This window comes from Haliotis rubra, unplaced genomic scaffold (assembly GCF_003918875.1).
Source record: "Haliotis rubra isolate DU_JTF1 unplaced genomic scaffold, ASM391887v1 Scf343, whole genome shotgun sequence".
In the NCBI taxonomy this organism is placed as follows: domain Eukaryota; kingdom Metazoa; phylum Mollusca; class Gastropoda; order Lepetellida; family Haliotidae; genus Haliotis; species Haliotis rubra.
This window is the reverse complement of record NW_025767017.1, coordinates 917,501-985,467: the sequence shown is the minus strand read 5'-3', so window position 1 is coordinate 985,467 and position 67,967 is coordinate 917,501. Positions and strand designations below refer to the sequence as shown.

The following is a 67,967-nucleotide window of genomic DNA, read 5'->3' as shown; positions in this document are numbered from 1 at the left end:
AAATGGAAGTGTTCTGTCTCATCTGCTGCTTTAAGGAATCTGTTAGGTAACGCAGTGTAAATCATGTTGCTATCATCTCGGACTGTTGTGACTCTGGAGCGACCTGGTCGACATGCATATTCCAAGGACCCACTGGCTTGAAATCTCTGCCAGTCTACCAATAGCACTCTGATTACCATTAAAGCGGACAGCAACCTGCCGCTGAGTTTGACCAGATTCCATTAGGCCTATAGCCTGACTCCTTTCGTCAAGTGTCAAAAAACGTCTAATTTTAAGCTGCGATTTCAAACAGATACCTGAACAGTGAACGACAGTGAAGAGGCATCAGTGCATGTGTATTGTCCTCAACTTTCCATGGATAGAGCGACTTGCACGTGCAAAACATTGACATTAAGTGGCAGGTGGATTTCCATATTGACAATTTGAATAAAAGATGTGCCATTTGTAACAGAATTTATCGGACGTTGAAGAACGTAATAATGACAACGGCCTGATGTGTTTTTCCATACTGTTAAGAAAGTTAGTACAACATTCAGTTGTATATATTTCAAACAAAAACGAAGATTTTACAACTCTTAAGAAATAGTGTTACCAAATAGGTTGACCCTTCATTAATGACGCCGAGTATATATACTCTAAAATGTTGCTAATACACGGCTATAACTTCACAAAATAAAGAAATATAAGAGATATTACTCTCTACAAATAGTTGTATGATAATAATGAACCAATGAGGGACACATTACAACCGGTGGTGAAGTATGACAGTAGATGTCATGACCGCCAACGATCTTCAAGGACGAGAGAGGTCGAAATGGAAAGTTGGCGTTTTATATCAGTAGTTCGTAAAACCGCCACGATTTGTCAAAGATTCATTCATTAGAGGCACCTCATTAGAGGTATGAGTTTCAAATGACGATTTGAGTGAGTCTGTCCCACTCCTCTTACAGCGCCTTGCCAAGTTAAGCATAGAACTCGGAAAAGTTGGACCGGCGCAAAGAACGCGTTTACGAGAAGTAGGTTTGTGAAAGGTAGAGCAGATGTACGCTAGTGCACGTGCATTGCATGACGATGAAATTGATTCCGTGCGTACTGGCAGTAGCTGCACACGCCTTGCTCATAAGACTCTCACGTCGGTGTAGCAAGTCACACTACAATTGATCGCGGACAACCTGGGGCCCATTCGCTAACAATGGCAAGCGCCAGTGGGCGGTACTCATACATGCTAATACGGGTCAATTGTCAGGTCGGTGCTCAACTTATCCTTGTTTGCCAGTGTCTGTGACGCACGTGCATCCCTATTTTGTCCCAGGTGTATCTAGTTGGGGAAAGGAGCAGTGGTGCTCATAGCTTTCTATGTATGTTGTGCTGCAAAGAGGTGTGTGTGTGTACGTGTGCGTGCGCGTGTGCGTGCGTGCGTGTATGTGTGTGTGTGCGTGCGAGGGAGAGTGGGTTAAGTTTTACGCCGCACTCAGCAATATTCAGCTATATGGCGGCGCGGCGGTCTGTAAATACGCTTTGGGAAACGGGGCCCTGGAAGTCACTACATCAAGCAAACCACACGCAAATTGAGTCAGTATTTTGTCCTGATAGTCTCTTTGGTAGGAGTTCCGCCTGTAATCCCCGCCTGAATAAATAAATGGATTCTATTCATTAGGATTATTTCGAGGGTCTAGGGTTAGTGTTAGGTTTAGTCTTAGGGCAACGGCTAAGGCGAGGATTAGTTGATTTTTTTTAAAACAACAACAACATCTATTCTTAGGTATAACTTCATACACAAAAACGGGGGTTACGGGCGGAAGTCTTACCTCCCCTTTCCCTCAACCCCCCGTTTAGTTTTAGGGCTAGGGCTAGGATTAGGGGTTGTTTGTTTTTAAAAACAACAACTACATCTATTCTTAGGCATAAATTGATACACTAAAACGGAGTTACGGGAGGAACTCTTACCATCTCTCCGTACCTTTCACCCTTAGAGAGGGTTTGTTCAGTCACAGTGATTCCACCCACACCGTAACCGACTCACCGCCAAATCTCAGGTGACGTTGCCTTGACGTTCATTTCGACATCGCGACATCAAGAGTGTCAAGGAAGAGCAAAGAAAATCGCGAATCATGACACGGAACCAACGAATATTACCCCAGTTTCGACGTTGTGGACACCAATATAACAATGTTGGCAACATAACAATTTGCCAAGGGCGGCACACCATGAGACCGTCGTGCATGGAGATGTTTTTCACCCTCTGATTAAACCCTTACTCGAGTCGCCTAACGAAAGTGTTCAAGTCAAAACATTGATTACACAACAGTCTCGTTTCCTGTTGACTGGGTTCCGTCCTATTGCGCAACTTAGTACAATAACCTGTCCAGAATATTTGAGACCAATTCATTTAGCTGGATGCATAAATATTAATCAGTATTATTTGATACATCTAAGCACTTGTATATTGCAACACTACGCTTCTTCTAATCCTTGCAAACACGTCGTGCAGCGTGCTCTGTCGTACAGCGAGCTCTGTCAAACGGAAGCCTGGAAATCGTGGAAATTTCTAAACGAGGCACTGCCGCTAGAAAAGTTTGGCGGTCTGATACGGAATTGATATTATACCAATCACATTGTACGTTACAAGACTACACTGAATAAGCGCAAAAAACACATAACGGATGTAACCAGTGAGCCAGATGCATTGTGGATAATTTTACGACCTCATCAAACAGGGGCAGTCTGTGACGTCTTAGTTAAGGTCATGCTGCCTACACCTCGCAATAAAATATAGAAATACGATGTTATTAAAGTTTAAAATTAAAATTCATTTGTAAATACCATTTTCTCATGAAACAAGAAATTGGAATTCAGTGTAACCATAGTTGTTTGTGATGTCTATTTTCATTTTCCCTCGCGAAAATTCGGATCGGCTGAAAAGTTGGTCATTGTCTGAATAGGTTAATGAGACTCATATTTCGGTTTGTGAATGTTTACGAGTGATCCAAAGAAAATGTATCCACACATACCAAAGCGAGATCACATAACAATGTAAAACACCTATAATTATGACAGTCTATATACATGTTCAAAGATGAAAAACAAATATCAGTGAAAATGGTTAAAAAGTCTTACTTTGTGGTAAAGTCTTCAAGTTCCAACTAGATCCTCAGAGTAATAACACACAGATGCATCACACGAAACGACAAAGCACAATAGGCTTAATTCACTCAATACGGACATGGTATATTCAGTTCCAACTTGCCAGCATGGCTTGTCCTTTCCTTACTCCTGACTGGGTACTGAGCTCTTTGTGTTTAACCTAAATTGAAAAAGACATAAGACAAAATCCCAAGCTACGATTAAATAACCCCCTTTGTTGTTTGATTACCCCAGCTGGATTCATGAACAATGAAAAGTGGTTAGTGGTAAGCAGTGTGTCAGAATTTGGGGGAAAAGGTATGTTGTAGGGTTGGATATTGCCAAACCTTTCGTATTGAGATATATATTGTGATATGTGTTGGCGTATTGCAATATGTTATTATTATTATTATTATTATTATTATTGTTATAGCATATTTATATAGCGCACATATCCACGCAACTGGTGCATGCCCAAGGCGCTGGTATTTTTTCCCTCGATCATTGGCTGTCAATCTCAACGGCACATCGTATTATCAACCTCAACTCCCTGGGTGGGGATTATACAACTCTTGCTGCCATTCATCCTCGATAATCTCCAGGGTATACGTTACGATCACTCTCCACTATAGTACTTTTTATCCAATCAGGTCGGATGTAACGGCGGCTTAGCTGATTGGCTACTGTGATAATGCGGAGCCAGCAAAGGGAGGTAATATAATCATCGGGCCAAGCCCTATTATTGCCCACGTCGCCCTAACACTATAAAACCAACCAACCAACCAAGCCCTGGATGCACCCAGGGTTTGGTGGAGAGTGATCGTAACGTCCCACTAGACCCACCGAGTTATTGTGGCTTTCTCATCCTAACGAGGTACCCATTCACAGCTTGGTGGACTGGGACACATAGTTACACTTACTTTGTCCAAGCTCACTGCACGTTGCTGTACCCGCTGTGACAACACGGAAAGAGTCTGCACAGGGGGCTCGATCCTGGCATCTGACCCTCGCTTATCGCGCCTTACACACACGCACGCACGCGCACGCACACACACACACACACACACACACACACACACAGAGAGAGAGAGAGAGAGAGAGAGAGAGAGAGAGAGAGAGAGAGAGAGAGAGAGGTAGAGAGAGAGAATCAGATTCACAGAGAGACAGACAGACAGACAGACAGACAGACAGACAGACAGACAGACAGTGTTCATCAATATGAGCACATCTGTCCCCGTCAGTGCCCAATTTCGATCCGTCATTGGCCACGTGCCCGGTCGCACCCTCAATCATACGAGCCTCGTACGGTCAATCCAATGTAACCCGATCTACACCGATCACCACAAAAATACAGCAATTTGTATTCTTATTCGTAGAGCCTGTATTTCGAATAAATTAATAATGTAATAAATAATGTATGGCGTGTATCATCATCAACCTTGTATTTCTGTTCGTACATTCCATAATCTGTTGATGGAAATATTGACCACTCAAAGTTGACATCTCTTTCCAGCATACAACACCACGTAGAGATTCCGCGTGTTGGTTGGTCGGTTTGTTGTTGAACGCCGCACTCAGCAATATTCCAGTGGTATGGAAATAATCAAGTCTGGACCAGACAATCCAGTGATCAAAGTCATGAGCTTCGATCTACTTAGTTGGAACACGATGATATGTGTCAACAAAATCAGCGAGCCTGACCACCCGATCCCGTTAGCCTTTTACGACAAGCATGGGTTACTGAAGACCACTAACCCGGATGTTGAAACCAAAGGACCAACTACAATCTTATCAACCAATCAAAGTTACGTAAATATATAAACACTATGTGGTTTATAAAGAATTTAACAGCTTCGATAAATTTGATTAAATTAAATAAAGAGTGGAATACGATAGTCCCTTTTATTTTTGTAAACCAGAATACATGTTCAAAGAAGTCATTACAAGACAAAAGTATACAGCTCGATTTGATCAGAAACGTCACGCCAAAAAATAATCAGTTTGGATTATCTGTCGAGTCCATTCGACATAAAAGTCAAGCCCGATTTATGTAACACAGTGCTCTTATACACAGTGCTCGTGTACGTTGTGGAAATGATAATTATGTCAAATTATCTCGATACTACCACTAATTCTGATTGCTTTGGGCGTTTTCAACTCACGATGGCCGCCAAGAAGTGGTGGGCCCATTCGTAACAACTCGCATCTTTCCGTAACCTACAAGAACGTCTCTTCGGCTTGTCCGGTATATGGGACAAATATAATAAACATTCATATACATGCATAACTCATTAAACGTTCAGATGATGTCAATTACAAATTAAGGGAAAGATTTCGTCACGAATGTGGGCGATCTTACTTGAAAGTTACGGTAAATGTAATGATATTTATATGACAGCATCCGGTGAACTTCTTGTGTTCAGCCGTCCATACATATTTTCTACAAGTCGCTGTCCGAATCGTTGCGGACCGTCCACAACCAAAGCACGACGGATATCTAAAACTCTAAAAGTGTTTCTTCTGAAACCTTTCATCTGTGTTAGTACTACTGTCGTCACCGAAAGGCAACAAGAACGCCCACCCATGTGACTCGGTGTCTTGATTGGACTGTCCACACTGATTAGGTCTCAGTGAAACCTTTCAGTGCACAAGTACTATTGTAGTAGAGTGGTATCAGACACTATAATCTCATTAAATCTGTACTTTGGCAGAAATCATCAATCTTGACTCGCTCACTCACCTTGGCAACATTTCTCTTATTTTATAACAGATTGAAACGAAAAGTAAACGAACATTCACTTAATTTTGTGTTTATTTAGTCTGTGTTTGTATCGGTTGGTTTAGTGGGAAAATGAATACTGGTATTCTGAAAAAAACAGGATTTGGCAACAGAATTAAGAAAACTTTATCTTAACCACACTGTTGTGAGTGAGTTATGTTTTACGCCGCTTATTCCAGCAATATCACGGCGGGGGACACCAGAAATGGGCTTCACACATTGTACCCATGTGGTGATTCGAACCCGGGTTTTCGGCGTGACGAGCGAACACTTTAACCAATAGGCTACCCCGCCGCCCCTAACCACACTCTAAACTTGTATAAAATATATAACAAAGATATCTATATTCAAGCACCCCTATCGAATAGTTAAAGTAGTTTGTTTACGGTTAATTTCTGTTGTCCTGCAGTTGACATTGATGCGTTTGATGTTTCAGTAGTTTTGAGTTTAAAGACAATGTACGTCAAACACAGAAATCGGGAAGATATGATATAACTTGGTATATCTGAGTAATTTTTAATCATATACTATCCCAAAAAAGAAACGCATAGGCGATTTGTAATTTTACAAATCTATTATTTACCTATTGAGTTCAAACAATCGACAACATATGTAACAAAAGTGTTGATAACATGATTTTACACAATTGCACAAGCAAAATATTCGATTTTACCTGAAAATGTTGATTTTGATGAAATTTCTTACAAGGATTAAAAAAGGCATCGCCACAACGCAACAGAAATCACCTTCCAGTTGAAATTGTGCAGCAAAGAGCATGCACTGTCTGGCAATAAAAATCCAGATTACTTTCGGAAATTGGCATTCGTTTTGAAGGAGTTTCAAGGTCAAATTCACTACGCCACGTCTTGACTCTGCGACACGGAACATCGCCATTGAAAGAATGCACGCTGGAGATTACCAATCTTCTGTTGCCAGGCGTCTGAATGTTAGTCTGAGCACGATATCACGGCTTGCAGCTCGTTACAACCAAACAGGTATAACAAATGACCGTCCCCGTACAGGCAGACCTCGAGTCACCACTGCAGCCCAAGATCGGTACATCCGGGTACTACATTTGCGTGATCGTACTGCCACGGGTGAGAGCACAGCAGCCAGGGTGCCTGGACTTCGGAGGATATCCGGTCAAACTGTACGGAACAGGTTGAAAGAGATTGGTCTGAGAGCCAGGAGACCCGACGTCGGGACCGTGCTACGTCGTCACCATCGCGCTAAACATCTCCGTTATCTAAAAGTATCCACTTGGTTGTATAGACATTACCTTCTTCTAAACTGGTGTAAAAATTCATGCACTAAAGTCTATTTGTGGACGAGTTATACATGTTTGAAAATACAACATTTTCGCAACAGATTTCTGGCCTATGCGTTTCTTTTTTGGGATAGTATATTTCATACGTATTTGCGGGTATGGTATTTCGTATACATTGTCTTTCAAAAAGACCTGACATTAATTTGTTACCCGTTTTACAACAACCTGCCCGTATTTTAACATGTGACGATTTTACCTTTTGTTTAGCCAAAACCTGTAGTAACATTTTAGACCACGGCGTTATTGCCTGTACAAATAACCTTTTACATCATTTTCTATTTTACGGGTTTTTTTTTAATTAATTGCTCAGCGATTGGTCGTTTGTATTCATTTTGTGTACTATATTTGTATATTTTGTGTAGTATACATACCGTTTTTATACGAGTGAGGTGTAAATAAAATATTCTGTCTGTCTGTCTATACAATCCATCGTATAGCTGTGACTATTTATTTATCACTATTTATCAGTTGCTTCAACAACCTGTACCAAATAAACTTTTTTAAAACTCAGTCATCTCTTATCAAGTAGCGTATAAAGAAGTAATTTAGAGAATCTGTTAATCCACCCAATAAAATTACATAGTACATACAGCTTTGTTATTCTGTTAAATTGCTTCAACACATGGATATGACAAAAAGCTGTTTGTCTGTACGTAAACTAGTTTGAATCTGAAAGAACATCTCCGTTACGAAACAGACCGACATGTCCCTTCCTTGTTAATTGAAAGTGATAGAGTTAGGATTAACGCCTCTCCATATATGTTATTTTGAGTGTAAGCCAGGTATTTATATATTGGTAATGAACATATCTTTCTAGCCTGCCTTATGTGGGCTTATCAGTGGGAATCCACCTTTATCCCACACTAAACCGTACAAATAGGATATCCAGTGATATAAGAGTGTTTTTGATTTAAGGAAATGATATAACAGCTTTTAAAATCTGTTTGACGATTTAAATCAAACATTCCAGATTGTATTTGTAGTTGGATTATTTTGTTTGTTAAAAATGTAAAAATGATGTAATCTGCCCGATAATGCCAAAATATATTCAGTTTTTGTAATAACTATTTATGACTACACCATAAATTGCCCAGAGGAGAGTATCATTAATTACTTGACTTACCACTGTTTTCATGTGTGCAGTTGTATGAAAGTGTGTGAATGTGGGTGTGTCTGTGTGTTTAGTTATGCACTAAAAAAGAACCCGAAACCTGTCCTCATATTTAAACATAAGTGACATGGGCCCCTTCACTTCCCTGAGTGAGGGTCCATTCTTTGTGACAGGGTTTCAGAAATACAATATCAGTTTAAAAAAAATAAATAAAAAAAATAAATATATATATATATAAACAAGTGATTTCTGCAGGTGTATAAGCAATTAATATATAAAATATGAGTCCAGATATTTCTTCTTGTCAAATCTCCTTTATATCTGCACAAGATCTTTCGCCGTTCAACGGCTCTTCGGGTGTACAATGAGATCCAGCTATTGAACGGCGAAAGATCTTGTGCAGATATAAAGGAGATTTGACAAGAAGAAATATCTGGAGCTCATTGTACTTGAACGGCGAAAGATCTTGTGCAGATATAAAGGTGATTTGACAAGAAAAATTATTTGAACTCATATTTTATATATATATATATATATATATATATATATATATATATATATAAATATATGATGAACAGTATATCACTATGTCAGTGATGACACCAGGTGTTTGCGAAAAGGTAAAATATGCCCTGCTGTACCGGTACAGGTAACAGTCTCCACTCACATATCCTTTGTAAATAAATAAGTTTTTGTCTCTAACGCCGCTCCCAACAAAATAGTTGCGATAGGATGACGGAACGCATAACATGGAGTCTGGACGGGACGATCCGCTGTCAATATCCTGAGCATGGATATTCGTCGTTGTGGTACTACACCACGCCGCCATCCAATACACCAATCATGGCCATCCGATCAAATAAAATACGTGCCAGAGAAAAAGGACACGTCAGTCTATCTCTCAGTCCCAGAACAATATAATTTCCCTTCAGCCAAGCCCTATCTTTATCTCAAAAGCCCTAAGTGAAGCAAGGCGAGATGTTTCTTCAAGTCAGTCTCACTGGGGCTCCTTTATTGTAGTCAGTTAACTCCCTTGCCAGAGGAAGATGCCCTTTTCTACCAAACGGAGTCAGCATTTTCCCTTTTCAATCACCAAAGGGTTTCATGAAAATAGTGACACGTCACTTGAGAAGTCGAAGAGGTATACCAAATCTGACGACCATCTAGTGGTGTTCCGATGATCGAAAATAATCGAAAATCTATCGAAAGAAGGATTAGAAATGATGATCGATTGTAAAAGACATATTTTCAATTAATCGGAATTTGGTTGTTTTAGTATAACACACCTGAATGAAGTAAGCTAACCATTAAATTTGACGAATATTCACGAACAAACATGCGCTCAAAAACGCAACGCTATGCGCATTGTAAAATTTTAACCACTTTTATTGTTTAATTACAATTCCAGTGTCTTTCTTACATGTGTGCATTTCATTGCATGACAGTATTAGTTATTAAAAGATTAATTAGAAAAAACCTGGGGAAATATCCTTATAATTGGTGATTTAATTAAAAATGTATATATTTCGATGATAATCGATAATCGTTCACCTCAAGTCCTCCGATAATCGATAGTGATTTTGGTTTCCGATTCCCAACACTTCGACCATCAAATGACGGTGATGGGGCAGAACCAATCGTCCAGTTGGTAACTTAACTTCCTGTGGTCTGGAGCAAGTAAACAACGATCTGATTGGCTGTTTGGGTTAAAATATGGTCTCTGAGAAATCATGAACGACCACGACCAATAAGTTCAACATGCTATATAGTTTGATTTCATTTTGCGTGACGTAGATGAGTAAAAAAGGGAAGCTCTTTTTATCCTGAAAACAGTATTTTTCCGTTCTCATGGCTGCGCTTTCAAGTGAATTTATGAGGCAGTTTTAGGATTTGTATCAATATGCTACCTTTGTGCGGTGTATATATTCTAAGATATTTAACAAAACCAAAATGAGTAGGTAATTTGTCCAGATTGTTGATTTTCTGTATAAACTGTCTGTCATGAAAGAAATTCGTGTATATCGTATTTCTGCCGTTCAACAAACCAAAACGAGGCGGAGTTGAGGATATTAATCTTCCTATGAAGGATGGAAGCCATTGTTATCACTGATTACAGTGAATTCTTTTTACATGTAGTGAAAGGCCATGCTTGCATTTATACGTCTTCAGTCACGATCCTCGCAATGAATTATGTTTCCTTGTGACGTGGGTACTCGAAGCTAAGGGACGGATGTTAAATGACCCACATGACAAATCAATTGTTCTATGTTCATGGTTATGAAAAGACAACCATAATCCTTAATACAATCAAGGAAAGACTCTTTATGTTCACAAAATCCTTTACGACGAGTGGAATTATATAATCTGTATAATTAATAATTAATGATAAAGTATTTGCGCTATTTTATACATTCTGATAAAAGAATAGAATATCAAATGGGGAAACGTTTGCTCATTCGAATTGCACCACTTTGACGACCAGTCTGCGGCAAGTCATGGATGCTGCCCGGATGTTTATGACGTCATCAAAGAGGAGATAGTGTGTTTCGATTAAATGTCAGCAAATGTCGTATTGCGATATCACTGTTTGCGGCAAACCCATGGCGCGTATACATTGAATTTATTTACTATATTCACGCGTCAACAAAGTGTTTTGTTGAGCACCCGATATCTAACCAATCATTGTGTACTGTTCGTGCTGTTCACATTAAAAACAATAGTTGTGTAGGTATCACGCTCCCCAAACACAAACAATTTGTGAAACTTTAAAAAAATCGACCAGATGTCTACATGAATATGTATTGACAGATGCTGTAGAATATTTCAGAATATATGTATCTATTTTACACTATGTATGTAGCACAATAAACTTTTAATGCAGTAGAGTAGCGTCTCTATTTATTAGATTTGGTCTTCAACAACCCATGCTTGTCGTAACGGGATCGGGTGGTCATGATGTCAGTGACAGGATTGTCTGGTCCAAACTAGGATATTTACACAAGACAAAAATGGTGATTTACAAAAATTTACAATTTGTAAAGTTCATGTTTACAACAACAACAAAAACCAACAAATTTTGTAAAGATGATATTTACAACGCCTGTAATTTTTGTAAATTTAGGAAGAACTTGTACCAACTACTTCTTTCGAATTCAGTTTCTTCTTTTCCCAAGGATCCCCTGTTTCAATGCCTCTCCAATGTTAGCGTCAGGAGTGTATAGATTTAACTATTTCACGCATCTTTTGTTCTATTTGAGTTCATATTGTTGATATACATAATGCTCCTTACATGTGTCATATTTATACATGAGAACTGCAGGAACAAGCCGTACTTTAATGTTATCCATGTATGCTGTATATTAATGCAACTGCATCTGACGCGTGAAGAGATAGCACACATACTGTCTTTCAATATATGTTTGAAAGTTGGAATAATGACCCTATTCATTACGGTTCAGCCTCATGAGCAACAAGAAATGAGTCTCAAGCATTACCCCAAACTGTATGTCTCTAGTGTCTGATGTTTGCGAATTACATAAACTTGCATACATTTTTATAAGTTGTGATAATATTTAAAGTACGATGTAAATGTTTTTCTATTGGCCGTCCTCTGTGATTAACTAGGGACCAATTCGATACATTGGTATAACTACTAATTAGGAAATATCTCGACACATAGGCAAATCTGGTCATAGCATTTGTTTCCTACAATGTTTGCAGATAATTCAATGGTGTACAATCCAGCTTTTGGTCCTTTAATGATATACCAGACCTTACCATCCACATTGCTTATCTTGTGGAACATCGTCATGTCACCCTCCATTAGACCAGGGATTAATAGTAGTGTTGGGAATTGATTTAAATCTCATAATTGATGATTGATTCATTACAACCGATCAATCATCGAAAATAATTGGTTAGCGTCATTTACCAAATCTTCCTAACTGTGTGTTAATGCACAAAAAATCTAGGAAAAAAACATGGGTTTTGGGGGGTTTATTTTGCAACTTGCACAAAATGCATTTGCAAAATTCACATCTTTAAAGAATGATTAGTATGTTAGGAACATAAACATCCTGGAGTCTTTAAGATAAATTCAATCATGACTTGGAAGGAGCTCGTAGTGCTTATGAAATGTAACAGACGAAACCAACCTTGTGAAAAGTATTGTTAATGCAAACAAGTGTAACAGAATTGTTTGTGTTCGATTACGAGAAAACATGATCGATTGCTTGGTCGTTTAGTCATTGCGACCAATCTTCGATTTTTTCAATTAATCGGACCACCAATAATTAATAGTCATGCAGTTTGTCAGCACCGCAGCTCAGTGAGTTATGTTTGCTTAGACAAAGTGCGGATCTGAGTTGAGAGGGAATGGTTGTTACATGAAGCCATTGCCACACTTTCCTGTTTCCTCTGACGACTGAACCACATTTATTGTTATATCAGCTACATATCTAAAAGAATGTTCATCCAAAAGAAATATATAACTGCTCTCTTGACCTAATATAGTAATATTTCAGTTACACTATGTATATCAAAAGTTTATAACTTTCTAATGACCATGTTCAAGTTCGTGCTTTGAACCCTGCCCTTTTGTTTGCCTATGTACAGTCAATTTACAATTTGCACCATTATCATGCAATTAATACTGTTATTCTTAATCTTCGATACTTCTAACCTATGTCCTCATATCTTAGACGTGGACCGTGTGAGTCACGTAGTAGGGAAAACCTTATTCTTAGCAACCGGAACATTCTGTGGCGAGTTCCAAAGTGACGAGAGTTTCTGGAGGGTGGGAGGTGTCAAACTGATTTTTGTCTGACACGGTTCCTGCAGCTGAAAGATGCTACAAGATAGGCACTGTTCTTGTTTTGGGACAAGGACGAAGTTTGTTGTGTCCCACTGGTGGGGCTGGGTGACCTCGACTTTGTTAACAGCTGAACATTAGAGATAAATAGAATTCACTTCCAACCGGGACTATTGCGGCGATCCTATTCATTTCGGTTCAGCCTCATGAGGAAGAAAAGCGACACAACCATTACCCAAACTGTATGTTTCTAGTGTCTGATGATGTTTACGAATTACATAAACTTGCATACATTTATATAAGTTGGGATAATGTTTAAAGTAAGTGTTTTTCCAAAAGCCGTCTGTGATTAACTAGGAACCAGTTCTATATATTAGACTAGGTATAACTTCACACAATTTGCATCCTTCATGTTCCATGTGTCAAATTGACATTGATTATATGATAAGAACGGTGTTATATTTACCACAAGTATGGCTAGCATTTTCCAATATACCCTTTTATGTTGTGTTAATGTTTTAGCTGTTATCCACGAAAGCGCAAATACTTTTCCCACTGTCACTGTTCGTTTAAAAACAAATTACATACACGTACGTTACATGGATGAATGAAAAGTTTATCAGACCCACTGACTGACTGAACATGATTTGCACTCGTTGACGGTGTTATGCAGTTGGTATCTCATGAACTTTTGAAATATAAATGGTTATGTTGTCCAAACATATTTGCCGATTTAGGTAAATAAATAAATGAATTCCCTTTCAAATAAAATACAGTGTTACTAAAATTATTTGATCATTTACAAGAAGTAAGTGACATAATGTTCTAATACATCATTTATTTTAGATCACGTCAAGTCATTTCATGAGAAATCATCGCACAAGCTCACATCACAGTAGATGATTACAGATAAAAATGCATTTTAGTTTAGGTTAAGGGGTTAAGTTCCTAAGAAGCAAACCAATGTGATCTCTAATGTCCAGGAGTTATTACCACTTTGACAATAGCTTGAGTGTAGTGAGTATGGTTTAACGCCGTCTTTACTAACATTCCAGCAATATCACGGCGGGGGACACCAGAAATGGGCTTCACACATTGTACCCATGTGAGGAATCGAACCAGGGTCTCCGGCGTGACGAGCGAACGCTTTAACCACTAGGCTACCAGACGGCCCCCAATAGTTTGAGAAGAGTGTTCAAATCTTGAGTCGCCTGCTATTTAATGCGGGCATTAACAGGCTTGAAACGACGTCTGCACATTCATCTTTTATGTATCAATATAAAATACGTCTGTCACTGTAGTCACACCCAAGATAAAGGAAATCAAATATACTGAGAGAAACAAATAAAGGAACACAGGAAAATACAAGTGTTCCTTTAATATTTTCCATTTTCATCACCAGCTTTGAATAGCACTGTAGGAGGAAATCTGATAAGAAATAAAGGAACACTGCCACAGTTTTGTAAAATTAGGCTCATGCAGAATTTTATAAAGTACCTTACATCCAGATTCATTGTGTATTTTTGAGATGTTGTATGGCAATATTGGTCCTTGAGAAATTTTCACTAAATGATTCCTATTAATGTTTTGTAAATAACTCAGCATAGCTTGTTTAATTTCTCGATAGGTCATTAAATTGGTTCTAATTCTATATGTTTTAACAAATTCATCAAATTCATATATTTTACCATGTTCATTAATAAAATCATTCAGAAATGTTATACCCTTTTTATGCCACTGTGCAATATATACCCATGCCAATAATGGTTGTCACCCCCCTCCCCACCCCAACCCCCACACAACTCACACCCACACCACACACACCCTCTCCAATTAAACAAATTGAAGGGGATGACAACCATTATTAGCATGAGTATATATGGGTGTGACATCAATGTTTATGGAATTGTTATACCAAACTGATTTGCTCATTATGCCTTTATAGTTGTTTCTTAAGTGTCAAAACAGTTCAAATATATGCTCCATAATAGCAATATCTCTTTCCAAAAAGTTATGAATTTTGGAGCAATATTTTCATAAATATATGAACTATCAGCCAAAGTCATGACATTTATATTCACTACAGTTTCAAAAAATATGTTTGACCACTTGGATTTACTAGTAAATAATCTTTTAACCCATCCTAATTTCTGAGCTGCAATTACTTGTTCCACAACAGGTACACTGAATGCCACCATATTCTGGCTGTAGTGACATTACCTCCCTCTTTATCTTGTCTGGTTTAAACTTCAAGAAAAATTGGAAACATTTTTTCTGAAAATGTTCTACTATATTAACAATACCAACAATAGGTGATTAAACAATACCAACAATACCAACAATAGGCAATTAACAATACCAACAATAGGTGATTAAACAATACCAACAATAGGTAATTAACAATACCAACAATAGGTAATTAACAATACCAACAATAGGTGATTAAACAATACCAACAATAGGTAATTAACAATACCAACAATAGGTAATTAACAATACCAACAATAAGCAATTAACAATACCAACAATAGGTGATTAATCAATACCAACAATACCAACAATAGGTAATTAGCAATACCAACAATAGGTAATTAACAATACCAACAATAGGCAATTAACAATACGAACAATAGGTAATTAAACCAACAATAGGTAATTAACAATACCAACAATAGGTAATTAACAATACCAACAATAGGTAATTAACAATAAGAACAATAGGTAGTTAACAATGCCAACAATAGGTAATTAACAATACCAACAATAGGTAATTAACAATACCAACAATAGGTAAATAATATAACGAACAATAGGTAATTAACAATACCAACAATAGGTAATTAACAATACCAACAATAGGCAATTAACAATACCAACAATACCAACAATAGGTAATTAACAATACCAACAATACCAACAATAAGTAATTAACAATACCAACAATAGGCAATTAACAATACCAACAATAGGCAATTAACAATACCAACAATAGGTAATTAACAATACCAACAATAGGTAATTGAGAGCAAGTTGCACACTGTTGATGAGGCCAGACGGAGACTAAGATCAACAAATAGCACAGATCCTGAAACCTATATACTGAAAGTATTAGATTGTAAACAGTCTGAATTGAACAGCTCATTGATAGATTCTATCTGTAAATCAACTTCAGTAAGTCGGAATCCACTTCATCGTCCAAGTGATGAACTCAATCAACTATTCAATTATCATCCAATCATAATCAGCTTATTTATTCTTCATGATGGTATAACGATAATTACATCGCGAGATGTCGAACCAGCCGACAGCTCAGCAGAAACAATTTCAACCCATCTGCTAGTCTGTCGTACAGACCCTGAAGCAAATATACCCAAGAAAGCCCACGCAAGTCTAGAAAATGTGGCAAGTCTAGATTTCCTCAGCTTCTGAAAATGAAGAAGTCTGAGGGCTCCTTTTCATTATGTTATTATTTTTTTACTATGAACTTTTTTCAGTAAAATATGTTCATTTCAGAGACTAGTTGTTAGTCTACCCATCTGCTTATCCACTATTCAAGGAGCTCAGTACTAATTATAGCTCGGGCAAATGTAAGTAATCCAATCTCAAAACATTTTAAACCGAAAAATGGTTCCTAAATCATGTCCATAAAAATTATTAAAAACAGCACAGAGACTTTCTTCATTTCTGGAAATCTAGACTTGTCACATCCGGTGTATTAGGTATATTTGTTTCATGATCTGTGTACTAAAGCAGTAAGTACAAACTGCACTTACCCCATGCAGAAATATTATTTGCTATCACACACTATTTATCTCCCATTGCTAATATTTACAAAATTGTAAATTTTTTGTAAGTCTCATGTTAACAAAATTGTCCACTCATTTTTACAGGGTCGGTGGGGTAGCCTAGTGGTTAAAGCGTTGGTTCGTCATGCCGAAGACCAGGGTTCGATTCCCCACATGGGTACGATGTGTGAGTCCCATTTCTGGTGTCCCACACCGTGATATTGCTGGAATACTGCTAAAAGCGGCGTAAAACTAAACTCAGTCAGTCAGTCAGTCATCTTGAAAAATTATATATGTCTTCCAAATCTCATCTTTACAAGACATTTACAAACATGTAAATGTAGACATTTTTATACAAATTTGCAAATGTCCTGTAAACCTCATCTGTATAAAATTGTAAATGTCTTGTAAATCTCATCTTTACAAGACATTTACAAGCTTGTGTTTTTGCAGTGTTACAGACCGCTGCCATAAAGCTGGAATAGTACGGTGGTAAAGAACATTCACGCGTCAGAAGTTCAGGTCAGTTTGTCGGAACGACACATGTCTGAATTTTGGTGATTACGGAAAGGAATTGTCTTTTGAGAAAGCACGCTCAACAACGTCGTATGTACTGTGTATCTGAAGAACCGGATCACGGAGATTACGGTCAAACATTATTTATGGCCATTCAAGCCCAGCAAGTGTCCGTGGGTTCCTTGAGGTGGACTGTAGGTAGTCAGTGATGTGGGCGTAATGTCGTCACTATATTGAATAGTTACCTACACCAAGACCACTGATAACTCCATGTAGATAACTCTTGACTCATGATCATAATCAATGATCACAATTATACAGAGTCACAGGATTATTTCTACCCATAGGTAGGGTGAGGCACATTTAAGGAGGGAGGTTCAAGTTTCACGCCATCCACCCACAGACGCCCCTAACGACATCCTCCCATTTACCTACTCCACCGACGCCCTCCCACTCACCTACCTCACTGACGCCCCCTACCCCCACATCCTCCCACTCACCTACCTTACTGACGCCCCTACCTGACATCCACCCACTCACCTACCTCACTGACGCCCCTACCCGACATCCTCCCACTCACCTACCTCACTGACGCCCCTACCCGACATCCTCCCATTCACCTACCTCACTGACGCCCCTACCCGACATCCACCCACTCACCTACCTCACTGACGCCCCTACCCGACATCCTCCCATTCACCTACCTCACTGACGCCCCTACCTGACATCCACCCACTCACCTACCTTACTGAACGCCCCTACCCGACATCCTCCCACTCACCTACCTTACTGACGCCCCTACCCGACATCCACCCACTCACCTACCTCCCACTGACGCCCCCCACCCGACATCCCTCCCACCCACACGTACCTTACTCACCTACCTCACTGACGCCCCCACTCACCTACCCCCACTGACGCCCCACCTCACCTACCCCCACTGAAGCCCCTACCTGACATCCCTCCCACCTCACCTTACCTCACTGACGCCCCCACCCGATAACCTCCCATTCAACTACCTCTACCTCGACGCCCCTACCCGACGTCCCCTCCCACTCCACCTACCTCACTGGACGCCCCTACCCGACTTCCTCCCACTCACCTACCTCACTGGACGCCCCCTGCAATTCGACATCCCTCCCATTCACATACCACTGACGCCTCTACCCGACATCCTCCGGCTCCACCTACCTCACTGACGCCCCTAAATTCGACATCCTCCCATATTCAACTACTCCCCACTGGACGCCCCTACCCGACGTCCCTCCTCCCACCACCTGATACCGTTCATTAATCCTTCGACGATATTTATTTGATGTCCGACGACGACGACGATTTTATTGATTGCATTTGATCTAATCGACGACGACGGGATTTGATCTTCCGGATTTAATTTATGACGACGTTCGGACTTCCTTTAATTTATTTATTTTATTTCATCGATCTTAATTTACGATTTCCGACGACGCCTTTAATTTGATCGACGATTTATTGATTGTCTTAATTTGATATCCTTCCGACACCGGATTTTACTTTGACGTTTCCTGACGACGACGTAATTTTACTGACGTTTATCTATCTCCCGACTTAATTTTAATTTTATTGATTGCCCCTGATTTGATTTCTTTCCGACGACGACTTTACTTTACTTGATGTTCGGATTTGATCTTCAATTTGATTTTATTTTATTGATAAGCATTTGATCGACGATTTAATTTATTTTATCGTTTGATATCTGACGACGATTTTATTGATTGCCTTTAATTTGATCTGACCGACTTAATTTATTTATGGAGTAGTCTCAAGTTTCACGTCATCCACCCACAGACGCCCTCCTAACGACATCCTCCCATTCACCCACCTCACTGACGCCCCTACCCCACACATCCTCCCACTCACTCCACCTCACCTCGACGCCCCAATTCGACATCCTCCAACTCACCCACCTCACTGGACGCCCCTACCCCGCCATCCCTCCCACTCCTCACCTACCCTCACTGACGCCCTACCCGACATCCACCCACTCACCCACCCCACCGACGCCCCTACCCCACACATCCTCCCACTCACCTGCCTCCCACTGACGTCCCCACCCGACTCCTCCCATTCACACCTACCCTCACCGGACGCCCCACCTGACAACCCCACACTCACTCCACCTCACTGACGCCCTACCCGGACACATCCACCCACCTTACCCAATTCTCTACTTCGACGCCCCATCTTGACATCCAATTCCACTTCCACTGGCCTTTTATTGACGCCGCCCTTTACCTGACATCCTCCCATTCCAATTTTATTGACGCCTTTACCCGACATCCACCCACTCCACCTACTCCACTCGACGCCCTACCTGACATCCACTCCACTTCACTTTACCTTTACTGACGCGTACCTGATATCCCCAGATTCCACGCACCACCATTGACGCCCCACCATCCTTCCATCTCCACTGATCGCCCTATCCATCCCTACTCCACCGCCCACTGACGTCCTCTAATTCGACTTCATCAATCTCACGACGCATCTGACATCCTTCCCCATTCACCTACTCACGACGCCCTACCTGATCCAGAACGAATTTCCACCTTAATTTATTGACGCCCCTTTACTTCCAATGATCCTCCTCATTCACTACCTTTTATTGACGCCCCTACCGACATCAATCGACTTCATTAATTTGCATTTTACTAGCCCTACCTGATATCCTCCAATCCTTACCTCGATTCTGACGAAGTCGGTGATATCCACTTCCACCGCAATTTATTGACGCTCCCTACCCTTATCCACTCCACTTCCATCACCTACCTTTACTTTGCTAATCGCCCTACATCCTTCCATTTATACTTCCACGACGCCCCACATCCACCTTAATTCAATTTCTTTACTTCGACCGCCCCTTTAATTTGATCCTCGATTCCACTTCCATCTTTACTGACGTCTCGGCCTTGATATCCAATTCCACTTTACCGCATTGAAGATCTACCTGATATCCTGCCACTTTACCTACCTTTACTGACGCCCTGTACTCCGATATCCTCCCATTCCATCAATTCCACGGAGCCGCCCCAATTCCGGATATATCACCTACCTACCGCATTTTATTGACGCATTCCACATCCCACTTCATTTTATTGATCGCCCCATTTGACATCTGCACCTTTACCTGGCCTTACCAGCTCCTGCATTCGGTTATCCTTCCAACTCACCACTTCTACTGACGCCCTTTACCTGATATCCACTCCACTTCCACCTACTTTATTGACGCCCTTTACCTTTGACATCCTTCCAATCAATTCCACGGATTGACGCCCCTTTAATTTTGATCCACCTAATTCCATACCTTAATAGCTCCCCACCTGACATCCTCCATTCAATTTTATTGACGCTCCCCATCTGATATCCTCCCGACATTCCACTTTAATTTTACTTCGACGCCCACCCGACATCCACCAACTTCACATTTCTATTTTGATTGCCCTTTACTTTGATCCTCCCCATTCACCCTGCAATTTTACCGGATACCCCTACCTGACATCCACCCACCTTACCTACCTTTACTGAAGCCCTATCTCCACCGCCCACCGACGCCCCCACTCACCTAACCTACTTCTCAATTGATGCCCTACCCGACATCCACCCACTGGCCTCACCCTACCGATGCCCGCACTTCCGCTTCAATGATGTTCCCCACCGGCATCCACTCATTCCCATCCTCCCATTCGGTACGTACCCACCTCCCCAATCTTCACCGCATCCACTTCCATCACTCACCTCCCTACTCCACCGATATCCACCACCAATCGATACGTTCTAATATCTATTGATCTAATTTGATTTATCGATTTTTACTTTGAAACCCGGATTTGATATCCTTCGACCACCACGGATGACGTTTCGACGACGATGATGACGTGATGAGCCGGACGGATCTTTCCGACGACGATTTTGATTGATTGCTTTATTGATATCTTTAATTTATTTTATTGTCTCGACGATGATTTTGACGATTGCCTATTGATGACATTTTATTGATTGCTGGGATGATTGATGACGAGAAAGTTTCGGATTTGATCTTCGATGACGGGATTATTGATTACCGTTTCGGTTTGAGATCTTTGACGACAATTTTATTGATGTTTTCGAAGATCTTCCGACGATGATGGATGATGTTTCGACGATTTACCGATGATTTATTTTATTTGATTGCAGTCGATCGACGACGATTGATTTCGATTTGATATGTTTTGATTTGATCGACGACGACGATGTATTTTGATTGATGATCGTGACCGATGACGACTTCGACGATTGCCTTTGATCGACCGATTTATTGTCGACGATTCGACGACGATGACGATAAGCCTGATTTGATTCGCGACGATTTATTTTATTGCATGATCTTCCGGATGATTGCATTTTTATTGATGTTTTACGATTTTTCTGACGGTTTTATTGATTGCCTGGTTTGATTCTTCGACGATTTATTTTATGATTGCCTGGATGACCCAGGACGCCGGATATCGATGATTTGTTTCCTGGATGAAACGACGATTTATACGATTTTATTGATGTTTGCATTTGACGAGATCGACGACATTTTGCTCGGTTTGTTCGACGCATTGGTTTTATTTATTGTTTTATTTATCGACGATGACGCCGATGATGATGTTTTATTTGATATTCTTTCGATGATGATTTATTGATGTTTTTATCTTTACTGGACATTGATTGTTCGACGATGATGATTGATGTTTCGATGATTGATGCCGATGATGATGATGAGTTTTGATTTGATCTCGATGACATTTTATTGATTGCTCTATTTATCTTTCGACGATTTATTTTACTTGATAGCCTTTATCTTCGACGATTTATTGATGTTCTGCATTTGATCGACGATGACATTTTATTTACGACGGATCGACGACGATTTACTTTATTTGATGTTTCGGATTTGATCGACGGGATGATGATGATTTCGATTTTGATCGACGATTTATTTATTTCGGGATTGTTCCCCGACATCCACCCACCACCCTACCCACCCCCACCGACATCCACCCACTCACCTACCCTGCCACTGACGCCCCAACTGACATCCACCCACTAACCTACCTACCCCTCACCGACATCCATCCACTAACCTACTCTACCCCCACCGACATCCACCCACCAACTTACCTACCCCCACCGACATCCACCCACTTATGCACCTCACAATTGATGCCCCCCACCGACATCCACCCACTAACCTACCTACCCTCCGGACATCCATCCACTCACCTACCCCCCATATCCTCCCACCTTCACGCCCCAACCTACATCATCCACCCACTCAACCTACCTCCGACTCACCCCTCACCTACATCCATCCACCTCTTCTTCCAACCTACCTACCCCCACCGACATCCACCCACCAACTTCCTCACCTACCCCCCACCGACATCCACCTACACCTCTGCACCTACCTCACTGGATGCCCCCTCACCGTGCCTCATCCACCCACTCTAACCTACCTACCCCATCCACAGACATCCACCTCACTCCTATGTAACCTACCTCCCCACACCTCCGACGCCCCTCACCGACATCCACCCACCACCTGCCTCACCTACATCCTCCCACTCACCCACATCCCCCACATCCCCCACTCACCTGCCTCACCCACATCATCCCACCTCACCTGCTCCCCATCAGTGCTGTGTAAGATGCCCACCATCAAGAAGAGTTACGGTAACACCTGGTTCACTTCTCCGTGATACAGCAACACACGACACACTTCCCCTGCCTGATGAATAATAGTCATGAAGCCGTATCAGGAAAGTTCCAATGAATTCCTTACTGTCATCTGTATCCAACACAGAGGTTCAATGGAATACTGTCAACATACTGAGAACTCCATGAACCTAACACACAAACCTAATACTAAAGTGACTTACATATCCTTAAAAATATGTGACATAAATATAAGTGAAGGTTACAGATGTACAAAACCTTCAATGTTGAAAATGATGGAGGAGAAAAGGAAGGAAGTGGGTGAGTTTAGTTTTAAGCCGGTTTTAGCAACATTTCAGCTTTATCACGGTGGGAGACACCATATATTGGCTTCACACACTGTCCCCATGTGGGGAATCAAAAACTGGTCCTCGGCGTGACGAGCGAACGCTTTAACCAACAGGCTACCCCACCGCCCAAAGAAAGAGAAGGAAGGACAAGCTGGAGCATGACAACCAACAGACCTTGCTGGCGGGGCTGTAAGTGGGCGCACACAACCACAGGAAGACAACCGGGTTGTCAAATAATAAACATTAGAGATGACTTAATGTTTAATGGTCATGCTACAACGATTATCTCTTGTAGCACCTCTGCCCACTTCGGCTCAATGGAGAGGGTTGCCTCAGACGTCTCCCCTGATCATGTCCCAGTCGTGGTCTGGAAGGGAAGGTCACGATTCAATGCTGCATTGCATTCTGGGGATGTGTTGATGCTGGATCCAGTCAGTTACAATATACATGCAGAGCAAGACATGTGTACCGTCTTGAAAACAAAAAATGATGAACCAGCACGGCGCGGGTTCTAAGTATTGACTCCTGTTGGCCTGCCCTTTGTTTGCCTATGTACAGTCAATTTACAATTTGCACCATTATCATGCACCATTGTATCATTCTAATCTTCGATACTTCTAACCTATGTCCTCATATCTTAGACGTGGACCGTGTGAGTCACGTAGTAGGGTGGACTGTGTGAGTCACGTAGTGTATATCCTTATTCTTAGCCACCACCAGAACACTCTGTGGCGAGCGTCCAAAGTGACGAGAGAGTTTCTGGAGGTGGGAGGTGACAAACCGATTTTGTCTCGACACGACCCAGCTGAAAGATGCTGTAAGATAGGCACTGTTCTTGTTTTGGGACAAGACGAAGTTTGTTGTGTCCCACTGGTGGGCTGGGTGACTCGACTTCATTAACAGCTGAACAGAGATAAATAGAATTCACTTCCAACCGGGACTATTGGTGGCGGACCCATTTCGGTTCAGTCATGAGTAAAGAAAAAGGGACACAACCATTACCCAAACTGTATGTTTCTAGTGTCTGATGATGTTTACGAATTACATAACCTTGCATACATTTTATAAGTTGGGATAATGTTTAAAGCCTAAAAAGCCGTCTGTGATTAACCAGGTCCAGTTCTATATATTAGACTAGGTATAACTTCGCCAGCAATTTGTAGAGATCCTTCTTGTTCCATGTGTCGTAAATTGACATTGATTGTATGATAAGAATGGTGTTATATTTACCACAAGTATGGGCTAGCATTTTCCAATATATCTTTATATTGTGTTAATGTTTTAGTTGCAGCACCACGAAAGCGCAAATACTTTTCCTCTAATTCTTCACTGTTCGTTTAAAACAAATTACATACACGTACGTTACACATGGATGAATTAAAAGTTTATCAGACTCCACTGACTGACTGAAACATGATTTGTACTCGTTGACGGTGTTATGCAGTTGGTATCTCATGAACTTTGAAATATAAATGGTTATGTTGTCCAAACATAATTCAGCCGATTTAGGTAAATAAATAAATGAATTCCCTTCAAATAAAATACAGTGTTACTAAAATTGTTTGATCATTTATAAGAAGCGGGTGACATAATGTTCTAATATCATTTAGAGATTTTAGATCACGTCAGGTTATTTACGAGAAATCATCGCACAAGCTCACATCACAGTAGATGATTACAGATAAAAATGCATTTTAGTTTAGGTTAGTTAAGAGGTTGGTTCCTAAGAAGCAAAACCAATGTGATCTCTAATGTCCAGGAGTTACTACCACTTTGACAATAGCTTGAGTAGTGAGTATGGTTTAACGCCGTCTACTAATATTCCTAGCAATATCACGGCTGGGACACTCCATATATAATGGGCTTCACACATTGTACCCATGTGAGAATCGAACCAGGTCTCCGGCGTGACGAGCGAACGCTTTTAACTTAATTAGGCCACCAGACGGCCCCCACAGTTTGAGAAGAGTGTTCAACTTGAGTCGCCCATTTAATGCGGGCATTAACAGGCTTGAAACGACGTCTGCACATTCATCTTTATGTATCAATATAAAATACGCCTGTCACTGTAGTCACACCCAAGATAAAGGAAATAAAATATACTGAGAGAAACAAAATAAAGGAACACAGGAAAATACAAGTGTTCCTTTTAATATTTTCCATTTTCATCACCAGCTTGGAATAGCACTGCAGGAGGAAATCTGATAAGAAATAAAGGAACACTGCCACAGTTTTGTAAAATTAGCTCATGCAGAATTTTATAAAGTACCTACATCCAGATTCATTGTGTATTTTTGAGACAGTACAGTGCAATATTGGTCCTTGAGATCACCAAACAAATGATCTATTAATGTTTGTAAATAACCTTGAGGAAGGCTTGTTTAATTTCTGAGCAGTCATTAAATTGTTCTAATTCTATATGTTTTAAATAAATTCATATCAAATTCATATATTTTACCATGTTCACACATACATCATTCAGAAATGTTATACCCTTTATGCCACTGTGCAAATATATACCCATGCTAATGGGCTGCCGTGTCACCCCTCCCCACCCTAACCCCCACAGCACAACTCACACCCACACAACTCACACCCACACACACACACACCCTCTCCAATTAAACAAATTGAAGGGGGTGACAAACTATTATCAGCATGAGTATATATATATGGGTGTGACATCAATTTTATGGAATTGTTATACCAAACTGATTTGCCTATTACGCCTTTATAGTTGTTTCTTAAGTGTCAAAACAGTTCAAATATATGCTCCATAATAGCAATATCTCTTTCCAAAAGTTATGAATTTTGGAGCAATATTTTCATAAATATATGAACTATCAGCCAAAGTCATGACATTTATATCTCGCTACAGTTTCAAAAATATGTTTGACCACTTGGATTTACTAGTAAATAATCTTTTAACCCATCCTAATTTCTGAGCTGCACCACTTGTTCCACAACAGGTACACTGATGCCACCATATTCTGGCTGTAGTGACATTACCTCCCTCTTTATCTTGTCTAGTTTAAACTCCAAGAAAATTGGAAACATTTTTTTCTGAAAATGTTCTATTATATTAACAATACCAACAATAGGTGATTAAAACAATACCAATACCAACAATAGGTAATTAGCAATACCAACAATAGGTAATTAACAATACCAACAATAGGTGATTAAGCAATACCAACAATAGGTAATTAACAATACCAACAATAGGTAATTAACAATACCAACAATAGGCAATTAACAATACCAACAATAGGTGATTAAACAATACCAACAATAGGTAATTAGCAATACCAACAATAGGTAATTAACAATACCAACAATAGGCAATTAACAATACCAACAATAGGTGATTAAACAATACCAACAATAGGTAATTAGCAATACCAACAATAGGTAATTAACAATACCAACAATAGGTAATTAACAATACCAACAATAAGCAATTAACAATACCAACAATAGGTGATTAATCAATACCAACAATACCAACAATAGGTAATTAGCAATACCAACAATAGGTAATTAACAATACCAACAATAGGCAATTAACAATACGAACAATAGGTAATTAAACAATACCAACAATAGGTAATTAACAATAAGAACAATAGGTAGTTAACAATGCCAACAATAGGTAATTAACAATACGAACAATAGGTAATTAACAATACCAACAATAGGTAATTAACAATACCAACAATAGGCAATTAACAATACCAACAATACCAACAATAGGTAATTAACAATACCAACAATAGGTAATTAACAATACCAACAATAGGTAATTAACAATACCAACAATAGGTAATTAACAATACCAACAATAGGCAATTAACAATACCAACAATAGGTAATTAACAATACCAACAATAGGTAATTAACAATACCAACAATAGGTAATTAACAATACCAACAATAGGCAATTAACAATACCAACAATAGGTAATTAACAATACCAACAATAGGTAATTAGCAATACCAACAATAGGCAATTAACAATACCAACAATAGGTAATTGAGAGCAAGTTGCACACTATTTGATGAGGCCAGACGGAGACTAAGATCAACAAATAGCACAAATCCTGAAACCTATATACGAAAAGTATTAGATTGTAAACAGTCTGAATTGAACAGCTCATTGATAGATTCTATCTGTAAATCAACTTCAGTAAGTCGGAATCCACTTCATCGTCCAAGTGAAGAACTCAGTCAACTATTCAATTATCATCCAATGATAATCTGCTTATTTATTCTTCATGATGGTATAACGATAATTACATCGCGAGATGTCGAACCAGCCGACAGCTCAGCAGAAACAATTTCAACCCATCTGCTAGTCTGTCGTACAGACCCTTTAAGCAAATATACCCAAGAAAGCCCACGCAAGTCTAGAAAATGTGGTAAGTCTAGATTTCAGCTTCTGAAAATGAAGAAGTCTGAGGGCTCCTTTCATTATGTTATTATTTTTTACTGTGAACTTTTTCAGTAAAATATGTCTATTTCAGAGACTAATTGTTAGTCTACCCATCTATCCACTATTCAAGGAGCTCAGTACTAATTATACTCGGGCAAATGTAAAGTAATCCAATCTCAAAACATTTTAAACCGAAAAATGGTTCCTAAATTATGTCCATAAAAATTATTAAAACAGCACAGAGACTTTCTTCATTTCTGGAAATCTAGACTTGTCACATTCGGTGTATTAGGTATATTTGTTTCATGATCTGTGTACTAAAGCAGTAAGTACAAACTGCACTTACCCCATGCAGAAATATTATTTGCTATCACACACTATTTATCTCCCATTGCTAATATTTACAAAATTGTAATTCTTTTTTGTAAGTCATGCATGTTAACAAAATTGTCCACCTCATCTTTACAGGGTCGGTGGGGTATTCTAGTGGTTAAAGCGTTGGTTCGTCATGCCGAAGACCGGGTTCGAATCCCCTGCATGGGTACAATGTGTGAAGCCCATTTCTGGTGTCCCCCGCCGTGATATTGCTGGAATACTGCTAAAAGCGGCGTAAAACTAAACTCAGTCAGTCAGTCAGTCATCTTTACAAAATTATATATGTCTTCCAAATCCATCATCTTTACAAGACATTTACAAACATAAATGTAGACATTTTTATACAAATTTGCAAATGTCCCTGTAAACCCCATCTGTATAAAATTGTAAAATGTCTTGTAAATATCATCTTTACAAGACATTTACAAGCTTGTGTTTTGCAGTGTTACAGACCGCTGCCATAAAGCTGAATAGTACGGTGGTAAACAACTTTCACGCGTCAGAAGTTCAGGTCAGTTTGTCGGAAAGACACATGTCTGAATTTTGATGATTACGGAAAGGGAATTGTCTTTGAGAAAGCAAGCTCAACAACGTCGTATGTACTGTGTATCTGAAGAACCGGATCACGGAGATTACGGTCAAACATTATTTATGGCCATTCAAGCCCAGCAAGTGTCCGTGGGTTCCTTGAGGTGGACTGTAGGTAGTCAGTGATGTGGGCGTAATGTCGTCACTATATTGAATAGTTACCTACACCAAGACCACTGATAACTCCATGTAGATAACTCTTGACTCATGATCATAATCAATGATCACAATTATACACAGGATTATTTCTACCCATAGGTAGGGTGAGGCACATTTAAGGAGGGAGGTTCAAGTTTCACGCCATCCACCCACAGACGCCCCTAACGACATCCTCCCATTTACCTACTCCACCGACGCCCCTACCGACATCATCCCTTTTACCTACTCCACCGACATCCTCCCACTCACCTACCTTACTGAAGCCCCTACCTGACATCCACCCACTCACCTACCTCACTGACGCCCCTACCCGACATCCTCCCACTCACCTACCTCACTGACGCCCCTACCCGACATCCTCCCATTCACCTACCTCACTGAAGCCCCTACCCGACATCCTCCCACTCACCTACCTCACTGACGCCCCTACCCGACACATCCTCCCATCTTATACCTACCTCACTGACGCCCTACCCGACGTCCTCCCACTCACCATCACCTCACTGACGCCCCTACCCGACTTCCTCCCACCCACCTACTCCTCACTGACGCCCTACCCGACATCCTCCGACTCCCACTCCACCCACCTCACTGACGCCTCTACTGATCCTTTACTTCCATCTTTACTCGATCGTCACCGACCCTTTTACTTCATTGACGCCGACGACTTCCACTTTACTTCGAGCCCCGGACCTTAATTCTCCGACGACTTTTACTTTCGATGTTCCCTGCATTTGATATCTTCCGACGACGTTTTTAATTTGATTGCCCTTTAATTTGATCGTCCTTCCTTATCTTGTCCTGTACTTTACTTTGATTCACTTTAATTTGACTTCTTCCGGACTTTACTTTACTTGATTGCCCTATTTGATATCCGACCATATACCTTTACTGATTTGCGTTTCCTTCTCTGATACCCTTCCTGATGCCCTTTTAATTTGTATCCTTCCTGGTTCGATCTCTTTACTTTGATCGCCCTTCTACCTGACTCTTCCTTGACGACCCATTACGATTACTCCTCGACGACCTTCCACTTTTACTTTCGATTGCCCATTTGATTCTCCCCGACTTTAATTTACTTTACTGATGCCCCTACCTCGAGATCCTTCCATACCTTTACTGATTGCCTTTATCTTTTGATATCCGGATGCATCCGACGACTTTACTTTTATTTCCTTTCCTTACTTTATGTCTCTAATTTGATCTCTCTTCGATTTAATTTTATTTTTATTGATTGCCTTTGATTTGATGATCTTTCCTGTTTACGATTGTTTTCATTGATTGCCGTTCTCGACTCTTCCGACTTTACTCCTTTACTTGACGCTCTTGATACCTAATTTTACTTACTTTTACCTACTTTATACCTTCTGACTCTCGACGACCTTTATCCACAAAATATCAATTTACTTCCTTGATTGCCACTGCCCCTACCTGATAATCCTTCGGACTTTATACTTTACTTTGACGCCCCTCATTTATAATACGACGGTAATTTTAATTTATTTATTTCCTTCGACGATGATTCCACTCCATTTACCGAATTTTATGATGCCGTTTTTAATTCCATATCGACTTTACTCTACCTTTTATTGATTGCTCCTTTATTTGATATCTCTTCTCGACTCTACGACGCATTTTACTGATGTTTCGCATTTGATATCTAATTTTAGATTCTCTATCGGTATCTTTACCGTTGACGTTCCGCATTTGATATCTTAATTTATTTAATTTATTTATTGACGTTCTCATTTGATATTTCCGGACGATTTCTCGCATTTTACTTTGACGCCTTTAATTTGATTCGCGACGACGTATTTTACTTTGATTGCTCTTTATCTTTATGATCTTTCCGGATTAACCGGTATTTTATTGATGTTTCTTTGTATTTGATTCTCTTTCGTATTTTATTTATTTTCATTGATACAAGTTTCTCATTTTATATCTCTGACGACTGTATTTTACTTTTACGTTTCATTTGATATCTGATTTGCATTATTTACCTGATTTTACTTGAAGTTCTTTAATTTGAGATTCATCGACATTTACTTTATTTTGATGTTCTCTTTATTTGATCTTCATCGATTTTACTTCTATTTTATTGATGCTCTCTTTATTTGATACGTTCTTCTTTTTCGATTTCGACTTTACTTTGATTGCCTTAATACTAATATCTACCTTAATGCATTTTACTAAAAGTTCTCTTTACTCTTGATGATCTCTCTAATCCCATTTTATTTTATTGATTGCCTTTAATTTGATTCACGCTTTACTGCGATTTAATTTATTAAGTTCTTTATTTGATATCTCTTCCTCGGATTACTGCATTTTTATTGATAACAAGTTCTAATATTTATTGATCTCTTTAATTTATATTTTTACTTGATTGTCTCGACTTCATTTCTGCGCTTTTACTGATTGATGTTTCGACTCGATTTGACGTATTTTACTGACTTGATCGTTCTCGACGACGATTTTACTATTAGTTTCATTTGATATCTTTAATTTACTTAATTTTACTTGATGCTCTCGGTTTTGATATCTTCTTTCCTCGGATTTTACTTCATTTTATTTGATGTGCTCTCGGCATGATATGATCGACGAGAAAGTTTCGGATTTGATCTTCGATGACGGGATTATTGATTACCGTTTCGGTTTACTGCATCTTTGACGACAATTTTATTGCATGTTTTCGAAGATCTTCCGACGTATGATGGATTGATGTTTCGATTGATTTACCGATGATTTATTTTATTTGATTGCAGTCGATCGACGATTTATTGATTTCGATTTGATATGTTTTGATTTGATCGACGACGACGATGTATTTTGATTGATGATCGTGACCGATGACGACTTCGACGATTGCCTTTGATCGACCGATTTATTGTCGACGATTCGACGACGATGACGATAAGCCTGATTTGATTCGCGACGATTTATTTTATTGCATGATCTTCCGGATGATTGCATTTTTATTGATGTTTTATTTGATTTTTCTTTTGACGGTATTTATTTTTTATTGCCTGCTCGTATTTGATATCTTTCGACGATTGCATTTTATTGATTGCCTGGCATGACCCAGGACGCCGGATATCGCATTTTATTTAGTTTCCTGGATTTGAAATCGATCGCATTTCATACGATTTTATTTGATACGCCGTTTTCGCATTTGATCGAATTTATTTCGATTTAGGATTTATTGATGTTTCTTTACGGAGGTTGTTCGATTTTATTGCATTTTTATTTATTGTTTTAATACTTCCACATCGAATGATTTACTGCCGATGATGATGTTTCGCATGACATCCACCCACTCCCACTCACTACCCTACCCTCCCACTGACCACCTACCTCGACGCCCCTACCCGACCACCATACTCACCTACCTACCCCACCTACCATTTTAACTGACATCCACCCACTCACTCCTCCACCCACTTACACTGACGCCCCCCCACTGACATCCACCCACCCACTCACCTACCTACCCCCACCGACATCCACCCACTCACCTACCTCACTGACGCCCAACCGGGACATCCACCTACCTCACTCTACTCTACTGACGCCCCCACTGACTGACATCCACCACTAACCTACCTACCCCCCACCTCGACATCCCATCCGACCTCCACTACCACCCACTGACATCCACCACTAACCTACCCCCCCACCGACATCCACCCACTCCTACCCCCACCGACATCCCACCCCACCTGATGCCCCCACCGACATCCACCCACTAACCTACCTACCCTCCGACATCCATCCACTCACACTACCTACCTCCACTGACGCCCCAACCGGACATCCACCCACTAACCTACCTACCCCCACCGACATCCATCCACTCACCTACTCTACCCCCCCACCGACATCCACCCACTAACTTACCTACCCCCCACCGACATCCACCCACTTATGCCTGACTCCTCACTGATGCCCCCACCGACATCTACCCACTAACCTACCTACCCCCACAGACATCCACTCACTTATGTACCTCACTGACGCCCCCACCGACATCCACCCACTCACCTACCTACCCTCACCTACATCCTCCCACTCACCTGCCTCACCCACATCCTCCCACTCACCTGCCTCATCAGTGCGTGCTGTGTAAGATGCCCATCATCAAGAAGAGTAACACTGGTTCACTTCTCCGTGATATATAACACACGACACACTTCTGCCTGATGAATAATAGTCATGAAGCCGTATCAGGAAAGTTCCAATGAATTCCGTACTGTCATTTGTATCCTACACAGAGCTTCAATGGAATACTGTCAACATACTGAGAACTCCATGAACCTAACACACAAACCTAATACTAAAGTCACTTACATATCCTTAAAAATATGTGACATAAATATAAGTGAAGGTTACAGATGTATAAAGAGATATCAATGTTGAAAATGATGGAGGAGAAAAGGAAGGAAGTGGGTGAGTTCATTTAAGCCGCTTTTAGCAACATTTCAGCTTTATCACGGTGGGAGACACCAGATATTGGCTTCACACACTGTACCCATGTGGGGAATCAAAAACTTGGCCTCGGCGTGACGAGCGAACCCTTTAACCACCAGGCTACCCCACCGCCCAAAGAAATGGAAGAGAAGGAAGGACAAGTTGGAGCATGACAACCAGCAGACCCTGCTGGCGAGGGGTTGTAAGGGCGCACACAACCACAGGAAAGACAACCGGGTTGTCAAATAATAAACATTAGAGATGACTTAATCAATGATCGGTCATGCCACAACGATTGGCCAACAATTCGTCCACTCGGCGTGGCATGATGTGAATCCCAGCGAGGGAGTCCTGTGCACTCCTCTTGCAGCGCCCTGCCCACTTCGGCTCACGGAGAGGGTTGCCTCAGACGTCTCCCGATCATGTCCCAGTCGTGGTCTGGAAGGGAAGGTCACGATTCAATGCTGGCCATTGCATTCTGGGGATGTGTTGATGCTGGATCCAGTCAGTTACAATACATGCAGAGCAAGATATGTGAACCGTCTTGAAAAACACAACATGAACCAGCACGGCGACCCAAGTATTGACTCCAGTATGTTGTCTCGGAAGTATTGTGACCTGGTGGCAGGCAATATACAGCGACGTTCTACAGTCTACAGTCATTTCTACAGACTCACATAATTACAGACTCATCCCTGACCCACATCATTACAGACCCATCCCTGACCCACATCATTACAGACCCATCCCTGACCCACATCATTACAGACGTATCCCTGACCCACATCATTACAGACCCATCCCTGACCCACATCATTACAGACCCATCCCTGACCCACATCATTACAGACTCACCCTGACCTACATCATTACAGACTCACCCCTGACCCACATCATTACAGACTCATCCCTGACCCACATCATTACAGACCCATCCCTGACCCACATCATTACAGACTCATCCCTGACCCACATACATCATTACAGACTTCATTACCCTGACCCACATCATTACAGACCCATCCCTGACCCACATCATTACAGACCCATCCACTGACCCACATCATTACAGACTCACCCCTGACCCACATGACCTCCACATCATTACACTCCCACCCCGACCCACATCATTACAGACAGACCCCTGACCCACACCATTACAGATCCATCCCAGACCCACATCATTACAGACACATCCCTGACCCACATCATTACAGACCCATCCCTGACCCACATCATTACAGACCCACCCCTGACCCACATCATTACAGACCCATCCCTGACCCACATCATTACAGACCCATCCCTGACCCACATCATTACAGACTCACCCCTGACCCACATCATTACAGACCAACGTCTGTACACTTCTTTATAGTGACATAAGCAGTGGCATCCTTCCCTGAGATTGTACTTACTTAAATTGTACGTGTTTTGCAAGTAATTTGCACCTTTAAGTCCAGGTATCAGTAGATATACTTCTTTGGCATCCTGTAATGTTGAAACAGAGGATTTAACTTTTTTGTCCATCCCTTGTAAATGTGGCTTAGAATGTATCGATCAACCCTGAATATGGCAATGCACGATGGGTGTGTGTGTGTGTGTGTGTGTGTGTGTGTGTGTGATGTGTGTGTGTATGGTGTGTGTGTGTGTGTGTGTGTGTGTGCGCGCACATGGACTAATGCCAGTTTTAGCCTACTGAGTTACCATGACCTTCATACACATTATACGGTTTCCGAACCAAACACTCATCGTCTTATCCCACTAATGATGAACCTCAAGCAAGGCAATAACAAGTGAGTAATGCATTCCATTTTACTTAATATTAAGTTCGATAAATATTTATAAGAATAACTTCTATTTAGCTGGCTCAAAATTAAGTTTTCTGTAGTCGAACATCCATTCATACATAATATGTCGCTATGTCTACTAAATAATTAAGGGCGGTGGGGTAGCCTTGTAGTTAAAGCGTTCGCTCGTCACGCCGAAGACCCGGGTTCGATTCCCCACATGGGTACAATATGTGAAACCCATTTCTGGTGTCCCCCGCCGTGATATTGCTGGAATATTGCTGAGTGCGGCGTAAAACGTAACTCACTCACTCGCTACTAAATAAGTATTTCATTATTTAAGAAAATACATTAGATACTGAGGAAGTTCACTTTTCAAATGACAAATTCAAGATACCGCAAATGACTTCAAATACATGGAGGCCAAAATTGATTGTGACATGCAAACAAAGAAAAAAACATAACTAACATGGCTGGAATTCTACGGCATTGATGACACCATGGTATGGTAACGAGTGAGTGAGTTTTGTTATAAGCCGCACTCAGCAATATTCCGATATGGCGGCGGTCTGTAAATAATCGAGTCTGGACCAGACAATCCAGTGATAAACAGCATGAGCCTCGATCTGCGCAATTGGGAACCGATGGCATGTGTCAACCAAGTCAGCGAGCCTGACCACCCGATCCTGTTAGTCGCCTCTTGCGACAAGCATGGGTTGCTGAAGATCAATATTCTAACCCGGATCTTCACGGGTAAGTTTGGAAACGAACAACGCTTAATACACAGATTACTTTGGACGTGAATGAAAAGCACTTGTTACCTTGCCTGATTGCGTATAATCGTATCCCGACCGTGTTCAGAACCAAAATGTCATTTTGAACATGCGTCTTTTAACAACGAAAATATCGGATTCATAAATTTACACACTCAGCAAAATTACATAACCCCCGACTTCTTGAAGAACAAAACATGAATCAGAAATGGAGTTCTGTCATTGCACCTACCGACCAGGATTTCTCCGCAACAATTATAACTGTTATGATATTGATTTTTCAGTTTTTCATTTGATTTTTCAAATTCTCACTTTTGGGATTAAAATGCTTCCTTTCAGCCAAATTGTTATTGATAGCTATATTCATCTGACAAAAACATTATAAATGTACATTATTAAAAAATACAACTTTATATAAAAATATTTTGCAACGCAGCAATCAAAGTGCCAACTATGCAGTGGAGATAGTTGAAACCTTAGTTTCATTACGTATATGCTTCGATAGCATTGTGCTCCGTTCGTGAACGAAGTACATTTTCTCAGACACCGTCAACACTAGTTAGGATTCCTTAGCGTCAAGATTTGTCATAAGACATCAAAAATCAAATAAACGTGTATGGACGACTAACTGTTTAAGTCGGTAGATAAAAATAATGATGCTCTCGTCTGGACATTTATATAATATATTTTTCCACATTTGTTTATCGTAAATATCGTCCGAGTTATAATGTGGTTTCTCATGGCTCAGTTCGAACACACATATGACATTTTATTGATGGCTGTGAATTATATACTCATGTGACACTTAACAAGCATTGTGTAACAGCTCTCCGCCGATTGAAGATCTAGCAGAACAACGCAAGTTTTAACAAAACAGAGACCATTGAAGTTAACTGTATTTGTCGCGAATGGTCTGATTCAGGCCTTTGATAAACAAGACATGACGCCTACCATTACAGAAAGTTAGCTTGACCCACGTGACGAAATTTGTAGGTGGTCAGCGACTCTGGGTGCAGAAAACGTATATATAAGACGAGTTCCATCCGTCAGTCCTCCAAGAGCTGTGAGCTTGTAGAATTCCGACATTCCAGCATCCGTACCATTCCGTCAAGATGACAAGCTTCACCAAAGTGCTCGGAAGTCTGATAGTCGTCCTTACCATCGTTGGAGCAACCACCTTTAACTCGGTAAGAAATTTTATATTTATCTTCCATTCTTATTATTTGAATTTTTCTTTGAATACTTCGAAGATTCGAGTAACTCCACTGCAGTGATTATGTCGTTATAAGAATGGGAAAGGTGTACATTTGTTTCTATCGTGTTGAACATATTAATCGCCGGACAATTAAATCTGCTAGACAAACGCAAGTATTCCTATATTTGATGGAGGCTAAATTTTCAAATTATTTATTTATTATACGGGTATCATAGTTGCGTTTTGACGTTACGTTTTCATCGATTCAGGAACTGTTTTCAGTCTAGTTACACTTTGTTTTGCCCGGCAGTTAAGGAGTCTTTAGTTCGGGGGTTCACAGTTTGTCCTAAAGTGTTCACGGCAACGTATCCTTAATAACAACAATGGCTTTATAGTTAAATGTCAGAAAGATGATATCTCTAACTGGTGACATGAATTTCTAAATTTTGAATAATAGCCTGGTCACTTTCCTGATCGCTTGATCCATTAACAAAAACGCTGGCATGAATATAAACTCTTAAAATTCAGTTTTAAGCCACTGTAATTAGATCAATACTCTAATTTATTGGCGTTTTGTCTAACAATGTTGCAAAATGTTGAAGTGGACCGCAGGTAATATGTGTTAAGGTACGTTTTAACATTCTATGGGAAGTCACAGTTTATAAGGCTACAATATGATGTTATCTTTTCAATGTTTTAACCCATGAAGATGCGGGTTAAAACTGGTCTTAAACAACCCATGCATTTTCGTAAGAGACGACTAACGGGAGCTAGTGGTCTGACTTGGTTCCCAGTTGAACAGATCGACGTTCTTAATATCAATCACTGGATTACCTTTTCAAGACTCGAATATTTACAGACTGCCGTCAGTTTTCAAAGTTTGCTCCTTTAGAATTGCATAACACAAATTATACAGAATGGTACGGTCGGCTTGGTGTTCGATGTATTTGATAGTCAAACCTGTGCTCCGTCTCTTCATTCAGCTGACACACCTTGATGTAGCTGATGTTCTGTTCGAAGCGGTCTCATACAAAACCCCATATTCATTCTATATACCATAGTTCTTACCTCGATTAATAATATAAGTTTTTGCCCAAGCGTCAGTGATTTCCCCCTTATCCATATCTCAAAGAACAACCGTAATCCTTATCACAATCAAGGAGGGGCTTTCTTTGTATTCACATAAACTATTTAAGACAAATTATATAAATACGATGAGTGTTCTCAAACACTCAAAGCGTTTGATAGAATTTGTGCAATCTCAGAATAAAATCAATTCTGTCAAAACGTATAATTTACCACTCTGCCCTTCACTATCCCACGTGGCGTACTTTAGCAAAAACTTACTTCAAAGATCCATGAACCTTAAGATTCAGGCATATCGATGATTTAATATCGTTCAATAATCATAAAATAGCTAGTTTTCGCTGTTTTGCCCACCCGAGCTCGATATTAAAAAGACTAGTGAAATTGTCTGATTAGAAGTCCCTCATATATCTTCTCCCTGAAGATAAAAGTGAAACATGTTGGAGAAGATCCGTGTCGTGTAATTATTTAAAACATTTCTTGTTTTATATATATATAATTTATTTATGATTAAATATTCAGTGTGACAAGAATTGCTCTACAAGACCGTATGATAAGAGGGATCCCTAGAACATGACTTATTGTCAGATTGCATATTGTCCATGCAAAATCTGCGTGATGCATCAGCCAACTGCTGTTATAATATACTGAGGAAAAAAGTAAGGGATCATATCACTTGAAAGATCAAGTGTTCCTTTATTTTTTTCCAAGGTTTATTCACAAGCTTTGTATCGCATATAGCTTGTGAAGAAACCTGAAAAATAAGGGAACACTTGTGCTTTCATGTGATCCCTTATTTTTTTCCCTCAGTATATATCATAGTTTATATGTTATATGTCAATACCTTATGATTGGTTCCAGCTATCGGTTCTCTCCCAGCCTGACCAGTGTGACATGAACAGCCCGTGCAGGTGGGCCGTGTGCGGCTGGAGGCCGAGTTTGACGCCCAACAGGGAACTCTGTCGGTTTGTAGATAAGTAAGTATATGTCCATCACCCTTCAATCATTTTATGTCAAATATATACCACTCAAACAGTGTGCGAAATTGTTTCCAAATTTTGCTACTCCTGAAAGTTACTAGCCCACAAAAGAATTCACTGGACCAAAATTTGAATGTGGACACTGCTTAGATGATGAACATTTTTATCAGGCCGTGATATATTTTACAAAATGACCTCATGAAAATTCGCTAGCCAGTCGGGCCAGTGACTGTGGAGATTTACTGGCCCAACTGGATTTTTAATAGCCACGAGCTAGCGGGGCCAGTAGCTGTTTCGCACACTGCATTCAAAATAAGTTTAAGAATACCTACAATTGGAAAATTGTGTGTTGTAACAGGGAGAGTATCCCTGGTTGTAATAACCACAAACCATGACAGTGAGTGAGTGAGTTTAGTTTTACGCCGCACTCCGCAATATTCCAGCTAAATGGCGACGGTCTGTATATAATTGAGTCTGGACCAGAAAATCCAGTGATCAACAGCATGGGCATTGATCTCAAAATTCGAAAAATACAATGCTTTTTTCAGTCATGTCAGTTACAAGTAGATCGTGAAGCTTGCAATAAGAAGGAACACATTAATTGTACTTCTTTAGAAAATACCCGTGAAGGTCCGGGTTAGAATCGGGTTGTTCTTTAGTAACCCATGCTTGTCGTACGAGGCGACTAACGGGATCGGGTGGTCAGGCTCGCTGACTTGGTTGACACATGTCACCGGTTCCCAATTGCGCAGATCGATGCTCATGCTGTTGATCACTGGATTGTCTTGTCCAGACTCGATTGTTTACAGACCGCCACCATTACCTGGAATATTGCTGAGTGTGGCGTAAACTAAAATCATTCATTGACTCTTTAGAAAATGCTTAATAATTCCTTACCAATATTTCCAAGTTCTTTTCAACTTAAAAAACATTATGATCTTTATGGAATGTCATGGAACGCACTAGGGCCGGGCAATACAAATACGTATTTCACATCACTGTGAAACTATTTATATTATTACGTTGTAACAGTGAACATTATGTGTACGTCAATATATACAAAGGAACAATGAATAAACACCTCTAAATTATTCTAAACTATCAAAGGAATCTGGGTTAAATACACTTATTGATACACTTTTTCATAATGTTTTTGTGTGATATTAATGTCGAAAATATTAAATATGTCAGAGAGTCCGTAGAAGCCTGTTCGGATTCGACATGCGCGAAATTCCTGAAAGATCGGATTTCAATAATACATTCTCTATTAGCCTGCAGGTCAAGTTCAAGCAGTAACTCGTCTGAACAATCGGGATAATGTCTCTCGACATCCGGTATTACACTTAATCAAAAGACATTATGATAATGTGCCTGGAACAGATACGACGAAAAAAGGATCAGAATGGTGGCTTCTCGTGAGATCTCGCGAGAACTGAATGCATGCACATCAGACGTGAAGATTTATCAATAATTGGCGTTATATCAGCAAAACAAAGGTTTGCTATTTCCGAAGTAATTTGATTTTGTAATTTGTCAGACGCACTTATTCGCTAATCCTTCCTCGTGTACCTACAGTGACTCTCCCTTTCGTACTTCTATAGGAAATGTCGAGGAATGTTTATGGCATGACGAGGAGAAAGTTAGTAATATTTTTCAACAAAGCCCATTTATGTGCCAAAAACCGTATATATATCAATGAAGACTTTAGTGATTTCGTCATCAAAGGCTTTACTTGTGTTGAGAAAGGTGTCACGAAGGACTTAAATGCAATCCTCTCAAAGGCCCTTGTCTGCCTACATAGGCACTATACGACAACGGAAAGCCCATGTTCAGTTTGGTTAGCGTACTGTAGGTGTTTGTGATGTGACGTAGGGCTCACAAATCTGGAATTAACGTTAGAAAAAACTTTATGCTTAACTGATTCCACTGCTGGTAGTCAACAGGCAACTACCATAAAAAAAGAAATTCTGTATCATGTCCAGTTAAAATGGACATGAGTAATTTCAAACAGAAATGAAGACGTGGGTGCAAACCAAAGGTTTGTTTCATGCGAATAATTACAACAAACTGTTTTGTTGCAGTTATTTTTGTCGAGAACATTTTGACTCCACAAATGAACTTCGCGTATTTGTTTTCATCGAATATCGAGGACCAGTGAAGGCAGTGCTAAGTTTGATCTTGTGACTAGTTTATATAGACAGTTGTCCTGGCAACGAAAAACATAAATCGACAGGGATCGGCATGTAACCCATTGACTTTACTATCGAGAAACAACACTTTCCTGTTTCCTGAAGCCGTTACTTTCATGACTCAAACACAAATATGACAAAAGTAGGTTCATCAAAAAGAGAAAACAATCTTGTAAATATATCTCCAGGGATTTTACATAAACAGTCACCTCTGCTATAGATGTTGTTTAAGGGCAATACGTTAAAGGGAAGTCATGAAAAGATGTAGACATTTTTAGACACACTGTGACTTCATTTTTCTTTCTGGGTAGTCAAGTGATTTAAATGTTCGTTCGTCATGCTGTGTGAAGCCAGTTTATGGTGGTGGATGTCGGGGTATGTCTAAAATCTACATTTAAGCCCATAGCTCAGTCTAATTGTGTGATGACATCATCTCATGATGGTTCAGCAGGTCTGTCTCAGGGTGTTCTACTCCCGCGCCCCCATTTAGTAAATAATTCCACTGAATAAAATGTTTTTATCATGTACAACTTTTCCAGCTGCCAATGTCCAGAAGGCACCACCTGCGAACTGACCAGCAACATTAAGCCTGGTCCAAGCAACGTCGTCACCTTTGACTACCAGTGCGCTGTAACCAGAACCGGACGTTAGACCACAGCGCCACCTACCAAAGGGGAGTAATCACCACAGCTCGAAAGCCGAATTACATGCAAGGCATTATGGACTAACTGCTCCCGTACACTTCAAAGAATGAATACAAAAATATATACGTTTGCCGTCAGCTGAGCTGTCTAACGAGTCCATACGCTCTCGATTAGGGTAATTTGTTTGTACATTACAAAGTTGTTTTTTAAGTGGGGTCAGTAAATATATGTCAACGATGTTTTACAGGAAACCCCGGTATCAGGAAGCACGTGTGGTTACTATTGGGAAAGTCAACTTATATAGAAAGTGACACACAGCGAGCAAGGATTCGTGTATCCGGACACTTGATAATCCAGACGATCCTGGTAGTGGGGTTTCACCGATCATTAGCATTGTCATTAGCAGTCCCGGTGATGAAGTGTGATGAAGTAACAGATGAAGTCGAGTGCGGAACTTACAGGACTGGTATTGGAGTGTTCTCTGACGTCAGAGCTTCCTCTCGAAGTGGAACTGAATACCTGAATATCGTAGAGCAACACAAAGGGTTATGTTAAACACCGTCATGAAGTTTCACGGGTCTTATTTCAGTAGATTGCTAAAATATTTCAATTGTATAAATATACCTAAGATGAACTAACCGTCTTCCTGATCGTATGTATAAGTGAATATGATATTCAATATATTGATGTAAAACAGTTCAAAAGTTCAATTATTGTAAATCACGATATTAACGCACACTGAACTCCCGTCTGTTTGTGTCTCACTGAATGAATGCTTGGAATAAATACTTATATTCACAGTATTTGTGTACGTTGTTTATAATATACGCCATTGGGTTAGAATTGGACTTTAGCAACCCATGCTTGTCGTAAGAGGCGATAAACGGATGGTCAGGTTAGCTGACTTGGCTGACACATATCGTATCGTAATTGCGTAGATCGATACTCATGATGTCTATCACTGGATTGCCTGGTCCAGATTTGATTATTTACAGATCGCCGCCATATGGCTGGAATATTGCTGTGTCGGCGTTAAACAACAAACAAACAAACAACAACGTTCAATAGCGCTAAATACGGGTGAGCTCCGTGCTTCTGAAAACTCTTGAAAGGGCATCGAGATGATCCAACACCTCTTTCTCACTTGTAGCTTTCTCCTTGCATCCAGTGACCTCTGATGGTGTATAATTGATGATGAAAATATTCTGAATGGAGTCTACACTGGTTGCCAGTCAGATACAGGATCCAGTACAAAGTACTGTTGTTAGTGTTGAAGTGTGTGAATGGACTTGCCCCCAGCTACCTTTCAAATCTTCTTAAAAGACACTACCCTCCCAGATCCTTACGGTCTGGTTCCCAGTATTTCTTGGAGGTACCAACCACCCGAACAAAGACATTTGGCGACCGTTCATTCGCAAAAGCTGGTCCAGTAATGTGGAACAGTCTACCTATGCACCTGAGATCGCAAGAGAATCTACCAGCATTTAAGTCACAACTGAAAACTCATTTGTTCAGTGCTGCCTACCGAACTTGACCAATGTCTTTCCAGACTCATTTCCAGCGCTTTTGAGTGGCAGATGCCAGAAACTAGCGCTATATAAATATTTGTATGTATGTATATCCATCTCTGAAAGGATGATGGATTTTAGTATATACTAATGGAAAGCTTACCATAGAGTCACATTAGAGTGTGAGTGAGTGAGTGAGTTTAGTTTTACGCCGCACTCAGCAATTTTCCAGCTTTATGGCTGCGGTCTGTAAATAATCGAGTCTGGACCAGACAATCCAGTGATCAACAGCATGAGCATCGATCTGCGCAACTGGGATACGATGACATGTGTCAACCAAGCCAGCGAGCCTGACCACCCGATCCCGTTAGTCGCCTCTTACGACAAACATGGGTTACTAAAGGTTCATTCTAACCCGGACCTTCACGGGTCACATTAGAGTGTAGCTATTGATATTTGTCATTAACGTTCTGACATTTGGTCAGAAACAATGCTTTGATCTTTCAATCAATAATTACACCACGTGTTGCATGTTTGGTCAAAAACAAACACTGATTATCACACTACTAACAGGGTAGAGTCGTGTAAGGCACCGCATTTCGCTGTGCAGGGTTACGTCCCTTTGAACACATCAGGAACCTGTGATTGTTGGTTCAAATCCCGGTTCTCTCCGATTTTGATTCTGAGTTTATCTGCAACACACACGTGCTCTTGGTCATAGGATTTAGGCTTAGGCGCTGAGGCATTTAGCTGCGAAGAGTTACGTCCCTTGGGCTCACTAGGTGGTAAACGTCCACATTGAGTTGAGATGCCGTGAAAGAATTGGAATATTGTTTAAACCGACGTAATTCCAAATCTTTTCATTGAAGAAGCCACACACATTCTTCTTCTCTACCCCGTAAAGCTAAATGTCCTGTCTCCAAGTTGACGGGAGTTGTATAAAACCCACACTCTCATTTTGCTGGACTTCCAGTCAGTCAGTCACTCAACACACGTGTCCTTGCCATCTCCGGACGAGGTTTCCTCACAGTAGCAGACATCTGAGAGTTCCCCAGTATCTGTCATACCGTCATATAGCTGAAACAGCTATACCAAACTCACCCATTCTCGCATGACGTATTACTGTATGGGTCACTGACGTTAGCCCACCTATTTAAGATGAATCCTTCATTAGAAACTCTGCGGAGATACCGCAATCATAAAATCTGGTTCAGTCTGGCGCAAAGTGGGGCACTTTTCTGTGTTTTCCCTTTAGCATGAACCTAGGACTGTGAGCTCGAATCCCGATCGGCCCCGATGTTCTTAGGTGCGTCAGTGGCCATAGCCCATAAACTAAAGTTTTATGGAAAAAACTCGAGTGTTAAACATTTATCAGAATTACACAGACACAGACAAGCACACACGCACGCATGCACAAACACAACATTGAAGACAGAGAGCCGGTCCAAGACACTTACATACATACATACATACATACATACATACATACATACATACATACATACATACATACATACATACATACATACATACATACATACATACATACATACATACATACATACATACATAAGATACATACATACATACATTACATACATACATTAATACATACATACATACATACATACATACATACATGTCTGAATACATACATACATACATACATACATATATACATACATACATACATACGGACATACATACATATATACATACATACATGCATACATACATACATAAATACGCACGCACGACGCACACGCTGCTCGCCCACCACGCCCGTACATGTTTGAATCACATACATTCATACATATGATGACACTCGTTTTGTCAGAACCGCGTACATGGAGTCAGAAAAGTGGGTCAACACCTGTCTAACATACAGCTCTTCCTGTGATGTACATTAATGTCAACTTGTGGCGATATCAAGCATTTCCCTCCGACATCCTCACAAAACTGGGTGATTTCTATGCAGGCTCAATTTATCCATCCATTGTGCAATCCTGTAATAGAAAATGCATAATATATAAATGGCGTAACCTTCCTTTTCCGGAATAGCAAAACAGAAAGTTGCCCTCAATGTTCGTCTTGACTGTAAAACGTGAAGACATGTCCATTCCTCATTTGTGAAACGTGAAGATGTGTCTATTCCTCATTTGTGAAACGTGAAGATGTGTCCATATTCCTCATTTGTGAAACGTGAAGACGTGTCCATTCCTCATTTGTCCTCATTTGAAACGAAGAAGACATGTCTATTCCTCATTTGTGAAACGTGAAGATGTGTCTATCCCTCATTTTGTAAAACGTGAAGATGTGTTTATACCCCATTTGTAAAACGTATCTATTCCTCATTTGTAAAACGTGAAAACGTGTCTATTCCTCATTTGTAAGACGCGAAGATGTGTCTATTCCTCATCCGTACTGTACGGATTTCAAAGTCTATCCGTGATATCTGTATTTATAAGAGAGATATAGGTCCTCAGCTAAAAGACCGAAAAAATGTCTATTCCTCATCACATCTTTAATTCCATCAATGACTTCTCTATATATCTACATATAGGTCAATATAATATTAATTCCTTATGACACCATGTGGGTGAGAAGGACTTTCTAGAAATCTGGTATCAAACGTATGTATTGAATTCTTATACACCTGTTGGTGAGAGTCCATCAGTCTGGTTCCAGGGGTCTGCTGCGCTAACTTCGACACTGATCACTGATTAGCACAGAACCGGGAACCGGGCTGCGTAATGCTACTCCATGGTGAGGAGCTGCGGCCGGATTATGCCGGACAACCTTTCTGATTGTATTTTTTTATTCTTTGAACACCATGTAGTGGAACAACACCACTCATGTTCGGATCTGTAGAGTCCGCACGCACAGTGACATAAGATGGGGGTGGGATGGGGATGAGGGGGACGATGTTGCACTCAGAACTGACTCAGATTTTCTTGAATTCACAGAGTGGCCATCGAAAACATGACAAGCAGATAATCCTTTGGGCATCCGTAACATGCACCCCAAAGCATGGGCAGCAAATACTGATTGCAGCAGATTCCGTTAGTCGCCTTTGATTGATTGATTGATTGATTGATTGATTGATTGATTGATTGATTGATTGGTTGGTTGGTTGGTTGGTTGGTTGGTTGATTTAGTTGATTGATTGATTGATTGATTGATTTTTGTTTGATTGATTGATTGATTGATTGGTTGATTAGTTGGTTGGTTGGGTTGATTGATTGATTGGATGGATTGGATGGATGGTTGATTGATTGATTGATTGATTGAGTTGGATGGATGATTGGTTGGTTGATCAGTTGGTTGATTAATGGATGGATGAATGGATTGATTGATTGGATGGATTGATTGATTGATTGATTGGATTGATTGATTGATTGATTGATTGATTTGATTGGATGGATGGATTGGTTGGTTGGTTGATTGATTGATTGATTGATTGATTGATTGATTGATTGATTGATTGATTGATTGATTGATTGATTGATTGGATTGGTTGATTGATTTGGTTGGTTAGTTGGTTGGTTGATTGATGCCGCACAGCACAGCTATATGACTGTAATTAATCGAGTCTGGACCAGACAATTCAGAGATCAATAGCATGAGCATCGATCAACGCAATTGGGAACCGATGACATGTGTCAACCAAGTCAACGAGCCTGACCACCCGATCCCGTTAGTCGCCTCTTACGACAATCATGAGTTACTGAAGATCAATTCTAACCCGGATCTTCACGGGTAAGTATGGGAACGAACAACGCTTAATACACACATCACTTTGGACGTATGCGAATGACTTGTTACCTTGCCTGATTGCGTATAATCGTAACCCGACCGTGTACAGAACCAAATATTTGTGTTTAAACCATGAGTTTAAATGTCATTTTGAACATGCGTCTTTTAACAACGAAAAGATCTGATTCATAAATCTGCACACTCAGCAAACTTAAAAAACCCCGACATCTTCAAGAACAAAACATGCATCAGAAATCGAGTTCTATCATTGTTTGTTTTTTCGCACCTACCGACCAGGATTTCTCCGCAACAATTATAGCTGTTATGATATTGATTTTTCAGTTTCTCAGTTGATTTTTCAAATTCTCACTTTGGGGATTAAACTGCTTCCTTTCAGCCAAATTGCTATTGATAGCTATATTCATCTGACAAAAACATTATAAATGTTCTTTATTAAAAAATACAACTTGATATAAAAATATTTTGCAACGCAGCAATCAAAGTGCCGACTATGCAGTGTAGATAGTTGTTTAAGTCTGAAACCTTAGTTTCATTACGTATATGCTTCGATAGCATTTGTGAACGAAGTACATTATCTCAGACACTATCAACACTAGTTAAGTTCCTTAGCGTCAAGATTTGTCATAAGACATCAAATATCAAATAAACGTATATGACGACTAACTGTTTAAGAGTCGGTAGATAAAAAATAATGATGCTCTCGTCTGGATATTTATATAATATATTTTTCCACATTTGTTTATCGTAAATATCGTCCGAGTTATAATGTGGTTTCTCATGGCTCAGTTCGAACACACAAATGACATTTTATTGATGGCTGTGAATTATATACTCATGTGACACTTAACAAGCATTGTGTAACAGCTCTCCGCCGATTGAAGATCTAGCAGAACAACGCAAGTTTTAACAAAACAGAGACCATTGAAGTTAACTGTATTTGTCGCGAATGGTCTGATTCAGGCCTTTGATAAACAAGACATGACGCCTACCATTACAGAAAGTTAGCTTGACCCACGTGACGAAATTTGTAGGTGGTCAGCGACTCTGGGTGCAGAAAACGTATATATAAGACGAGTTCCATCCGTCAGTCCTCCAAGAGCCGTGAGCTTGTAGAATTCCGACATTCCAGCATCCGTACCATTCCGTCAAGATGACAAGCTTCACCAAAGTGCTCGGAAGTCTGATAGTCGTCTTTACCATCGTTGGAGCATCCACCTTTAACTCGGTAAGAAATTTTATATTTATCTTCCATTTTTATTATTTCAATTTTTCTTTGAATACTTCGAAGATTAGTGTAACTCCACCGCAGTAATTATGTCGTTATAAGAATGGGAAAGGTGTACATTTGTTTCTATCGTGTTGAACATATTAATCGCCGGACATTTTAATCTGCTAGACAAACGCAAGTATACCTATATTTGATGGAGGCTAAAATGTAAAATTATTTATTTATTATACGGGTATCATAGTTGCGTTTTGACGTTACGTTTTCATCGATTCAGAAACTGTTTTCAGTCTAGTTTACACTTTGTTTTTCCCGGCAGTTAAGGAGTCTTTTAGTTCGGGGGTTCATAGTTTGTCCTAAAGTGTTCACGGCAACGTATCCTTAATAACAACAATGGCTTTATAGTTAAATGTCAGAAAGATTATATCTCTAACTGGTGACATGAAGTTCTAAATTTTGAATAAATAGCCTGGTCACTTTCCTGATCGCTTGATCCATTAACAAAAACGCTGGCATGAATATTAACTCTTAAAATTCAGTTTTAAGCCACTGTGATTAGTTCAATACTCTAATTTATTGGCATTTTGTCTAACAATGTTAGAAAAATGTTGAAGTGACCACAGGTAATATGTGTTAAGGTACGTTTTAACATTCTATGGGAAGTCACAGTTTATAAGGCTACAATATGATGTTATCTTTTCAATGTTTTAACCCATGAAGATGCGGGTTAAAACTGGTCTTAAACAACCCATGCATTTTCGTAAGAGACGACTAACGGGAGCTAGTGGTCTGACTTGGTTCCCAGTTGAACAGATCGACGTTCTTAATATCAATCACTGGATTACCTTTTCAAGACTCGAATATTTACAGACTGCCGTCAGTTTTCAAAGTTTGCTCCTTTAGAATTGCATAACACAAATTATACAGAATGGTACGGTCGGCTTGGTGTTCGATGTATTTGATAGTCAAACCTGTGCTCCGTCTCTCATTCAGCTGACACACCTTGATGTAGCTGATGTTCTGTTCGAAGCGGTCTCATACAAAACTCCATATTCACTCTATATACCATAGTTCTTAACTTGATTAATAATATAAGTTTTCGCCCCAGCGTCAGTGATTTCCCCTTATCCATATCTCAAAGAACAACCATAATCCTTAGCACAATCAAGGGGCTTTCTTTGTATTCACATAAGGTATTTAAGACAAATTATATAAATACGATGAGTGTTCTCAAACACTCAAAGCGTTTGATAGAATTTGTGCAATCTCAGAATAAAATCAATTCTGTCAAAACGTATAATTTGCCACTCTGCCCTTCACTATCCCACGTGGCATACTTAAGCAAAAACTTACTTCAAAGATCCATGAACCTTAAGATTCAGGCATATCGATGATTTAATATCGTTCAATAATGACAGAATAGCTAGTTTTCGCTGATTTGCCCACCCGAGCTAGATATTAAAAAGACTAGTGAAATTGTCTGATTTCAGTCAAAAACTTCTTGTTTTATATCTATCAATTTATTTATATATGGTTAAATATTCAGTGTGACAAGAATCGCTCTACAAGACCGAATGACAAGAGGGATCACTTGAACATGACTTATTGAGATTGCATATTGTCCATGCAAAATCTGCGTGATGCATCAGCCAACTGCTGTTATAATATACTGAGGGAAAAAAGTAAGGGATCATATCACATGAAAGGACAAGTGTTCCTTTATTTTTTCCAAGGTTTCTTCACAACCTTTGTATTTCATAGCTTGTGAAGAAACCTGAAAAATAAGGGAACACTTGTGCTTTCATTATATATCATAGTTTAGATGTTAAATGTCAATACCTTCTGATTGGTTCCAGCTATCGGTTCTCTCCCAGCCTGATCAGTGTGACATGAACAGCCCGTGTAGGTGGGCCGTGTGCGGCTGGAGGCCGAGTTTGACGCCCAACAGGCAACTCTGTCGGTTTGTAGATAAGTAAGTATATGTCCATCATCCTTCAATCATTTTATGTCAAATATATACCACTCAAACAGTGTGCGAAATTGTTTCCAAATTTTGCTACTCCTGAAGGTTACTAGCCCACAAAATAATTCACTGGACCGAAATTTGAATGTGGACACGAGTTTCATCATTAAGCTGCTAAGATGATGAACATTTTTATCAGGCCATGATCTTGCTTGATTTAAAAGTGTACTATAACTTAACAAGTCGGAGAGACTCATATATTTACAAAATGACCTCATGAAAATTCGCTAGCCAGTCGGGCCAGTGACTGTGGAGATTTACTGGCCCAACTGGATTTTTACTAGCCACGAGCTAGCAGACCAGTGGCTATTTCGCACACTGCACTCAAAATAAGTTTAAGAATACCTACAGTTGGAAAATTGTGTGTTGTAATAACCACAAACCATGAGAGTGAGTGAGTGAGTTTAGTTTTACGCCGCACTCCGCAATTTTCCAGCTAAATGGCGGCGGTCTGTATATAATCGAGTCTGGACCAGATAATCCAGTGATCAAGAGCATGGGCATAGATGTACACAATTGGGATACGATGACATGTGTCAATCAAGTCAACGAGCCTGACCACCCGATCCCGTTCCAACGGGATCGATGCTCTTTATGTTGATCACTGGATTGTCTGGACCCAGGCCATATAAGTGGAATATTGCTTAATACGGCGTTTAACAACAAGCAAACAAAAATATCCAGAATATTGAATCTTGGGTACACTCGATCTGGTAAAGCAAGGCATCAGTTTTGTTCTTCGGAGATGACAGTCCAGCCTTTCCATACGACATTGTTGCTCTCCTCGGGGGTGCTCATTCATAAATCTTGAAATTACCAAGAATAAGGAAAAGAAAGTATTTCAATAGTCAAGTTGCTGCGGATACAAACTAACTGTATTTACGTATGTATATGTAAATATATCCCATATATTAATTATGTCTCAAAATTCGAAAAATACAATGCTTTTTCAGTCATGTCAGTTACAAGTAGATCGTGAAGCTTGCAATAAGAAGGAACACATTAATTGTACTTCTTTAGAAAATACCCGTGAAGGTCCGGGTTAGAATCGGGTTGATCTTTAGTAACCCATGCTTGTCGTACGAGGCGACTAACGGGATCGGGTGATCAGGCTCGCTGACTTGGTTGACACATGTCACCGGTTCCCAATTGCGCAGATCGATGCTCATGCTGTTGATCACTGGATTGTCTGGTCCAGACTCGATTGTTTACAGACCGCCGCCATATAGCTGGAATATTGCTGAGTGTGGCGTAAAACTAAAATCATTCATTCACTCTTTAGAAAATGCTTAATAATTCCTTACCAATATTTCCAAGTTCTTTTCAACTTAAAAAATACATTATGATCTTTATGGAATGTCATGGAACGCACTAGGGCCGGGCAATACAAATACATATTTCACATCAGTGTGAAACTATTTATTGTATTACGTTGTAACAGTGAAACATTATGTGTACGTCAATATATACAAAGGAACAATGAATAAACACCTCTAAATTATTCTAAACTATCAAAGGAATCTGGGTTAAATACACTTATTGATACACTTTTTCATAATGTTTTGTGTGATATTAATGTCGAAAATATTAAATATGTCAGAGAGTCCGTAGAAGCCTGTTCGGATTGGACATGCGCGAAATTCCTGAAAGATCGGATTTCAATAATACATTCTCTATTAGCCTGCAGGTCAAGTTCAAGCAGTAACTCGTCTGAACAATCGGGATAATGTCTCTCGACATCCGGTATTACACTTAATCAAAAGACATTATGATAATGTGCCTGGAACAGATACGACGAAAAAAGGATCAGAATGGTGGCTTCTCGTGAGATCTCGCGAGAACTGAATGCATGCACATCAGACGTGAAGATTTATCAATAATTGGCGTTATATCAGCAAAACAAAGGTTTGCTATTTCCGAAGTAATTTGATTTTGTAATTTGTCAGACGCACTTATTCGCTAATCCTTCCTCGTGTACCTACAGTGACTCTCCCTTTCGTACTTCTATAGGAAATGTCGAGGAATGTTTATGGCATGACGAGGAGAAAGTTAGTAATTTTTTCAACAAAGCCCATTTATGTGCCAAAACCGTATATATATCAATGAAGACTTGAGTGATTTCGTCATCAAAGGCTTTACTTGTGTTGAGAAAGGTGTCACGAAACGGACTTAAATGCAATCCTCTCAAAAGCCCTTGTCTGATTCCACTTCCACCTACATAGGCACTATACGACAACGGAAATTTTGATGTATATCCATGTTCAGTTTGCCATTATAGCGTAACTGTAGGTGTTTGTGATGTGACGTAGAGCTCACAAATCTGGAATTAACGTTAGAAAAAACTTCATGCTTAACTGATTCCACTGCTGGAAGTTGTTAACAGGCAACTACCATAAAAAAAGAAATCTGTATCATGTTAACAGTTAAAATGGACATGAGTAATTTCAAACAGAAATGAAGACGTGGGTGCAAACCAAAGGTTTGTTTCATGCGAATAATTACAACAAACTGTTTTGTTGCAGTTATTTTGTCGAGAACATTTTGACTCCACAAATGAACTTCGCGTATTTGTTTTCATCGAATATCGAGGACCAGTGAAGGCAGTGCTAAGTTTGGCCTGGTGACTAGTTTATATAGACAGTTGTCCTGTCAACGATAAACATAAATCGACAGGGATCGGCATGTAACCCATTGACTTAACTATCGAGAAACAACACTTTCCTGTTTCCTTGAAGCCGTTACTTCATGACTCGAACACAAATATGACAAAAGTAGGTTCATCAAAACGAGAATACAATCTTGAATATAAATTCCTTTCATTTTTACATAAACAATCACCTCTGCTATAGATGTTGTTTAAGGGCAATACGTTAAAGGGAAGTCATGAAAAGATGTAGACATTTTTTAGACACACTGTGACTTCATTTTTCTTTCTGGGTAGTCAAGTGATTTAAATGTTCGTTCGTCATGCTGTGTGAAGCCAGTTTATGGTGGTGGATATCGGGGTATGTCTCAAATCTACATTTAAGCCCATAGCTCAGTCTAATTGTGTGATGACATCATCTCATGATGGTTCAGCAGGTCTGTCTCAGGGTGTTCTACCCCGCGCCCCCATTTAGTAAATAATTCCACTGAATAAAATGTTTTTATCATGTACAACTTTTCCAGCTGCCAATGTCCAGAAGGCACCACCTGCGAACTGACCAGCAACATTAAGCCAGGTCCAAGCAACGTCGTCACCTTTGACTACCAGTGCGCTGTAACCAGAACCGGACGTTAGACCACAGCGCCACCTACCAAAGGGGAGTAATCACCACAGCTCGAAAGCCGAATTACATGCAAGGCATTATGGACTTACTGCTCCCGTACACTTCAAAGAATGAATACAAAAATATATACGTTTACCGTCAGCTGAGCTGTCTAACGAGTCCACACGCTCTCGTTTAGGGTAATTTGTTTGTACATTACAAAGTTGTTTTAAGTGGGGTCAGTAAATATATGTCAACGATGTTTTACAGGAAACCCCGGTATCAGGAAGCACGTGTGGTTACTATTGGGAAGAATCAACTTATATAGAAAGTGACACACAGCGAGCACGGATTCGTGTATCCGGACACTTGATAATCCAGACGATCCTGGTAGTGGGGTTTCACCGATCATTAGCATTGTCATTAGCAATCCCGGTGATGAAGTGTGATGAAGTAACAGATGAAGTCGAGTGCGGAACTTACAGGACTGGTATTGAGTGTTCTCTGACGTCAGAGCTTCCTCTCGAAGTGGAACTGAATACCTGAATATCGTAGAGCAACTCAAAGGGTTATATTAAACACCGTCATGAAGTTTCACGGGTCTTATTTCAGTAGACTGCTAAAATATTCAATTGTATAAATATACTTAAGATGAACTAACCGTCTTCCTGATCGTATGTATAAGTGAATATGATATTCAATATATTGATGTAAAACAGTTCAATCCAAATTATTGTAAATCACGATATTCACGCACACTGAACTCCCGTCTGTTTGTGTCTCACTGAATGAATGCTTGGAATAAATACTTATATTCACAGTATTTGTGTACGTTGTTTATAATATACGCCATCCGTGAACATCCGGGTTAGACTTAAGCAACCCATGCTTGTCGTAAGAGGCAATTAACGGATGGTCAGGTTAACTGACTTGGCTGACACATATCGTATCATAATTGCGTAGATCGATACTCATGATGTTTATCACTGGATTGTCTGGTCCAAACTCGATTATTTACAGACCGCCGCCATATAGCTGGAATGATAAAACAGCATGAGCATCGATCTGCGCAACTGGGAACCGATGAGATGTGTCAACCAAGCCAGCGAGCCTGACCACCCGATTCCGTTAGTCGCCTCTTACGACAAGCATGGGTAACTGAAGGTCCATTCTAACCCGGACCTTCACGGGTCACATTAGAGTGTAGCTATTGATATTTGTCATTAACGTTCTGACATTCGGTCAGAAACAATGCTTTGGGCTCACTAGATGGTAAACGTCCACATTGAGTTGACATGCTAATCTATATCATCAGCCCAGACAGCTTCTGGAAATTCCATAAACTGTAGGTTTTAAAGGCATTATCCCACTTCTGGTCAAATGCATATAATAACTAATAATAGTTAAAAATCTCTGAAAATTTGAATTATTGACCCAGTACATTAATAATTTACTTGTAGGTTTGAAATGCTATTTCCTATCATCAGCCAAGAAAACTTCTTGAAATTCCATAAACTGTAGGTTTTAAAGGCATTATCCCACTTCTGGTCAAAGGCACGTGATTAATAATAATAGTTAAAAATCTCTGTAAAATAGAATTATAGACCCAGTATATTCATTATTTGCTCAGAGGTTTGAAATGCTAATCTATATCATCAGCCCAGACAGCTTCTGGAAATTCCATAAACTGTAGGTTTTAAAGGCATTATCCCACTTCTGGTCAAATGCATATGATAACTAATAATAGTTAAAAATCTCTGAATATTTGAATTATTGACCCAGTACATTAATAGTTTACTTGTAGGTTTGAAATGCTATTTGCTATCATCAGCCAAGATAACTTCTTGAAATTCCATAAACTGTAGGTTTTAAAGGCATTATCCCACTTCTGGTCAAAGGCACGTGATTAATAATAATAGTTAAAAATCTCTGTAAAATAGAATTATAGACCTAGTACATTCATAATTTGCTCAGAGGTTTGAAATGCTTATCTATATCATCAGCCCAGACAGCTTCTTGAAATTCCATAAACTGTAGGTTTTAAAGGCATTATCCCACTTCTGGTCAAAGGCACGTGATTAATAATAATAGTTAAAAATCTCTGTAAAATAGAATTATTGACCCAGTACATTAATAGTTTACTTGTAGGTTTGAAATGCTATTTGCTATCATCAGCCAAGATAACTTCTTGAAATTCCATAAACTGTAGGTTTTAAAGGCATTATCCCACTTCTGGTCAAAGGCACGTGATTAATAATAATAGTTAAAAATCTCTGTAAAATAGAATTATAGACCTAGTACATTAATAATTTGCTCAGAGGTTTGAAATGCTATTTGCTATCATCAGCCAAGATAACTTCTTGAAATTCCATAAACTGTAGGTTTTAAAGGCATTATCCCACTTCTGGTCAAATGCATATGATAACTAATAATAGTTAAAAATCTCTGAAAATTTGAATTATTGACCCAGTACATTAATAATTTGCTTTACTTGTAGGTTTGAAATGCTATTTGCTATCATCAGCCAAGATAACTTCTTGAAATTCCATAAACTGTAGGTTTTAAAGGCATTATCCCACTTCTGGTCAAAGGCACGTGATTAATAATAATAGTTAAAAATCTCTGTAAAATAGAATTATTGACCCAGTACATTAATAATTTACTTGTAGGTTTGAAATGCTATTTGCTATCATCAGCCAAGATAACTTCTTGAAATTCCATAAACTGTAGGTTTTAAAGGCATTATCCCACTTCTGGTCAAAGGCACGTGATTAATAATAATAGTTAAAAATCTCTAAACATTTGTATTATAGACCCAGTACATTAATAGTTTACCTGTAGGTTTGAAATGCTATTTCCTATCATCAGCCAAGAAAACTTCTTGAAATTTCATAAACTGTAGGTTTTAAAAGCATTATCCCATTTCTGGTCAAATGCATGTGATTAATAATAATAGTTAAAAATTAAGAATTTCAGCTTAGTGTATTTCCATTTCTTACATGTAAATCTGCACATGGTAACTTTGAAATATAAGGAAGATATGGCATCTGCAAAGCTTTAAAAGTCATTTTTCAGTCATTCCTCCATTTACACTTTTCCAGTTACAGAGTTAGAAATTAACATAGGCCTTCTTGCCCTTCTGCCCCTCTGTATCAAACCTCAATACAGTCACAATGGATACACTTGGGATGGACTCCATAAGGAAGGGATGGAGGAAAGGAGGAAAGGAGGAAGGAGGAAAGGAGGAAGGAAGGAAGGAGGAATGGAAGAGAGGAAGGAGGAAGGAGGGAAGGGAGGAGGAGGAAGGAGGAAGGAAGGAAGGAAGGAGGAGGAGGGAGGAAGGAAGGAAGGAAGGAAAGGAGGAAGGAAGGAAGGAAAGAGGAAGGAAGGAGGAAGGAAGGAGGAAGGAAGGAAGGAGGGAAGGAAGGAAGGAAGGAGGAGGAAGGAGGAAGGAGGAGAGGAGGGAGGAAGGAAGGAAGGAAGAAGGAGGAGGAAGGAATGGAGGAAGGAGGGAGGAGGAAGGAAGGAGGAGGAGGAAAGAGGAGGGAAGGGAAGGAGATGGAGGAAGGAGGAAGGAAGGAGGAAGGAGGAGGAAGGGAGGAAGAATGGAGGAAGGAAGGAGGAAGGAAGGAATGGAGGAGGAAGGAAGGAGGAAAGAGGAAGGATGGAAAGGAAAGGAAGGAGGAAGAGGAAAGGAAGGATGGAAGGAAGGAAGGAATGAAGGATGGAGGAAGGAAGGAGGATGGAAGGAAGGAATGGAAGGATGAGGAAGGAAATGGAATGGAAGGAAGGAAGGAGGAAGGAATGGAAATGGAATGGAGGAGGAAGGAGGGAGGAATGGAAGGGAATGGAGGGATGGAAGGAAGGAATGGAAGGAAGGAAGGGAATGGAATGGAAGGAAGGAATGGAAGGAATGGAGGAATGGAATGGAGGATGGAATGGAAGGAATGGGAACAGAGACGGAGGAGTGAGAGAATCCCACAGATGGACATAACACACATCTTACTTGCAGTGTATCTGACATAGAACAGGATGGAATCCCTGACACAGATATCCTGGAGAACCACATGGATCCCAGACCCATGACCATGCACATATATAAGTGAGAAAGAAACATGGACCCAGGAAGACACATGGAATGAATCCCAAAAATATGGACCCAGGAACTACATGGAACAAGGATATGGAACGGCCAGGACCCCATAGAGAAAGAACAGTGGAACACTGTGTAGAAACAATCCCAGACATGACCAAAGAATGGAACACAGAGACCACCACATACATAGACACAAGGAGGAGCAACATGACCAGCCCCACAGTACACAGAAAAATAGCCCCACAGCAGTGCCAGGATGAGTGGAGACCCAGACTGACAAGAAATGGACAGACTGGTGGCCGAGGACCAACCCCAGTGGACCCAGGACCAACGGAGGAACACAGGGACCACCGGAAAACAGACAGCCCAAGAGAACTTGATAACATGCCTTATTGACACTTCTAAGATTTCTCTAATACTATTTTGGAAACTCACTGTAATGATTACTTCTGCCTCAGCAGGAGTTTTCTTCAAATCGCTCAATAAATCATCAATGTATCTGAGTGCTGTCATTTTTCAATATCACTCTAGCTATCAGGTTTGGGAACACATAATTCCCTTGATAAATTTATATGTGTTTTCTTTTATATTTCAAGTGTAACATTTAATGTTTCAATTCGCTTCAAGCATATAGTTTAGGTTCATAAGATTCCACAATTCATTTAGCTTCCTGGAATATTTATACAGTGTGGTAATTTCCTAAATCAGTTGAGGGGCCTGAAGCTGAGATTTCAAGCCCCATGTGTTACTACTTACATTATCAAATTCTTGAAAACACATGGGGTCATCCTTTTGAAAATATGTATACATTTGTAGAGATAATCTCAAACCTTCAATAGATCTTCATTTCCCACCTTTGACCTTTTAACTGGATAATGCCAAGGATAAATAGACTTGACAGAATTTCTCATACAAATATCATTGAAATTCCATCCATATATATATAATTACATTGAATAACAACAATGATACATGTAGAATTATAATAATTAAGTATACCAATAAGACTTCCCTTCACAAGGAATGCATTATATAACAGTGGGGAACAATCGGACACAAAAATTAATTGGAAAAATTGCAAGAAATAGTAAATTACAGTATTTTATCATTTGCAGGCTGATATTACAGAGACACTAGTTCAGTCAGTGGTCATGTAAATCTGGTAGGGAATTTAAATGAAATATTAACTTACCTATTTGTGTTGTTGCATTCAGGTGAAGATGGCCATTCTTCTTTTCTTCTTCTTCTTTGAAGTTCTTCTATATCAGTGCCTGTACTCTGGACAACTGTTCATGAAGGAAACATTGTACTATCTGATAAAGGTATTCTTGAAACCTTTGGCTTATAAACCCCAGAGGTCAAATGTTCTTACACTCTTAATTCCCAATTCCAACAACCCTCAACCAGTTACCAGTTAGACACTGACACTGACACTGGGGGATGGGGTAGAGGAGGGAGGGGTCTTGGCATCTGAGGGAGGAAGTGGTGCAAAACAGTTCACAGCCTAATTTAGTGGCATTTTACAGCAGCTGTGATTGGGTAATTGGGAATACACATTCATTTTGACATGACAGTAACTGTGCAGAATTAAGAGCCAACACAAAATGTTGGTCCCATTGGGTGATCAGTTTGGTTTAGGTGTCTCATGTATATATAGGGAGTTTAATTAGATTACGGTACTAAAGTCAGTGCCCATGTATATGTAATTCACACAAAGGAAATTCTTTTTACATCACTCTTTAATACTTTGTTAATATAAATCTTGAAATAGAAATATTTAAGAGTGTTTTGTTATACCCTTAACATCAGAGACCATATAATATATTATATGGTCTCTGATAACTATCAATAATGAGATGAATATATTACATGTTACCTACTAGAATGTTAATACCACCGCCAACCATGCACAGTACATTTTTGGTATATAATAAAGCATATACCTTTACACCAAACACATGCACACCTTTTTACATGTTACTCCCCCAATAAAAGAAGATGCTTTGTTATGTAGATGTACTATAAAAACAGTCACATTTCATTGTTTTCAAATGAGTCCAGGTATACAATTAGACAGTGTCATATCTGGGTTGTATTTCTCCCTTTGTTGCAAACATTTGTAATATGTATTGCAGAAAACAAACTCCAGTATTTGACAGATGATATTATGTACTATACTAGTATATCAAAGGTTGATTATAATCAATGAATTGCCATCATCTTTAGATATGAGTGTTTGTCTGTTTCTAGACTTGCTTGAACTGAATTGGTGGAAAGTGGAATTGGTTAAAACTGTCTGTTAATGGCTGAATCAACTGAATAGAGACAAGCTTGAGTTAGCACTGACTGTGCAGACTTGCCATCAACATGTCACCAGATGCTTCCCTAATTGCTACTGAGTAGCTAGGTGTCTGTTGAGATCTGCTGCTGCTCACTGGATTGTTGATACAAGAATTCCAAGGAGGAACTGACTGGATGAAAGGTGTAAGAACCTACTGTTTGTTTGAGCAAGGTGGTGATCTCATATAGGACATTTTGTGGGAGAAATAATAATATTTGTGAAAAATTTGTAAATCTGTGAATGAATTTGGATGGGAATGTATATGGTTAAGGTAATTTCTTAATTTTTGCAATGCATGTAAACAGATAATGTTGTCTTGATTTTAACCCATGTATGAAATAGGTTGAAAAGTGATCATGACCCATTAAGGTATTAAATATGAATTTGGATTAATATGTATACTATTGGACAAGTAAATTTAAGAAGGACTGTGGAGTAAGCTCTTACCTTGAAAAGTTTTGTTTGATAGACTGACAGTGATTTTGGTTTTTGTTAAATTTGATAAAATGAATTAAAATATATTATATATGTGGGTTTTATCACTTGTTTGTCAAGAACAAAGCACTTGAAGAAAAGACATGATTAATATACATGTAGTTATAAGTGTGCAGTTATAACTGAAGATGGGAAAGGTGATTATGAAAAGTAATGCTTGCCATTTCCTAACCTATCTAACAATCTTAATAGGTTATAGGAATATGCTTGAAGTATTGAGCTCTTAGATTGCAGCACAAGTCTAAAAGTTTCTTATATTCCATGACTATCATGACCATTAACTTCCTCATGGCTAATGGTATGACATACCTATGATGCAGCTTCCAAAACAAAAAACACTTTTGAGTAGTATTTCATTGTTAAAATGAACAACAATGTCATGTACTGTGTGCTCAATCACAACAATTAAGCAAAATTCTGGATGTTTTCTGTGGAAATAACATTCATTTCATTCTATACAATATTTTAAATGCATACCATTCTAAAGCTGATTTCTTCAAAACTTATGTATTAAAGAACAATAAAAATAGAACAAGAACAAGAAATTTATTCAGTATCAGAGGTCACATGGCCAAGAGTACAAAGCATTGGATCACCCATGTGCACAGGGACAGGTGGGACAAATGTTATTCTATCTTAATGCAGTGAAAATGTATAGCTTTTAAGATATGGCATGTTTTCGTATATAATGAACATAATAATTAATGAAACATTAGTTGACCAGCATTTGTGTATTTATTGCTTACTATATTTAAGATTCTTTTTTTTGTCAGATACCCTACAAGGCTAAATATATTTGGGTATGACATGAAGCAGCATAGTGGCACATATGTTACTGATATTGAATATCTTAAGATATTCGGTAAAAGTGTAGGTCCTGGATGTGATTTTAATTGTTTCTCTTACAATATAGAAATCTATAAATTGTGAAAGAATAGTGATAATGAGTACTTCGGACTGCTTGGTATTCTTCAATGAAATATTTGTTATGCAGATCAGGAGCAGGTATGTGGAAATATATGGGATATCCAGCTTATATCCAGTGCAAATCATCAACCATAGGAATGTTCAGTAACAGACGGTAGAAAAATGCCTATATATGGGTTCGGTCATAGAAATACCAGCACGTATACATGTATATGTCTAAAGTGAAATGGTGTGTGAGCATGCGCTTATGATTAAGGCACTTAAGAAGAAGAGTAAGTGAGTGAGTGAGTATGGTTTTATGTTACTTTTAGCAATATTCCAGCAATATCACAGCGAACCCGGGTCTTGGGTCTTCGGAGCCTTAACCACTAGGATACCCCACCTCGCCAGAAGAAGAAGAAATTATTTTCTCAAAGTGTCACATGCTGTGGTACAAAATGTATAGACATAGTATGATACATTAAAAAGAGCACCCAGCCAGTTGGCCTACGAGACACTACATAGGCGGATCCAGAGGGGTGGGTGGGGGGGTGGGTGGGTGGTGGTGGTGGTGCAGGGGTGCACCCCTTTGCCCTGAAAGTTTATTAAATGACCATTGAAACTCTCATGAAAATGAAGTGTGCACCCCTCCTTTGCTCAATAGTGTGCACCCCCCCTTTCTGAAAAAGCTGTATCCGCCCCTGCACTAATTACTTGATGGTACAAATAAAATATAAAAGTGAATAAGAGTTATAGTTATAACCACACACACGCACGCACACACACGCACGCACACACACACGCACGCACACACACACACACACACACACAGTAGGTAGGGTGTGTCAAACACCAATAAATGTTACAGGTTTTTAAGCAGCTATGAAGATATATGTGACTTGCATCTGCATGCATAATGCAGCATATCCAATACAACAAAAGAAACCATTCTCTTCCCCGCCCCCACCCATCCCACACCCAGTTCACGGGGTCATTTTGTAAACATTTCACTCTCTCCGACTTGTTAAGTTATAATAAACCCATGCCATGCCGACATTATCTTATTCTCATCTATTTTTGCAATCTTTTGCTCAGTTTCTACATTCAAATTTCGGGCTAGTGAATTATTTTGTGGGCTAGTAACTTTCAGGCATAGGTAGCCCGACTGGGTAACAAAATTTGGAAAACAGTTCGCACACTGACTTGTAATATATTCATGCCAATAATGGTTGTCACCCCCTTCAGTTTTTTTAATTGGAGAGAGGGTGTGGGGGGTTGGGGCAGGGAGGGGGGTGACAACCATTATTGGCATGAGTATATATTAAACATGCTATGCACACCCTCCCTCACCTTCAGTCTGAATGAATAGAACATAGCCGGTGTACAACCTCTCCCGTCTTTTATTCTGTGTGGGTTAGTTTTATCTCCGATATACCGTTCCCGTCTTTCATTCTGTGTGGGTTAGTTGTATATCCGATATACCCTTCCCGTCTTTCATTCTGTGTGGTGTAAGTTATATATCCAATAAACCCTTCCCGTCTTTCATTCTGTGTGGTGTAAGTTATATATCCGATATACCCTTCCCGCCTTTCATTCTGTGTGGCTTAGTTTTTTTATCCGATAGACCGTTCCCGTCTTTCATTCTGTGGGGGTTAGTTGTATATCTGATATACCCTCCCCGCCTTATATTCTGTATGGTGTAAGTTATATATCCGATATACCCTTCCCGCCTTTCATTCTGTGAGGTGCAAGTTATATATCCGATAGACCCTTCCCGCCTTTCATTCTGTGAGGTGTAAGTTATATATCCGATATACCCTTCCCGCCTTTCATTCTGTGAGGTGTAAGTTATATATCCGATAGACCCTTCCCGCCTTTCATTCTGTGAGGTGCAAGTTATATATCCGATATACCCTTCCTGTCTTTCATTCTGTGAGGTGTAAGTTATATATCCGATATACCCTTCCCGTCTTTCATTCTGTGAGGTGTAAGTTATATATCCGATAGACCCTTCCCGCCTTTCATTCTGTGTGGGTTAGTTTTATATCCGATATACCCTTCTCGTCTTTCATTCTGTGAGGTGTAAGTTATATATCCGATATACCCTTCCCGCCTTTCATTCTGTGAGGTGTTAGTTATATATCCGATATACCCTTCTCGTCTTTCATTCCATGGATGTGTAAGTTATATATCCGATATATACCTTTCCGTCTTTTCATTCTGTGAGGTGTGTAGTTATATATCCGATATATACCTTTCCGTCTTTCATTCTGTGAGGTGTAAGTTATATATCCGATATACCCTTCCCGACTTTCATTCTGTGAGGTGTAAGTTATATATCCGATATACCCTTCCCGCCTTTCATTCTGTGAGGTGTAAGTTATATATCCGATATACCCTTCCCGACTTTCATTCTGTGAGGTGTAAGTTATATATCCGATATACCCTTCCCGTCTTTCATTCTGTGAGGTGTAAGTTATATATCCGATATATACCTTTCCGTCTTTCATTTTGTGAGGTGTAAGTTATATATCCGATATACCCTTGCCGACTTTCATTCTGTGTGGTGTAAGTTATATATCCGATATACCCTTCCCGCCTTTTATTCTGTGAAGTGTAAGTTATATATCCGATATACCCTTGCCGACTTTCATTCTGTGAGGTGTAAGTTATATATCCGATATACCCTTCCCGACTTTCATTCTGTGTGATGTCGTATGATGACAATCAATGACTGTTTACCAACAACATCGCACACCTGTAATACTGCTGAAACAAATACATGCTCATGATATAGTCAGAATTGTACATTCGACTCTGCTTTTAGTAGAGATTACTTATGGACGTGGAACAGGTTTGGCCTCTTCTATTAATATATCCGATATACGCCCTTCCTTCCTTTCATTCTCTGTGATGGAAGTTATATATCCGACACATACCCCCTTGCCTTTCAGCCTGAATGATATTACAATATTTTGTTTTCAACACTTTTATCTAAGGGATAGTTCATAATTGATGGGGTGTGATGCTGATCTTTATGGAGAAGCATGTGCAACGTGAATGACCCACTCCCCTTACAATTTATGTACAAAGTATGTGACACCCCCCATGCAGCATGTAAAGTACAAAATCAATGACCGCCCTCCCCGGCCCTCATTATTCCCATAATGTTTAAGCACCGTTTTTAAATTTTGTCATGTACAAAATCTCTCTCTCTCTCTCTCTCTCTCTCTCTCTCTCTCTCTCTCTCTCTCTCTCTCTCTCTCTCTCTCTCTCTCTCTCTCTCTCTCTCTCTCTCTCTCTCAATACTCACACACACCCCTACCCTAGTTTTGTGTACTAAATAGATGTCCCTTCTGCCTCCCAATAGAACAAATTTAAAGTAAAGGATCATTTAAAATGCAGCAAATTCGGTCACAAACACCTGAATACGGAAATGTTTTCATAGTTACATAGCTTATTACGACAAAAATCAGAATTATTTCAGAACACAATGGGGTGTTTGAACTATTTCCATTAACGTGGCCGATTATATGATATTTATTACGCTATGTAAATTACATGATGCTTGCATTATAAAACAACACAGTTAATGAAAATGAAACGTCGTACACCATGAGAGGTTTGCTTGAGTGGGAATTGCCACACGATATAAACGATTGAATAACTGACGAGTACAAAAATAATTAGAAACTCTTAAGGTTCTTCCAACCTATATTGGAAAATTAAATGTGAGCTACATATTTGCAGAGGAATATGGAAATATGTAACTGATAATTTTCAGTGTCTCCTCACAAAAACATTAACTAAATCATATTCCGCGCATAGATCGCCTTAAGTTTTAGAGTTAACCGGGAGCAGTACTGCAGTAAATAGGGTTTTACGAAATTGTGGACTGTTTATCCCAGTTCTGGTCGCTATGTTGCGACCAGAACTGGGATACGACCAGAACTGGGATAACTAATATGGAGAATTATACGTCTTACTGTCAACTATGTATTTAATCGACAAACAATTATTAAGATCAAAATCAGCTGCACAACTCGTGTCCTTTATTTTAACTACTGATTGCAAAAAATGCCAATGGCAGCGCTCCATAGTCGATGTCCGCCATAATAGCTAAATATAGCAGCGCAGAAAATGTAGAAACGTGAAACTGAAACGAAATAGAATTCATTTTCATACGCTTTTACTGTAATTACTCTACTAGCTTAAAATAAGTGAACCACCACGTTCCTGGTTGTGGATGCTGAATTTAGGTGTCAGGTGTTTTTCATTCATTTTGTATTCATAATGATTCATTCATTCCAGAAATGGTTACTGCTCAACTTGAAATATGACTTTCTGCAATATCTAATAATATTTTAAAATATAGCTCATTATTCCTTTTACCAATATACGTGTATGCCCACAAATAGAACGAGAAAATATATGATGTGAATGGCATTGGATTTTTGATTTTATAGTTTAATAATTATGCTAATATTGTAAAAAATATAGTAAGTTGTATCTAAATATCGGCAAGCCTGGCCATTTTGCAGTGTTTTATGTAATAATATGCAGTAAATAGTTTCTTTTAAAAGAGAACGGGGAATAAAGAAAATTAAATTATGTCATAATTATTTTTTTTAATGATGTTACATCCATTCTTGATGGGTATGTATGTATAACAATTCAAGTTTGTTTTGGGGATTTAAGTTATTTGTGTTATGCCATTTGTGTATTGCTGTGTCAGCGTTAAACAACAAACAAACAAACAAACAACAACGTTCAATAGCGCTAAATACGGGTGAGCTCCCGTGCTTCTGAAAACTCTTGAAAGGGCATCGAGATGATCCAACACCTCTTTCTCACTTGTAGCTTTCTCCTTGTATCCAGTGACCTCTGATGGTGTATAATTGATGATGAAAATATTCTGAATGGAGTCTACACTGGTTGCCAGTCAGATACAGGATCCAGTACAAAGTACTTGTTGTTAGTGTTGAAGTGTGTGAATGGACTCTGCCCCCAGCTACCTTCAAATCTTCTTAAAAGACACTACCCTCCCAGATCCTTACGGTCTGGTTCCCAGTATTTCTTGGAGGTACCAACCACCCGAACAAAGACATTTGGCGACCGTTCATTCGTAAAAGCTGGTCCAGTAATTTGGAACAGTCTACCTATGCACCTGAGATCGCAAGAGAATCTAGCAGCATTTAAGTCACAACTGAAAACTCATTTGTTCAGTGCTGCCTACCGAACTTGACCAATGTCTTTCCAGACTCATTTCCAGCGCTTTTGAGTGGCAGATGCCAGAAACTAGCGCTATATGAATATTTGTATGTATGTATATCCATCTCTGAAAGGATGGTGGATTTTTGTATATACTAATGGAAAGCTTACCATAGAGTCACATTAGAGTGTGAGTGAGTGAGTGAGTTTAGTTTTACGCCGCACTCAGCAATTTTCCAGCTTTATGGCTGCGGTCTGTAAATAATCGAGTCTGACCAGACAATCCAGTGATCAACAGCATGAGCATCGATCTGCGCAACTGGGATACGATGACATGTGTCAACCAAGCCAGCGAGCCTGACCACCCGATCCCGTTAGTCGCCTCTTACGACAAACATGGGTTACTAAAGGTTCATTCTAACCCGGACCTTCACGGGTCACATTAGAGTGTAGCTATTGATATTTGTCATTAACGTTCTGACATTTGGTCAGAAACAATGCTTTGATCTTTCAATCAATCATTACACCACGTGTTGCATGTTTGGTCAAAATCAAACACTGATTATCACACTACTAACAGGGTCGAGTCGTGTAAGGCACCGCATTTCGCTGTGCAGGGTTACGTCCCTTTAAACACATCAGGAACCTGTGATTGTTGGTTCAAATCCCGGTTCTCTCCGATTTTGATTCTGAGTTTATCTGCAACACACACGTGCTCTTGGTCATAGGATTTAGGCTTAGGCGCTGAGGCATTTAGCTGCGAAGAGTTACGTCCCTTGGGCTCACTAGGCGGTAAACGTCCACATTGAGTTGACATGCCGTGAAAGAATTGGAATACTGTTGAAACCGACGTCAATCCAAACCTTTTCATTGAAGAAGCCACACACATTCTTCTTCTCTACCCCGTAAAGCTAAATGTCCTGTCTCCAAGTTGACGGGAGTT

At 39.6% G+C, this 67,967-nt stretch overlaps 1 protein-coding gene and 1 long non-coding RNA gene across 2 annotated transcripts; one reads left to right on the top strand and one right to left on the bottom strand.

Annotated features, from left to right (window-relative positions):
• Positions 1 to 18,325: 18,325 nt before the first annotated feature.
• Positions 18,326 to 29,502, bottom strand: LOC124284723. Its single transcript, XR_006900634.1, has 3 exons — positions 29,355 to 29,502; positions 18,639 to 18,655; positions 18,326 to 18,356 (listed from the first exon to the last, which is right to left on the bottom strand). It is a non-coding gene; the product is annotated as an uncharacterized LOC124284723 (long non-coding RNA).
• A 7,533-nt stretch (positions 29,503 to 37,035) lies between these two features.
• Positions 37,036 to 42,994, top strand: LOC124284722. The gene is made up of 3 exons (XM_046720828.1): positions 37,036 to 37,287; positions 39,243 to 39,358; positions 42,090 to 42,994. Exons 1-3 carry the CDS (start codon positions 37,213 to 37,215, stop codon positions 42,199 to 42,201), a joined length of 303 nt encoding a protein of 100 aa, XP_046576784.1. The 5' UTR covers positions 37,036 to 37,212; the 3' UTR covers positions 42,202 to 42,994.
• The last annotated feature ends 24,973 nt before the right edge of the window (positions 42,995 to 67,967 follow it).

Excerpts from the sequence above, each read along its gene's own strand:
- LOC124284722 (XM_046720828.1), top strand. The coding sequence starts at position 37,213 with ATGACAAGCTTCACCAAAGTGCTCGGAAGTCTGATAGTCGTCCTTACC. Across the intron at positions 37,288-39,242 it reads GAGCAACCACCTTTAACTCG|CTATCGGTTCTCTCCCAGCC; the intron begins GTAAGAAATTTT and ends GATTGGTTCCAG. Across the intron at positions 39,359-42,089 it reads CTCTGTCGGTTTGTAGATAA|CTGCCAATGTCCAGAAGGCA; the intron begins GTAAGTATATGT and ends CAACTTTTCCAG.